Genomic DNA, 72,089 nt, shown 5'->3' on the forward strand with positions numbered 1-72,089 from the left:
AAACCAGCAGAACCAGCATTTCTGACCTTGTACCTGTGACCTGCAGAAGTACTATTGTATCTCAGCGATAAACGTACCTGAACTGCAAGGTGCTTAAAAGATATATTTAGTGCATAGGCATTTCATTTGTCACTGAGCAATTTTACAGTGTCTGATATAAGCTGGAGATTTTATGATCTATAATCAAAGGCTTTTGCAGACACCTCTCCTTAATTTGGATTTGTGGCAGTATTAAAAAAATGGGACTTTCATCTTTGGATCCATTTCACTTACTTGGATAAAACAGCCATGTATGCTTTTAAGTGCAAGTCACTTAAAATTTCAGAGTGTCCTTAGTAACACAGGAACTCTTGAAACAAACTTATGCTATTGACTTAAGGGAAAAAAAACATTGTATTTTCTGCCCCCTTTGATCACCCTGGAACCTTTCTTGCACCAGGCTGTTTCACTCCATTAGACCCAATGTGCTAAGGAACTAATGGTCAAGGGTGGAGGTGGGTATTTCTCCTGTTATAATTATATACAGAGGCTCTATGACTGAAAGATCTGCAGCATAATGGAGATAGAATCTTGGAACGTTAGAACTAGTCAAGAACTTCCAGAGCACTTCTTTAAAGAATTCCATTTTGCTTATATAAATTCTCAGTCTCAAGCAGATTTAGAGGTATACCAAAAGGCACACTTCTACGATTGGCGAAATAAACACTGGAATCAATATCTGGTTAAAGTATCCTTTCTATAGTACAAGAGACAACCTTTCTATTATAATATCAGTAACATACCTATTTCTGCACATGTTCATAAATTCCTACAGATAATTTAGCCATGAAATCTTGTTATATGGCATATATCACCTTTTCCTGCCCTACTGGAAATGTCATGAAATAATGAAGAAGCATCCCTTCCTTTTGCAAGCCACTGGAAGAAGTTAGATCTACCATATATTTACCACCATTATCTGAATAGATTGCATGCATATATAAAACCAAGAAAAACCAAGCGACCTCAATCACAAGAGACGTTCTTCCTTCTCTTTCACATTTTATTCCTTTTGTTAAGCTAAAATATAAACCTTGTGATGAAATTAATTTTATGTCCATCTCTCAGCTTCCCAGGACTCTGCTGTATGATCTAAAACCTCAGAAGGGGCTAGAAATTTTTTTTCCACTTGGCCTCAGTTAGAAGATCCCCCCTTCTCTCCATCATTTCATTTCTAGTGACTCTGGCCCTACTTTGTTGGTTGTAAATGTGTTCTCATGGCTCCTCACCTCTAGAGAAACCAAAGGTCAGCCATCAATAGTCATCATCCCCATCCACTCTTCAACAACGTGGGAGGGTGGTACACAAGTGTGTAAACTAGGCAATGAGAATTATTGAGTCCACTTTGGATGCTAGCTGCCACAACCTAAGGGTAAAAAATACAGATACTGAGAAGAATTAATAGATTTAAGAAATACTTGAGATTTTTTTCAGAGATCTGAAAAAAACCGTGTCTGTTTTTTAAACAAGCAGAGATGCTCAGTATTACAAAATCTGCACCACAGTGTTTTCTCAGGGGCAGCTAAAATATTTCTTTGGTGTCATGCTGCCCCTGGTTCGTGTCTGAATACACCTTGGATGGGGAAAGATGGAAGGAAGAAGAAGAGAAGAAAGAATGGCAGGCACGCCAAGATTAATCCTTTACCAGGGCGAGCCCTACAGAGCAGCCACTTACAGGGCACTGCTATTGGTGCCAGAGTGAGTACATACCTTGAGGCCTTCACATCCTGCTCCCCAGGCCATTTCATCCCCCCACATCTGCACTATGCTGTGCTCTCACTGGCGGTTATTAGATGTGCTGGTCTTCCCTGATCAGTGGCCAGTGTGAACCACACCCATCCCAAGAAACTGAGATGTCACTTTCTCACAAATTTTTTCCATTCCCTCTTCATCTTAAGTGTCTTCCTATTGCCTGGATCTTAATAATTCTTCTTTTTATATTGATTGGACAAATCTAGTAAGAGAACTGGCTGGCTCCATGATGTCTCAGAAGCTAAGCCATTTTCAGGCACAACTTTTATCAGCAATAGCACGTGAAGCACCTGAACACAAAGGAAGTTTTCACTTGGCCTGTGCTCAAAATTGGGTCTTGAGCCAGACTGTGACCAAGCTGACAGTAGATGCCAACAGCGAAAAAGGGGATGCCTCTCCTCTACAGGGGATGAAGTAAAATGAAATTAAAATGGGATTTGGCACAGTATCCCCCACACCTGAGCAACTGATAAGCATTTTAAGGAAACGCTGAACACAAGAGAACACAATGAGATGTTAAGGCACAGGGAGAAACTCTTCAGGTGACCAGATTCTTTTAGAAGTAGTTAGGAAGGTGAGTTGTTTAGAAGACACTTTCTTCCTGAGTATCCTTAGGTCCAAGATGATTTGGAAAAACACAAGAATAAAATAATTAAGAGAAGAACCTTAGAGCTGCATGTCAGAAAACATAATTCAACTGTCCTACTGTAAGCACGAGTCCTGAAGTGGATGAGCCTTCAAGGTTGGATTGATTCAGACCTGGCTCAGTTCTACCTTCCCACTTGCTTTCATGGTGCCAAACTGATCCTATGACTAGATTCCCCAATGAGGAAAGATTGGGGAATTCCAGTTCCAGGCTTCACATCTGCAGAACCACCACCATCTTCAAGGAGATAAAGAGAGCCTTTTCCCCTCTAGTGGCCTTGTAAAAGTTCTGAAATTGACTCTGTTTAGATTGCTTAAAACAGATGCTTAATAAGTGTGGCCAAGAGAATAGAATGTGCTGATTGGTTTTTAACAACCAGGTCCCTAAACTGGGGCAGAGGTAGAATCAGGGCTCTTTTAAAGAACAGGATTGCAAGAGGAGGTGTAGACACCCCAAATAAAATGTGGTTTATTTTCAGAAGAGGAGGTTGGTGAGACTAGGGGAAGCAATAGATTCTGGGTAAGCAGAATCTTATTAATGCAAATAATAACAAGATATCAAAATAATAAGAACTAACTTATTTTGGAGGGAAGTTTGGTATCTATATCAAAATTTAAAATGTTTACCCATTTTGCCACAATTCCATTCCTAGCAATCTCCGCCTGACAGAAATACAAGTGTGCAGACACTTAATTTAAGTTCAAGACTATGCATGATTTTTTTTTTTACTTGACGTATTAATTTAAAAAATAAAATGAAACCTAAATTCATTCATTTAACAAGCATCATTGAGTACCTACAATGTGCTAGCACCGGTCGGGACTGGGAAAGCAGCATTACCAATAGAGCTACTATCTTGGCCTTCATGGAGTTTATAATCTAGTGACCTTAGAGTCTACGACTGAATACACAGTAAAATAGATTCATGGGTTCTGACTTAGAAGAACGTCTGTGATATTTTGAAAAGTGATAATAGGCAAGTTTTAAAATATAATATGCTATAATTTTAGTTTTTAAATGAATGGTACATGTGTGTCAAAAAATAATTTACAAAATGAGCACCAAACTGCCAACCAATGGTTATTCTACAATGATAAGAAAAGGGTAACCTTTCTCTTGTCCTGTATACACTCTATTGGCTGACATTTTTTCAATAGGTATGCAGAAATTTTGTAATATGAACGTCTCTAGAAGAAAAGAAAATATCCAATCAGTCATACTTGTACTGACTTTGGCATGGAAAGTAGCAAAGTAGGAAGAAGATAGAGGTAAATGGGGGAAAGTAGGAGGAGAAGGGTAGGAGAAGAGACTGAATATATCAATGAATAATGGCCAGATCATATATTAAAAAAAATAGAACTTTGACCTGCACTTGCAGCCACCTGCACAGGAAACCAACCCCCTTATCTACAACAGACAAGCCAGGAAGTCAGCCTTCTATAAATCAGACTTACAGGAAGCCAGATTGCTATCTCAATTGACAATCCAAGAATCTTAACAATAATTTCTGTGATAATTGGCTCAAAATGGCAATTTGTTTCTGTCCGCTCCCTAACTTTGTCCCTATTTCTTTCTTTTCTTTTTTATTCATTTATTTATTTGTCAGAGAGAGAAACAGAGAGCACACCGAAGCAGGGGGAGCGGCAGGCAGAGGGAGAAGCAGGCTCCCCACAGAGCAAGGAGCCCCAAGTGGGACTCTCCATCCCAGGACCCTGGGATCATGACCTGAGCCAAAGGCAGATGCTTAACTGACTGGGCCACCCAGGCGTCCCCTTTTGTCCCTGTTTCTAACTTAAAACCAACCAGAGAAAATTAAATATGCAGTGCTAGCCAATCATACAGATGTCCTGCTTCTAGGTAGCCAACCACACCTTCCCTAGGCCAACAGCCTCCAATCAGGGCATACCTGAAGCCACCCCTTTTTTCCACTACAAAGTTTTCCAAGTCCTCTGCCTTCCTTTGAGTCTCTGACCAAATGCCAAGTGAAGTGGCTGACTCCCTTGCTATAGAAAGCTCAAAATTAATAGCCTTTGATTTTCTCATTTGTTTGGTCTTCATTTATTTCCACAAGAACAAGAAGACAGAGAAGGAGAAGAAGAAGAGGGGAAGGAAGAAGTCACAACACTTGATTTAACATAATTTATAAACTTACTGAGAAGATACATCCATCAGGCCTGAAACAATGAGAGAAATATCATAGAGGACAGACTCAAAGACTAAACAATTATGTGGCTCAGATTGTAACTTATTTGAAATTCAGGAGAAAGTTCTGTGGACTACAACACCCATGGATCAAGTCGGGCCTTAATCTAAAAATAAGAACAAAAATAGTGCTTTCTCCTTGGGCTACCAGGGGAATCATATCTTGAGTGTCCTACTGGAGAGAGATGCCATAATCAAGACCTGATATTCATACTCATTGCCTACCAAAGACGAACAAAATGGAATTTTTGACTCCTAGATTATGATCTTTCTCACCATGCCTCCCCCTTTTATTCTTAACTAAGTCTGTGACTTTATTGAAAATTCTATTCATTGCTTCAGGGAAAGGGCTAAAAAAAAATAAAGTCCTGGACCCATGGGGCTGACTGAAAAATAAAAGTATTTGTATTACTTTTAATGTAAGCCTGAACTATGTGGTGGAGGGCACTGGATTCATGTATTCTGGTGTATTATAATGATTCTCTTTTTAATATCAATATTCAGATGTGACACATTGTTGGGTAAAATTCAGGCTTTGGGATTCACATAGCCCATAGTTCCCTGGTCAGGAGCTCCCACTGCACAGCTCAGGGCAAGGAGAAAAAGAACACTTATCCTGCTGAGCTAAAATGGTTGCTTGGCCGTCTACTTCTCGATTTTGTAATATCCATGAGGAGAGTTGCCTTCTTGACCCTGCACCATCATATCCAATGTACAGAACACCAAACTGGCCATGCTTCATGTTTATGCATTTTTCAAATGAATGAAACCTTGAATCAAATCCTCACTTCCATTTACTAGCTACAATCTTGGGAAAGATATTAAATTTCTTAAAGCTCAATTCCATGATCTACAAGAGGAATTAAATAACACTCAGCTCAAGATTGTTCAGAGGATTAAATGAGGAAATATAAAGTGAATAGAACATTAAATATTGCTGGTATCTTTTATTCTCCTCTCCTAAAGGAAGAGGTTGCTTAGTAACTTCTACTTCCATCTAAAAAAGGAAGAGGAAATATATTTAAAGATTTTATTTACTTTTTGAGAGAGTGTGTGGCAAGTAAGGGGAGGGGCAGAGGGAGAGGGAGAATCTCAAGCCGACTCCATGCTGAGCCCAGAGTCTGACAAGGAGCTTGACCTCATAATCCTGAGATCATGACCTGAGCCGAAACCAAGAATTTGATGCTTAACCCACTGAGCCACTCAGGCACCCCTGGAGGAAGGAAATATATTTAAATCACTGCATTTGCAACATGAGAATTTCTTGCCATCAGGACAACAAAACCAAGAATGTGCATTTGAGGAAAGTTGGTAGAAATTTTTAAAAGAAAAAGAAAATGTAAGGAAAGAGCTGACATTTTAGGGCCAATGTTCTATTTTCATCTTGGAAAAGACTTTCTGAAGTAGAGAGGATGGAAAACTTTCTCAGACTCTCAGGCTTCATAAAGCTAGTGGCCATTTCTGCTAAAGCTAGTAAAAAGATAATTAATGCTGGAAAAATAAATACTCCTAAGATTATCTAACATTTGCCTCCATCTGATCTCCAAAACTGGAGGAGCATGTCTACACAAATCTGATTTTTTTTTTCTTTCTGTGAGCAGAGGGTTGGCAACAAAGTGCTTTGGCATTACCATCTTGCTGTGACGCTTCCTTATGATGTTACTTTGGGCAAGGGTGAGGGAAGAGAAAAAGGAACCTAACATTTATATAATTTATTTCAGTCTCTCTCCTCATAATTTTATATGGGAAGGATCCTACCCATTTTTTTGAGGAGGATCTTGGGGTTTAGGAAAGTGACTTCCCAAGGCCACATAGCAGACAAGATGAGTAAGTCAGGTTTGACCCCAGGTCTGTCTGGCATAACCACCCTCCTCACCCAACTTCTATTTTTAACTACATCATATGGCTATTTGTAGTTTACTTTACTGGCTCTCTTTTCCTAATCTGTTGAATAATGTGATGACATTACATGCTACAATTTTATTTTCCCTGTAGCAAGAAGGTCTTATTTTTCATTTGAAAAGCTATACATTTTAGCACTTGTTGGTCTAGTATAAATACCAATTTTGTTTGTATTAATTATACTCAGAAATTAGCCCAACTAGGAGAAAATATAAAAAGGAATCTGAAAATAAGAATGTGTCTGAGATTTATTAACCCATTCATTCACCTATTGGCAAATGTTTATCGAGGGTCTTTTACTTGCCAAACAATATTCTAAGTAGTGGGATGGGGAGCCTTGCGACAAGTGTGATCTGCCGACCAATGGCACTGGCACCTCTTGGGAGGGTATTAGAAATAGGGAAACTTAAGACACAACCCAAGCCTCAAAAATCAGAATACACATTTTAAATAAAATCTCCAGTCTATTCGTATGCACATTAAAGTTGGAGGAGCACTGTATAGTAAACAAGATAGTCACTGGCCTTTAACTAGGGGAAAAAAAAAAAGAAAATTAAGAAAAAATATAACCAGTCTTTTGTGTAAGTAATACAGACAGAAGTATTTATTTATATATTTATTAATCTGTTTTTATAATATGACTGTATTATAATTGGACTAATTCTCAATACTAGATTATCCATTTGGGGGGAAACTGAGCTGTTGGTAGTCTTACCGTGAACATCCCCAATTCCCTCGTTCATTCAGCTGATCTTCTAAAATATTTAATTATTTCTTGCTTACAAAGATTTAAACAATGGGGAAAAAATGGTCCTAGGTAACATCTATAGTAGCATCTTGGAAACCATGACTAACTTAAACAGAAAGAATTGCTGGAAAGCACAGCAGAGCTATCAAAAGTACCAGCTGCTATGATGTCCAGGGATGACACCTACCATTTTTTACTTGGAAAACACTTTCTTCTGTCATATATATGATGAGGTAAAGCAGCCTCTTCTAGCTCTTCATATGGAGGCTTTGGATAGTTGCATATTCTGGAATACAGCTGGTTAAATGAAATATTCATTTTACTATTCAAAATATAGACTGGAAATGCACCCGATGCCCACTGGGAAGCATCCAAGAAGATAAATTATTGGGAAAAGCAGATTTTTGCCTTCTTCTTTTCTCTGGTCCTTATGCTTTCCAAATCCAAGCCTTTTTTCCCCTTTTTCTTCCCCTTTGAGAGCATTTTAAGAAGATAAATACAGATTTATCATTTTTAGCTCAAATGTTATGTTTTCAAAATAAGTTGTGGTTCTGTCTGCCAGCAGTAGGCCCCCCTGTGTTCACTAATAAAATTCCGCCAAACCCTGTCCTCATGGGCACCTTTGCACTCTAATTGCCAAAAAGGAAGGAAAAAAAAGCCTCACATCAAGTATGTGGCACCCCAGGGACAGAAAAGCAAAGAATATGCACAGGAACAGTAACATTTTTCAAAAAACAAACATAATTTCCTGAAGCAATGATAGGTGAATGGATTTTTCTAGAGCTACTCACTCTAAATTTTAGGCATTAATAACATCACTGCCCTGGATAGAAATTTTCACACATAGGACCTCGAAACAGCCGTCATGGTGACACCCAGATATCAACCCTAAGGATCAGACCCAGGCAAGAAAGCAGGGTGGCCTTGCAGACATGTGCTTCACAGCTCCACTGCACATCCCCAGGAAGCACCACCCACATGGACTCCACTGTAAATGGCATCTGTCCAAGTTGTATGGCATGGCCACCTGGCACCTATGCTCCCTCCTCAGCAACAGTCTTCTCTTTCATCAGAAAAGTGTTAACACCTCAGTCTGACATTCCACCTAACCCTAACCCTAATCCCCTCCCATCCTCACCACAAGTAGGTCTAAATTGGGTGAAATGATACAAAATTTCATAGTATATCTCTTTTCCACCCTTTTCTTCCTTTGGTCAAGGCCACCTAAAATGTCCTTTGAATTTTTTACCTAAGCTGGCTCTCCTCTAGGACATCGACAACGGAGGGGAAGTAATACTTGAACACCTTGGCTTTGTTTTTGTTTTGTTTATTCACTTTTGAAATACAATAAAAATGGTGGAATGACCAGTGAATAAAAAAGATATATCTGTGGGCACCTGGGTGGCTCAGTCGTTGAGCGTCTGCCTTTAGCTCAGGGCGTGATCCCAGAATCCTGGGATCAAGCCCCATATCGGGCTCCTCCACTGGGAGCCTGCTTCTTCCTCTCCCATTCCCCCTGCTTGTGTTCCCTCTCTCGCTGGCTGTCTCCCTCTCTGTCAAATAAATAAATAAAATCTTCAAAAAAAAAAGAAAAAAAAGATATATTTGGTAAACAAGGTAAGTGTCTTGGGCTTCTGCAAATCTCAGACCATGGCATACATTCGCAAACAAGACTGTCTCACCAGTTAAAAATTTCATGCAGGTATTTGGGTAGTGTTGGGAGGACTCTGCTGATATCCACCACAGATAAAGTTGATTATCAAAGTTTCTCCTTTTTCTACACTGATTGGGGGACATTTGAATTCATTCTGTAAATGTATTCTTTTTATTTTTTATAGAGATTATATTATTTTAAATATCTCATTTATGTGGGTGTAGCAACTTACTCCATTTTCAATAAGCACAGAATAAGCAAAGATGTTTGATAAGCAAGCAAATGAATACACAAGTAAATGAGACTGTGAAACACTGTGCCAGAAATTAATTGCAGAAGAAGTTTCCTGAAGGAAAATTTAAGACAAAGTTTCAATTTTTGAGAGGTTTAATTGATATCTGAGCCTATGCCCAAGTCCACATAGACAACAAAGTAGACAGCAGACATCATAATGCTGTAAGAATTACAGGTGGAGGTGCAGAAGTCATGGGGGCGTCAATTGGTCAGGAAGCTCCCCCAGGAAGAGAAGTTTGAGCCACCATTCGATGAATGTGTAAAATTTGCTGTAAGCCATGCTGATTTCCACATACCCATTTAAAAAGATGGTTGATCTTACTCTCTGAGGAATGTTCATTAAAAAGGGGCCAAGAACTTGAGGATTTTTACATGTCACTATAATGTTTACCAACCATGAGCACAGCCTTTGCTTCACAAATATAAGACATAAGACACTATTTTTTTTTTAGAGTGAAGCAACTCTCGAAATCACAACTGCAGTTCTCTGAAGATAGACTATACTTTTACCACTTACCCTTGTTTTGATTCAGGACACATGATGGAAAGTAGAAATTGGTGCCGAATACAACTTTAAAGTATGTGTAGTCTAATTAGCAGAGAGGAAATCTCAGAAAATGATGTCGGGACTCAAAGAAGATGGGAGTATCCCTGATCAGAATTCTTCAAAAAATCGGTGTAGTCAATAAGCACGTATGTAATGGTCTTCTTAGAACTGGCCTAATCAATAGACATATACACAGTGACCAGTTTAACTTTTAAATGTCGCACTGGTTCAAATTACATTCATCTTACTCCAGTCCACCTATCTCTCCTCAACCCATTTTATTTTTTTATTTTTTTTTAAAAGATTATTTATTTATTCAACAGAGATAGAGACAGCCAGCGAGAGAGGGAACACAAGCAGGGGGAGTGGGAGAGGAAGAAGCAGGCTCATAGCAGAAGAGCCTGAGGTGGGGCTGGATCCCACAACGCCGGGATCACGCCCTGAGCAGAGGCAGACGCTTAAGGGCTGTGCCACCCAGGCGCCCCTCCTCAACCCATTTTAAACTTACCCTTGATCCAGGTCTCCAAACAATGCTCATATTAGAAAAAGAAACAAATAAAAATTTTGAATGTACTTATTTTTCTAAAATTGTGGCTTTGAAGGCTCTATGCGTTGCCCAGGCAATACAAAAAGTATCTAAACGCCCTGAGTTCTGGTAAAATAAATCTTCACAATGTGAGTGTGTGTGTGTGTGTGTGTGTGTGTGTGTGTGTGTCTTTTTTAAAGCCTTGTCTCTTTAACAATAGCACTTCTGTGATGATTTAATGATGGGTGCTGATGGTTAGGGGCTGCCTTCTCCCTGAACAGTATGAATAAAGCAACAGCGCATCTGTGATATGCAGACTTATAAATCTCAAGACAACAAGGGTCATTTGGGTTTCCCATTGCTCACAAAGCACCATTTATATTTCCCCTATGTTTTATTTATTTTTTTGAGTATTTCAATGCACTTTTTTCTGTTTCCTTTACTTTTGAGGGCGTTGACCCATCTCTTCCTTAAGAGCATAAAGAATGAGAACAGAGATTAAAAAATAATAATAACTCCACATTAGGCCCTTCACTTCCTCTCAGTCTTCTGTGAAAATTTAATAACATTTGAAACCTGATTCTATTGTTCAAGTCCAGGAGGGTGTTAGTAACTTGCCCTTTTATTTCCCCATCCGATACAAATTCTTTCTTTTCTAAGAGAAGATTAGCCAGCAATTGGGCAAAACAATTTTATTCCACTTAGAAATGGCCCCTAGAGAGTGCTCTGGGAGAACGCTCCTCTGGAGGGTTCTGGTCCTCAGCCTGGTCCTTGGCAGGGAGGTGTGAGCACACTGACAGATCTAGCAGGTTGTGTGCTCTCCAGTCCCACAACCTGAGGACTGATAGACCTCACCCAATGGATCTGTGCCCTTATTGTCCTCCATGGTCCCTATTTGTATCATTTGCTCTCTTGGGATCTTAATTATATGGTTGTGACTTGTTTGCCAGTATCTCTGAAAGGACAGGTCAGCAAAGTTCCTTTCATAATAGACCAACACCCTGGGGGTAAGTTTTTTTAATCAGGAGGTCATCTTGACCTGAGTCCTCTGAGCCTCAGTTTCTTGATGTGTAAAACTGTGATAAAAATACTTGCCTTTCGTAGTTGTTGATAAGATGTTCTGAGATTCAAAAGCCTTATAAATTAAGACACATGATTGCCCCTCCATTAGTAGACCCTCAAAGACTTAAGTTTCTTTCTCTTCCTCAGGCTTCTGTTACATCTCCACCGCAATACTAGCCAGGGAAATCCACATAAATTTGGGAAGTTCTTTGGAATTAATGGGAAATGTTAATAGTTCTCACATGTGACTAATGAGACCCCTTGAACCAAAGCTGAACTCTAAAATCCTTTTGGAACTTTCTCCCTCCTTATCCATTATTACAGCAGCTCGTATCAGAGCGTCTGTCAAAAATTGCAGCGGGACACATTTGGCAGTTACTTTCCCCCTCATTCATTTAATGTTATCAATTAAGGGGCAACTATAATCAAAGAACCCATGGTATAAATGAAGATACTAAGCCAAGTGAAGTTTAAAATTTAAAAAAGAAAGTAAAATCTATTTCGATCATTATCTAATGTCTGTGAGATAGGACTCTTGCCATTCCTGAATGCACTCAAATTTGTGGCTCACTGTATCTATCATGGGTCTCTGAAATGTGATTTTACCATGGGATTAAATGTAACTAGGTCATAAGGCATGGACCCCGAGGATAGTTTTGCAAATACAAATGTGTAAATGGATTTCTCTGTTCACGGAAGAACACGTAAGGCTTTATCTGTAAGGCTTTAGCAGGTCTGCCATTTTGTTGGGAAAGGGCTTTTCAAAACATCCATGTTTTCTGATCTCTAAAACAACTTCCCCTCTATTTCGTGAGCGAGTCTGCCTCTTCCGCAGGATGGAGTCAATAAGGGCGATGACTTAAAAAGTACAGCCAACTGAGGTATCCGGGTACATTATCAGCCTAGTGAGAGGGAGGAAGAGCTACATTAGATTCATTGCACATCAATTGTATCTCACAGCATAGACAGCAGCAGCAAAGTGAGGAGAAGGTGGTCCTGCTTGCCAGCCTCAGGGCTGCACTAAGTACCCCCTCGCAACAGCAGCCTGGGCTGTGGGGAGCAGCCTCATGCGATGCCTCCCTCTCCTTCAGAGGCTGTGCTCTTCACACTAACAGCACCCCTTAGCACTAATTCAGATGGTAAAATAACACTGCCTCTGCCCTGCATAATCAAAGAGCAGAAGGAACGTGGCACCAAGAAGCCCGGGCGTGAGGAAGTAATAAATATGTTTTGAGATGACAGTTTCAAGGAGCCTGAGTCTGCACGGCAGAGTTGAAAGCAGACAGCTCCAGATGGCAAAAGCTGCTGAGGAGATGTCTTGGAGACCAGCAGTGTCTGAAAGGAAAGAACAGAACACAGGCCAGGTCTGGATCAGAGGAAAAACCCCAGAGACGTGCGATGAGATGCACCTTTTGAAACCACTGGGAGAGAATAAGAAATAAGGAAGGGACTCAGGCAGTTCAAGTGTTCTTGTAATAGGATGAGGTTGGTTTATTTCTGTATCTGAAATTAGTTCCCTTTCAAGGCATTTCTTTTTACTCCACTTTGCTTTAGCCTCTGCCTCTTAAGTCCTGTTTCATAGGGCACCCAAACTGCATAAATAAAACCACTTTGGAAACTCCCCCCTCAGTCATCTTGGGGGCATGCACGATAGGCAGTGTTGGTATAACTCAGCCTTTTATATATTTTTAACTACCTGACATAAACCCACATTTAAATGTCACCAGTAGCAAAGCCAAGAATAAATTCACAAGCATGAATGCATTCAAGCACGATAGCACAAGTGCATGTACACACACATAAACTCACACACACACAAACACACACACACACACACACACACACACACACACACAGTGGTACTAAAAACAACCTCCAATTTGCAAATGGGACATCAGAATCCATTAGGACAAAGGTGGCCCTATGGTTTGAAAGAGTAAATAATTGGTTTCTGTCCTGTGTCATGTTTTAATTAAAGATAGAAATGCAATCAACAATGTATCTGGAAATTATTAGAAACCTTTTTTTCCAGAGGCAAAAAGGATCAATGCCTTTTTGTCTCAGTGGCATAAAACATCCCAGGTTACTTTGTCCCTGTTTTTACCAGCAACTCAGAGTTGAAAGTAAACATTAAAGTGATGAGGGTGAAATCATATTCTGAGAGTAAATGAGGACATTCTGAAATTAGCCTAAATTGTTTGCTTCAATAGTTTTCGAGACATCAATCTGGAGCTCTTTGCTCTAGGGATAGAGACAAAGGAAGAGGTAAGTGATTGGGCGGGGGTGTGGGGGGTGGGGTAGGGGTGGCTTTCTGTTTTTCAGGCAGTCAAAACTATTAGACAAAGCGAAGAGCTAAGAATCTGTGGAAATGGATGGTGACAATTCATCCCATTTGTGGGAGGAACTAGAACAATGCAGCGAGCTCTGTGCGTTTCTCTCCATAAAATGGGTTTTCAAAATTTGCTGCTGCTTCTCAGGATGATGAAAGTAAAATATCATGCTAGGATCCTGGAAGAAAAAAAAATGCTGCTTCTGTGGGAAATATTTTGAGAAATGACCAAATGCAGAGGCGGAAAACCTCTTTTCAGCTGCTGAAAAGAGCTTTTTTCTAGGTCTTTCCCACAGAAATGTAACCATCCGATAGCATTTCAGCACACTACACAGAAGTGTAGAAATGGAGAAAATAGAATGACCCTCCAATCATTATCTATAGGACATTACACTGATAAATGGTGGTGTTAATGGACCCAAATGAATTTGAATCCTTTCTCCCTGCAGTTATTTTGATAATACTGGAATCTACTAAAGTGCATGGAATTAACAATTAAAGGAGGTTAAGCAGACACTTAATACTTGTTCTATTTTGCACAGTTTGGCAGTAATGCATCTGCTGTAATCAGGGTTTTTATTTCTCTTTGGGAAAAAAAAAAAAGAAGGAAATATTTATGTTTTGGAAGCAAAGCCTCCAGGATCTGTGGCTCCTCCGTGCAGACCCGGCATGTAAGTGTTTGCGTTGTGAGTATTGGTGGCCCCACCTGGCACCGCTGGCCTGTCTGGCTTTCTCCTTTTGCAACAGCTCCACCTTTGGGCTTCTAAAGGGAAAGGTCTTTTTTGCTAAAGGATATGAAAACTGGCAACAACTAGAAATAGTTGAACCTTTTGTTCCATGAAACTAAAACATAGATTCATTTTCTTCCTCAGAAAGAGAGACATGAAGGAAAAAAGTGAATAACTGGGGAGAGAAAAGGAGACTGACACAGGAGGTAGGAGAGAGGAAAGAGAGAAAAGGGGGAAAGAGAAGAGGCAAGATCAGGAAAACAAGGGGAAAGCGTCCTTTCTTGACCAGAGGAAAACGCAGCAGGTCATGGAATCATTCTTTCTTTGGTGCGTTCCTGCCTGGACTACTAACTTCTGGAAGGTGGCCATTGACCCAGGGTCCCCGATTCCTGTTCCAGACTTCTCCAGCTATGCCATTTCTCTATTGCTTGTTTATAAACCACAGCACCAGCTTCATGAATGAGAAACTAAGAGAAATTGTGGATTTCTGTTAAGCCCATTCTTTTAAAAATGAGAATTAAATATAATGTGTGCACTTTGGTAAAGATCTTACTATTTCTTTCTGAATGCGAAATAGTCTTGGATTCCTTTTGACAGGTATGGCCTCACTCCTAGGAAGCATGACCCTGGCTAACTAGGGTTGGGGCGGGGGGGACACACAGAAACTTCTTAAATTCCACTGTCAACTCAATTCCAATCTTTAGATGTACAAGGTTGAGTTAGGAAGTATTCTGGAAATATACAATCCATAGCTCATTTGGCGAGGCTGGAGAGCTAAGCAAATCTTTGTCTGGGGGATTGGTTTGGGTCTTTTAGTATGAGAGGATCAGAGAAAAACATATACCCAAAATTAAGTGCCTTCAATGAATTTAGATACTTTATAATCAAATCTATGAAGTTATGAGGGGGAAAAAAGTGTTGCGAATAGAGTGGAAAGGATACTTTGACACCTCAGATTAACTCCAGAACCCAGGCAGTTCCATGCACTTTGCTTTGGAGCTTTTATTCTGATCTTCATAGCTTCAAATTTGGGTTAGCTCTCATCTGACTACTTGCTATCTCTTCTCTGAAAATCACCTTGCATAATTCATCCAGATCCAAAATCCAAAAGTGCCTCCTTCACTAAATAACTCTCTGCTCAAAATCCTTCTAAGTTCTTCACATTGTTCACAGGTTCAACTTGGTATTTCTCAGCCCTAATACCAGGGTCTTTGCAGAACTGCTCCTAAAACTCTCTCCTCATAATCCCATATAGGGACTGTCCTTTCTAGTCAGGGTAGGCATTCTGTGCCTCATCCCCAAGACCACTGGAGCATCCCTGATAAACCCATTCACTAAAGCATCCACTCCCCCTCTTCAAATTCTGCGGTTCTTGATTATATAAACACTCACGGAGGTACACACTTTAGAGGGGATGATGCTGTCTTATCTCAGTATGTATGTGTGTAGTCTGTTATTTTTAATTCGTCTGGGTTCTAAGCTTTCTGAGGGCATATCCCATGCTTATTTGAAACTCCTCATGACAATCAGAATAGTGTCTTTGTATATATGAGGCATTGAACTTTAAAAAGTTATGGATTTTCTGCACTGAGTGTTCGAGTAAAATGAGTGTTCCAGTTTTTGTGTACCCAGATACTTTGCACTGGTATTTTTTCTGATAGTGTAAGGAGCCAGTCATTGAATAAATCTGACCTGCAGAAAAGCAGGCGCTTTTGCTTCTAATTCTTTACTTTTAATATTTAACCAGTCCCTATTGCAGAAATAAGTAGGATCTTTATATTATCTCTTATACCTTCCAGCTATATTTACATGTTTTTTACATTTATTTTAAGTATCTATAAATCTTACATAAGCTGAAACCAGGAAATAGAAGTCTTCTTTTTTTGGTGCATAATTTTTCATATACCCTATTTTACTGGAAACAAACTAAGCTCCAAGAACTCTTGTGACTCTTAACTATCACTTAGGCCAGGAATGTATCCCATATATCCCTATCTCTCCCTATTATGCATATCCACATTTTATTATTTTTTAATTTGGCTAAAGAATAATGGGTACTCAAAAATCATCATTTATATATTCTCCATTTAGAAAGCATTCTATGTTTCCTTTATGTTCTAAGAAAATGTTCTTTCCTTAACTCCTGAACAGTGAATTATTTTTAAGTAGGGCCCTTATGTCTCCATTGGCCCCACACAAGATCACAATGAAGTGACTGCAGAAATCTTTGAATCATGGTGAATAATGTTCTGAGGGCATTGCATAGCAAAGATGGTGAGGGAAAGCTCATCCCTTTTCATCACTGCGGAGGAAGGTGGGCTTTGAATGTTTATGTCATGGAGTAAAAACGATCTTTTATCAGTCAACTGGTATATATCCTGTTTGTTTTGTACAAAACATTGTGTTTATTGCAGAAAAAATGTCAGTCACAGCCTTTGCCCTCAAATTCTGAGCAAGGCTATAGAATCTTAAAACTAAGCACCTATAAGGCAAGAGTAATTTGTAGGAGGTAAATTGTATATAAAAGGTTATCCACACTGAAAAAGCTTAGAGAACATCTTCCAGATCTGAAATTAGAAGGGGCAGGCCAGACCCATGGAGAATTGCCAATATCCGCTTTGCTGGGATTGGATTTAAGTATCATAGTGGGAAGCCTGGGTGGCTCAGTCAATTAAGCAATCAACTCTTGATTTCCACTCAGTTCACAATCTCAGGATCATAAGATCAAGCCCTGAGTCAGGTTCCACACTCAGCTTAGAGTCTGCTTGAGATTCTCTCCCTCTCCCTCCATCCCTCCCCTGGCTTGTGTGCACACATGCTCTCTCTCTAAAATAAATAAATAAAATAAATTTTAAAAAAAGTTCCCCACCCTCACATTCTCTATGCTTTTCTTTTTAAAAATATTTATTCTAGGGGCGCCTGGGTGGCTCAGTCGTTAAGCATCTGCCTTTGGCTCAGGGCGTGATCCCAGAGTCCTGGGATCAAGCCCCACATCAGGCTCCTCCACTGGGAGCCTGCTTCTTCCTCTCCCACTCCCGCTGCTTGTGTTCCCTCTCTTGCTGGCTGTCTCTCTCTCTGTCAAATAAATAAATAAAATATTTTTTAAAAAAATATGAATTCTAGGAAGGTGCTGGATTCATGAATACACATCTCCCCACTCTCTCATCTTAATATTTTATTTGTAATCAAGTCCATCCCCTCTTCCGGACTGAATTATTCACTCTTCATTCTAGACTCCTTATATATACCTCTAATTTACAGCAATTATTTATTTTGTGTGTTGTCCCTCAGTAGGTATGTAATTATCAAGAGCAAAGAATATGTCATATATATCTATGTATCCCCTTTACCTGGAACACAAGGCTGGCACATAAGGGTGATCCATAAATGCTTGTCAAAATGTTCCAGTGAGTACCTACCCCAAAGATACAGACATAGTGAAGAAAACAGCCATATGCACCCCAATGTTCATAGCAGCATTGTCCACAATAGCTAAATCGTGGAAGGAGCCGAGATGCCCTTCAACAGATGACTGGATTAAGAAGATGTGGTCCATATATACAATGGAATATTACTCATCCATCAGAAAGAACAATTACACATTTGCTGCAACATGGACAGGACTGGAGGAGATAATGCTAAGCGAAATAAGTCAAGCAGAGAAAGACAATTATCATATGGTTTCACTCATTTATGGAACATAAGAAGTAGGAAGATTGGTAGGAGAAGAAAGGGAAGAAGAAAGGGGGGGGTAAACAGAAGGGGGAATGAACCATGAGAGACTATGGACTCTGGGAAACGAACTGAGGGCTTCAGAGGGGAGGGGAGTGGGGGAATGGGATAGGCTGGTGACGGGTAAAAGGAGGGCACATATCGCATGGTGCACTGGGTGTTATGCACAAGTAATGAATCATGGAACTTTACATCAAAAACTAGGGATGTACTGTATGGTGACTAACATAATAAAAAATTATTATAAAAAATGTTCCAGTGAATTGTAAACTGTCTTTAGAGAGGGGATTATATCGTGATCACATCTACATCCTTAACATGTTTAGAACGATTTTTGTAAATACATGGAACTCAGTGACCATTTGTTGCTTTCAAGTTAAAGAGGGAACACATGAGCTAAACTCTTAAGAGATGAAAGTTTCAGAGCAGAGCACACCTAATTTCCAGGTTTGGGGCTCAGATACAGAACCTAGGCTGCTAGATAAGAGAAATACATCAGACAACATATATTTATCTTTCTCTTCATNCGTGATCACATCTACATCCTTAACATGTTTAGAACGATTTTTGTAAATACATGGAACTCAGTGACCATTTGTTGCTTTCAAGTTAAAGAGGGAACACATGAGCTAAACTCTTAAGAGATGAAAGTTAAGTCAGAGCAGAGCACACCTAATTTCAAGGTTTGGGGCTCAGATACAGAACCTAGGCTGCTAAATAAGAGAAATACATCAGACAACATATATTTATCTTTCTCTTCATCACAATAGTGTATCCCCAAAAATTTCTTTTAAAGAAAGAAGTTGTCATTTGTTATTGTGGCATTTCATACTTGCTTTCAAGCTTTATTTCTCAGCATCAAATTCAAGACGGTGCTGTGTCTCTGGTAACTTGTACCACTCTAGTAAGTGCTAACTGCCTGTCGATGGGGCAGTTTAAATGTGTCTGAGGAATAATTGTACAAGGACTTTCACCTTAATGTCTTTAAAACAAGTGACTAAAACAGTTTGATATCAGAAAGGGCTGGGTAAGTATTCAGGGCAAATGCATTTCAAGTCAGAGATGGGCTGGCCCCCTACAGTTCACATTATAAATTCATCTTGTGGGTCTCTGGAATAAGAAAAACAATTGTTTCTTGGTGCACTTTTATTTCCCCCCCTCTAGGCTATTTACTCCGTGACTGCTCAGTACATGTAAATAAATATGTCATTATCCCTTTCTATTTTCAGAGTAACAGCAATAGGGAAGAACTGCAGCCAGTATCAGAAAATAGGTGTGGATATTGAGGGGTTTGGGAAAGTTAGAAAATCCCTCTTTCCCTACGACCTATGAGAACGGGGCTGAATGGCCAAAGTTACAGAGGGCTTGGTGTAAGAGGAACCAATAGGATATACACATAGAGAGTGAGAAACAGAGAGACAAGAGACAGAGAGATTTAGTATAAGGAATTGGCTGATGTAATCTGGAGGCAAAGAAGTCCTCAGATCTGCTGTCAGCAAACTCGAGACCCAGAAGAGCCTCTGCTGTAGCTCCATTTTGAAAGCCAACAGGCTTGAGACCCAAGAAGAGTAGATTTTTCAGTTCAAGTCTAAAGGGAGGAAATTGCTGATGTCCCACCTCAATTGATTTAGGCAAGAGAAGCTCCCTAATTCCTCAGCCTTTTTGTTCTGCTCTGGTCTTCAACTGACTGGATGGGTCCACCCACATTAGGGAGGGTAATCTGCTTTAGTCAATTCAAATGTTAATTTCATCAAGAAATGCCTTCATAGATACACCCAGAATAATGTTTGACCCAGTGACTAAGTCAAGTTGATACATAAAATTACCCAACCCAGTTGGTATGCTTTAGAACAAAATTGGCTCTTGAATAAATGTGTGTGTGTGTGTGTGTGTGTGTGTGTGTGTAGGTATGTGTAAAATTTCTCAATTTAAACACTTGAGAGATGCCCAGGTGGCTTAGTCAGTTAAGCGACCAACTCTTGGTTTCAGCTCAGGTCGTGATCTCAGGGTCCTGAGATTGAGCCCCACATTGGGCTCCAGGCTCCATGGGCTCCAGGCTCTACACTCAGCATGAAGTCTGCTTGAGATTCTCTTCTTCTCCCTCTGCCCACCCCCTACTCACACCACACTTTCTCTCTCTCTCTAAAATAAATAAATAAAATCTTTTTTAAAAAAATTAACCACTTGTTATCTCATTATATGTATTTGTATTAATGCATTAAAAATACATTAAAAATGTACAGTCTTTAGCGAGTACCTTGCACTCTACTAAGTGTTTTACATAGATGACCTCCTTTATTGCTCAAAACAATCCTGCAGGATGGGTGTTCTCATGACTCCAATTTTACAGATGTAGAAATTAAGTGTGAGCCAGGTAAAAGAAACTTCCCCAAGTCATAAAACTTGTAATTCACATGCCAAGGCTAGAATCCAGATATATTTTGTACAACATACCTGAAAATCATGACACTCTGAAAATCTGCACTATATGCAGAATCTGAAGAAAATTTAAATAAAATAGTTCTGTTCTGAGAAATAATATTTCTGCCTAGAAGCCAGTCTGGAAGAAAATATTAGAAATATCACTACTTGGGGCGCCTGGGTGGCACAGCGGTTGAGCGTCTGCCTTCGGCTCAGGGCGTGATCCTGGCGTTACGGGATCGAGCCCCACATCAGGCTCCTCTGCTATGAGCCTGCTTCTTCCTCTCTCACTCCCCCTGCTTGTGTTCCCTCTCTCGATGGCTGTCTCTATCTCTATCAAATAAATAATCTTAAAAAAAAAAAGAAATATCACTACTTAACCCTTTGTACATGCAGAGGAATAGCAATAAGAAGAGGAATTTCTGAGTATAAATATTGGGATGTGGCATATTGAATTATAAACTCATGAACACAAAACCACTATTTTTCTCTAGAATCCCAATTCCAGAGTGTTCAACTTTCACTTTTCTAAACAACTTCTGGGTCAGGTCTAATTCTGCTCCCCTCTTGGAAAGCACAATTAAACAGATAAGTTACAATAAAATTTATTATAATGTTAGGTGTTGATATGACAAACTATACAATAGACCTGGCTACCTTTCAAATTTTAGAGTGAAGAGTTATCTAAAAAGCACATATGAGACACACAAATTTTTGTTGTCCTTCAGAATTTTTGTTGTTCTTCCACAGTAGAGTTAAAAAAAAATCCAATAGCACGTGGTTCTTATGTGATAATGATTCCAGTAACCACATTTCCCATCACTTTTGAGTTCACCTGGTTATTTACATTTGGTTATGTTATTTACCATAATTTCAAGTTCTAGACCACATCACTAGTTTGACAAGACATTAAAAAAAATCCAATGGAGACTTTTACATATAGCTATAATGGAATAATTGGTAACAGAGTAGCCTCTTCAATTATAAAACTGGGCAAAATATGTGAAACATACTATTTTCAGATAAAAGATAAGATGTAGTACATGACTACAATCCCAAAAGAAGGTAAACAATGAAAGAGTTCCATAACTGTGCATGATTTTTGTCTGGACACATTTTCCAGGCCACGGCATGTATGGAGAGCTCAAACAGACCATGATGATCTTACATCATAACACAAGGGATGAAGATAAGACTTTGGCGACTGTGATGGTAGCTGAAATTTGCAGGGCATGGTTCCAGAGAGGAAAAAGGTCCAGAAACCTGTGTAGAGCTCCTTTGAGTCTAATGCTAATTGGAGTATGCTTAGGATGAAATTCTACAAAGCCAAGCAAAAGCACTAGTATAGAAAGAATGACCATGAGGAAATTAGGACCCAAACAATTCAGGGGACTCACACAGGACTAAGAGATTTTGAGTTCTGATAGCCAGGATAAAGACAAAGTACTAAATAGCTCAAGCATTCAGTTGAGATCCCAGAAAGACCAAATTATAGGTGCAAGCTTATCTGACCCTAAAGTAAACGTTATCTAGACTCAGCCTATTCAACCTTAAAACGAAACCTTTAAAGAAGCAAGCTGACCTACGTGCAAATTAACTTCCAGCCTGAATAAAACAACACTCTTCAAAGAAAAATAACAAAATATGGATACTCAACAACACAGAAATCATTAACACCTGACACACTACCAACACTTACTAGATATGTGAAGAAGCAAGAGAAGAACCAGAAGAAGGAACAATAATAATAAAAGCCAGGAGAAATAGACTATGGAATGATGGAACTGGCACACTAGGGCTTTAAAAAGAGCTATTACAATTTTGTTCAAGGCAAAATATATATGGAGGAACACACACATATATTTATACAAATATATATAAAAGTTAATAGAAACTACAAAGGCAAAGATCAGTGAATTTGAAGACAGGGTACTGGAAACTATTCAAACTTCAGAAACGATAGAGGAGAAAGGAAATACCTCTGAATTCATTTTATGTGGTCCACATAAACCTGATGCTAAACCCAGAGAAGATCATTATAAGAAAACAAAATTACAGACCAACAGTCTTCATGAATCTATATAAAATTTACTAACAGTATATTTCCAATTCAATTCAGCAACATATATAAAGAGTAATACATAATGACCAAATGAAGTTGACCCTAGAAATGCAAGATTTGATTAACATTCAAAAACATACCAATGTTTTATACCACATGAATAAAATAAAGGAAAAAAAGTACAGGTCATTTCAATTGATGTAGAAAAACACTAGAAAAAATTCAACATCTATTTATGATTAAAAAACTAAATAAACTTTCAGTAGACTATAATAGAGGGGGATTCTTCAAGCTGATAAAGGACATCTATGCAAAACCTGAAGCTACCTTCATATTTAATGGTGAAAGACTGGGTAGTTTCCAATTAAGATTAAGAATAAAGAAAAGTGTTCACTTCTTGCCACTTCTATTCAACGTGGTACTAGAGGTATATGCATATTCAATAAGATAGGAACATAAATAAAAGGCTTATAGATTTGAAGGAAAGATGAAATAGTGTTTTATTCACAGACAAGTGATAGTGTATGTAGAAAACTCTAATCTGTAAAAAACACCACTAGAACTAATAAGTAAATTTAGCAAAGTTACAGGACACAAGATTAATATACAAAATTCAATTGTAATTCTGAGTATTTTAAAAATTGGAATTACAAATTAAGTTAAGAATACTATTTAGAACCAAAAACCAAGAAATACAAATTGATAACCTTAATAATTTGTGCAATATCTGCACAGTGAAAACTATAAAACTTTGCTGAGAGAAATTAAAGAAGCTCTAAATAAATGTTCATGGACTAGAAGTCACGATATTGTTCTCCACAAATTATTCTATGGGTTCAGTGTAATTTCAAACAAAAATTGCAACAAGCATCTTGTAGAAATTGATAAGCTGCATCTAAAATTTATATGGAAATGTAAGAGACCTAATGTGACCAAAGTAATCTCGAAAGAGACGACTTTGGAGGATTTATGGTAGCTAGCATTCATATCAAATATAAATCTACATTGATTCAGGCAATGTTGTATTTGCACGAAGAAACACAAATAGATTAATGGCAGAGAATGGTGATTTCCAAGATAGACCCACTTGTATTTGTTCAATTGATTTCAAAATTCAAAGTAATACAATGGAGGGAAAAATAATTCCAAAAATATTTGGGAACAACTGCATAGCTATATAGAAGATAGAGAGAACCTCAAGCTCTACCTCACACCATACAAAGATTAAATGCTAGATGGCTTATAGCCCTCAGCTTAAAGGTAAATCTATAAAACTCTAGAAAGGAACATAGGCAATCATAGAGTAGGCAATTACTTCTTAGAACATTCCAAGTATAATTAAAAATGGATACATTTTACTTTATTAAAATTTAAAACTTCTCATTAAGAAACAGTGTTAAGAAAATGAAAAGGTAAGCTATAACTGGGGGAAAAATATTTGCAATACATGTATGTGACGAAGGATTTGTCCAGAATAAACCACTTAGAAAAGTCAATATAAAAAGACAAACAACCCAATTTTGAAAATGTGTCAAAAACCTTAACAGGTACTTAACAAATGAAGATATACACATGTGTAAAAAGCATGATAAAAGCACTCAGCGTTATTTCTAATCAGGGAAATGTAAAGTGAAATCCCAATGAGACACTACAATACACCCACCAAAATGGCTAATATTAAAAATACTGACAACACCAGATGTTGGTTGGTAAGAATGCTGAGCAAACACATCTCACAAACGTTGCTGGTGGAAGTGTAAAATTGTTCAAACACTTTGGAAATAGGTCTAGCAATTTCTCATAAAGTTAAATATGCATATATTCCATGACCCAACAACTGTACTTTTAGGTACTAAACTCAAAATAATAATAATAATAATAATAATAATAATACCACAAAAAACTTGTATAAGAATGTGAATAGTCACTTTAGTTACAATAGCTAAACACTACAAACAATCCAAATGCCCATTAGTAGAAAAACAGATTAAAATATACTATGTTTTACTCACACAAGGGAATAATATGTAGTAATAAAAAGGAACTACTGAAACATGAGGCAACATGGATGAATCTCAAAAAAAGTATATTGAGTGAAAGAGTAAAATACAACAAAAGAGTACAGTATGATTCCATTTCCAAGAAATGTTAAAACAGGCACAATGAGTCTATGCTACAAGAACCAGATGAGTTGTTGTATTTGAGGTGGGATGGATATTTACAGGGAAGCACAACTTTCTGGGATGATAGAAGTGTCCTCTATCTTGATAGAGGCATGGGATACACAGATGCATGCGTTTGTCAAAACTTACAAAACTGCACTCTTTCAGTCTGAGCTTTTTATAGTACATAAATCATACCTCAATCAAATATTCCTGACCAAAAAAATCCAATGGTGAGCATATGTCTGGTATATAGTAAGTACTCAATAAACCTGGGTTGGACGATATTATTCCCAGGAAGAATTCCAGATAGAGACTTTTTTTCCTGCAAAGAACTACAGCCAATATTGAGGAAACAACTCAAAGAGAATGTCAGTTGCATCATTTTTGTTCATAATGGATATCAAAATTATTTTTCCGATATTGATTTCTGTTCTGAGTGAAACTAAAACAGATCGATTTGCTCAATTCAATCTGCAGAGAGACATAGGTAGTACTAAAGTGGCTCATTGAGAAAGTAGAAGCCTAAGCAAACACAGATCTCTAGGCTTGACCTCTACCTTTATCAAACCCAAGCCACAGACTGCGATTACATTCCTCAAAGTCCATTTGACAGACAGGAAATGTCAGTAACAGTCATACTTAGCAGAAATTCATTAACCTGCAGACCTTTCCCATTTGGGGCAATATTCTCTCAGTCTATTGACAGCATATTCATTTCTCTAAGAACGGCCTCAGATGCACTTCCTTCTTGAAGTCTTTTTCAAGCTTTGCAGCCTGAAATGATCTCTACATCTAGAGCTTATGGCAATTTCTTGGTGCCTCTATTATAAAACCCATCACCTTTTACTTTATATTACAGCAATATGGATACCTGTTTTATCCCCTCCTGGACTGCAAACTGCTTTAGAAGAGGGAGATTGTTATGTTATTTTATACTTTCACAGAATATACCATATTGTAGTTGTCTACCTAAATATTACCAAATAAGTACACGAATAAACAGAAGAATGGAGAAAGTCTGGATCAATGGAAAGAGACGCTCATAATAACAAACAGCGGAATGTGATTTTTATATAGTAGTCTTTCAGTAATTTTGCTAATTATTATTTTTTCAAATGTATTTATTGAGCACAATCATTTGACATTGCTCTAGCAGGGCATTTGGGCAAAAGCTCAATTAGACAGGGACCTTGTCTCTTAAGGAGATCACAAATAGGAAAGGGAAATGGATACATAAGTAAATAATTGTAAAACAATGTATTAGGAGATCTAAAGGAGGAGTGTTCAGGAGAGAGTGGTGGCACAAAAGAAAAAAGTAATCATATCAAATGGAGGTTTGGAGAATTTATGAAAGAAATTTCAGATGACTTTCATGTGGTAATAATAACAACTGACTCTATAAAGAGAAAACTAGGCTAATCCTTTCAACAACCCTAGTAGGTACTACCCTTAGTCCTATTTTATAAATGAAGAAACTGAGGTGCTAAATTTACATATTTTGCATAAAGCCATTATAGATAAAGGTGAGATCCAGATTTGGGCACAGGTAATTTGAACCCAGAACCTCCATCCTCTAACACGATGATCTGGGTCCTGAAACACAAGTAGGCTCTGCACCTGCTCCACATGTCTGGTATGTGTAAGGACACTCATTTGAGGCTGGAGTGCTTTTATTAGTCAAGGTTCTTCATTGTTTCTCTCAAGTAGAATTACCAAATCTTGCTGCTTTATGAGGCAACAAAGAATCTACCAGAAACATAAAAGGATTTCTCAGAGTAGCCAAGCAGGTATTGAATATCCAAACGTCAAAAAGAGAGGAACTATGTCAGATTAATGGGTTTTAGCAGCCAGTGATAATGGGCCTTCTCTCTTGGCATCTTTTAATTCTGGGATCATGTGTAAATCCCTGGATCAATCAATTGTGGTCAAGGGCAGGGTCATACAGCAGCGGGGCCACCACTTGTATAATCATATTGGGGTACCATTTACATGACAAACTATATACAATGTGGAAGATGTTACCTGTAGATACAATGTTTACACTCACAGGACAGTTCCAATGTCTGTCATGGAACTGTGGGGCAGGGCAATTTCCAAAAGAAAGGGAAGATTTGAACAGAAACAAAGCAAAACAATACAATAGGTATTATGCTGTGGGGATTTGGAGCAGGGATAAAATGCAGAATTCTCATCTATAAATGAGTCTTGGGTATTTTATATCATCTAAAAATAGTACCAGGCCATCTTTCTCTTCTTAGTCCTTGCTTGTATTCCTATACATTGTAGCACTTCTGAAAACAAGGCCCCATTTTTCAATGATTTCATTTTTTTTTAAAGTAAAAATTATTTTAGACTGATTTCATCTGTATTAAAATACAGTGCATTTTCCCCCTGACTCAACACATTACTTGGAATTGTACTGACCTTCACATTCTCAGCTATTTTGCATCGTGGTATGATGGACTGCATAATTAATAAACCGAGTAGCCCATGATTTGAATCAATTGTTGGAAGATTCAAGATCGGAGCACTACATCCAAAGGCAAGTCTAGAAAAAGACTGTTTGCTCACAGGAACGGTGTTGATATATCTCAGGTGCTTTACCTGCTTTGTCTTTGTGGAAAAAGGGAGAATGCACAGAGACAATAATATAATAATATAATATAATAAAATAAAATAATATAATATAATATAGCATAATAGTATTATACCACAAGGTACCTATTAAACACTAAGTCCTATATGTAGATTATTTTACTTAATCCTCCCAGTGACACCCAGGCCTTTCTTTTCCTTATTTTATAAATGTGAAAACAAGTGGAGGCTGATTAAATAATTTACTTCTAGTTACACTGTTAGAAAGTGGCACGGATGGAACTAACTCCCACATCTGCATTTGTACCCTTCTATGTAAGGTGCCCCTGAAAAGACCTAAGGTCATTGACCCAGGCTCTGTGGCTATGACCAGAAGCAGTAAGACACTCCACATGTACTGGCACATGTAGCACATTCATCAAGACCCACACCAACTGGCACAATCACCTCCCTTCAACCTCAACATTTCTTTCAACTCAAGGGTATATTGTAATATTAATATTCAGCTAATTTCAATTTACTAAAATTGAGAAGAGAAATTTTGGGTTAGGGAAACTGAGGTTATGTGGTAAGCTCAGTTACTAAACGCTGCATTATTTTTTTTAAAGTGGTAGAATTACTCTTTACTAATTAAAAAATTTCTGCCATTGGTAGCTTTCGTCCAGCACACCTGTTGTTATTCTCCATGAGTCTCTTTCTCCTTCAGTGGGGGGCATATTCCTCATCTTAGTGTTGGGTATAACTACAGTTAAAAAAACTCATATGAGGAGTAGTTTCTTGAATCCAGTAATACTTAACTAGACTTGAAAACAAAGAGGCACCACCAACACAGAGTAGAATAAATCTTATCCAGTGAGTTAGGAAGCTCTACCCACATTGTTGGCTTATCAGTGACTTATAAGCTGAAGCTGTACAAATAATGCACCCACTCAGGGGTTCTTTTTTCTCATCTATCCGTTACAACATGGGCACAGTTCTAATCTGTAAAAAACAGAGCAAAGCCTGGAGTGAATGTCTGTGCTTTAGCTAAATACAAAACACACTGTTACACATTGCTGTGCTTTACTTTGATAGACATTTTAAAAGAAATCACTAATTCTTCACATTTTTTAAAGTGGAAAAATCAGGAAATGAGAAGGTAAAAACGGAAGACGTAACTTCCAAGAGACTGGTGGAGGAATGAGAGGGTTCAAGGGGCCAAAGAGCCAAGGGGGATTTGTGCTGAGGCAGGCCAGCAGTGGCTGGCACTGAATTTCTAAGACAATAAAAATAGAACTTCAAGAACCCACAAACTTCAGCTAATAATGTCTAGAATTAAATACTCCAAAATGCACAGGTCCTTTATACTCACCCGCCTTTATCACATTTTTGCACACTTGATGATATTTGGCAAAATCCTCCCTGACTTCAGTGTAGCTCTCAAGAATGTGAAGCTATTTTGACAAATGTGCAGTCTAAAGAATCAGAGGTCAGAGGCAAGGATCCCTTCTGGCCTGCTAATAGAGCTCTGAACCCAAGGACTCACCAGTCCCTTTGAGATTTTGTTTTATGTAAATGTTCCCACCTCCTGGAGAGTCCTCCCTTACGACTTTGTTAGAAAGGCCATATATTTCCAGATTTCATTTAGGGAAAGCATTTGTTCATTCAGGGAAAGAGAAAAACTAATTCCCTGGGGTGCTCTGACATTGATGAGAAATAAAGCCAGAGCCCAACAATGGTGTGAGACCAGGAAAACGCCAGCAAAGTAGAATGAAAGTCACAGGATGTTTCAACTGCACACAAAGGAAAGGGCGGAACCTTTTGAGAAAGTAAAACCATCTACTGCAAAGTTCTCTTTAAGTGCGTATTTTGAGGATAGAGGAAGTAAGGGGAGGTTGTCTCTGGAAAGGTAGTCCATAGGGTCTTCAAAGACAAACTTTTGGTCCGGCCATTTTGCTGAAGAGGGTTAAGTCTGAAACAGCGTCGGCTGGCTGGGAAACTATTTGACCTTCATTGGCTCGTCAGTCATTCTTTTGCTTGAGTGGCTGAATGAAGAGTATGTCATTCTGTCATAGCAAAAATCTGGAGAAGGAGAAAAAAATTAAATCGATCCTCTCCATCTCAGAGAGGCTTAGTTTCATTGGCATCTAACTGACACAAATACTCTTCACTGGGTTTCTGTTTGCTGATAGTAATTAAATATTCCTGTCTTTGACTTCACAGCCAAATGCCCTGGCTGATGAGTGGGACAATACTCTCCACTCTTAAAGGATGGGGCTGGAATTATGCTCATTTTAAATGTCTCTGATCACACACGTGTGTCTGTCTGTGTTCTCTCTTTCTCCCTTTATAACATCAAATGCATTCACCAAATACAGCAAACTATAAAAATATAAAACAATGAAATCTACAATGCACATACACTGACATCTGAAGGCCTGTCCTGGCTGTTAACTGGAACCTATCTATATAAAAAGCTGGATTCCAGATGAATACTTAAAGCCATATATGAACTTTTAGGTTTTCAGTTATTATTAAAACTTTGAAAAGTAATTTTAAAAAGAGAGAGAAACAAGTAGGTTGACAGCATGGCAAGCAAGAGCCCTGGGTGACATGACCTAGCATCATTTTGCCACAAAGTATCCCAAGTGGAAGACCTTGATTGCCTTACATTTTTTTTGTTTGTTCGTTTGTTTGCCTGTTCATTTGTCTTTGTACCCCACCGCCCCCACCAAAGTTAGATGGCGGTGAAATGGTACTGTGACTGAACACAGTTTTTTTAAGACAACAGTAAGATACGGAGTCAATCCTCTTTCCCTTAAGAAAAGAGTGAATAGCAATTGTCCTGGGTGGCTTTCAATAACTAGCAAGATTAACCCCAGAGAAACCTCTTGTAGCTGGGACATTGATTGTTCTTTCTCATCTGGGCCACATCAATTTGAGGAGCCTCATCCCCATCTTTAAAAGGGAAGGGGATGAGGTCAAGGTCAGGAGTTACACACAGTCTCATTTTCTTCTTTAGAATTTCTGTGCTCAGGACAGGTCTCTGTATATAGTCTACTTGGGAATTGAGGGCATCACCTAGAGACTTTAGACCCTAAAAATGCTTTATTTAGAGAGTTATATACTTCAGTTTAGAGAGTTTTACTTTTTATTTCTTGCTTCAACTTACCTGAAAATTACCTTAGGACCCCACTCTGCTTTACTACAAATGATCAGACCACAATCTTCTTATTTTATTAAAGAAACCAAACGTCTGAAACTAAGCAGCAGGAAATGAAGAAAACTCTGACAAACACTAGATGCTAGATAAACGGAATTAAAATTTTCAAGGTCTCCAAATGAGCTTTTTCTTTTTCACCCTATTTCCTTCCCCTTCCGATTTATACAATTTGACAAACTCCTTCATTTTAATAGAAACTTTGTGAATTAGATTCTTCGAACAGCCAAAGTGTGCCTTTTGAATCATCTTTCTTGTCAATAGTCAAATAAAAAAAAATTATGCTGAATCTATTAGAATTTTTGAACTCATGTTTAGCTTTACTAGTTAAAGCAATATAAATCAATAATTTAAGCATGAACAATGTAAGGCACTGGGTTCAAAAAATTTGAGATTTAAGCAGAGCTGGGAAGAAACTGGTGTGAGAAAATCAAGTCTGGGGAGGCTGTGTGTGTAGTCCTTTCCTTTAGCTTACGTACTCACCTCCCTAAATTATCTGGATATGACCTTATTTCTTACCCGCTGCCCTCATAAATAGATTTGTATTTATCAGGTTATGTTTTGTCCAGATCCTAAGCTAGACATACTGTGTCTTATCTCTGATCTTCAACACAACCCTGAAAGTTAATAATCATCAACCTAAGTTACAAAACATGTGACACACCTTGGAACTGACCCATCTTGCTTTAACGTCGGCTCTACTCCAATGCACCATACTTCTGTGTGATCAATTATATGGCACTGAAAGTAAACATGGGTGTTTAAAGAATGCTAAGGACTCCATGCTGGTTTGATTGAGCATCTATATTGGAGAGTAGGTGAGCAGACTGTCAAATACCAGAGGTGAAGACTGAACTGTATTCATTCTGAAGCTACAGATAGACATTCAAGAAGGGGCAGGGAATGAATGCTACTGACATCATAATGAATACAAGTATTTTCACAATAACTTACATTTTTGGTATATAGGCTCCTACACAGAGCCAGAATATAATAGGTATTGTTCAATAATTTTTTTAATAAAATAAATGGAATTTGGTTGTGAATCTATTTACTGAAGTAATTAAAAATTAAAACAGGAGCCACAATCAGTTCTATTCATGAACTAGATGTCATTGGTCAATTTTGATGCCAGAGACAGGATTCGAACCCAAATTCCTATAATTTCTGGACACTTACTGAACAATTACATAATAAGTACTGGCTACTTGCAACAAATATCTATTGAGCACATGCTATTCACAGCAAATATATATTGAACACATGCTATAAAAAGATCTAATTTGGTGCTTTGTAGATGCCAAGAAGTTTACAATAATGCCTTCCTTTCAAAATACTTAAAATCTTGTTACAGAGATTAGGTTTAATCATTTGAAAGCTTTATTAATAATAAAAGAGCAATAAAATTTCACTAGTAAAAATATAAGGAAATACATAGGTATGTAGAAAATAATGCCTTGGATAATAAGTAATTCAATTCCTATAACAAATTACCTCCCAAGTTTAAAGGCAAGTTTCTGCACACCTGTTAGGAATGTCAAAATGTTAAATGATAAGCTGTGCAGATTATTTGTGAATTGGGTGCTTAGAGTGTGTGTGTGTGTTGTATTTTTTGTTTGTTTGTTTTACCAATGTATTACAGTTGCACAAAACCAAATCTGACAAATTATAAATTGGCTTGGTGAGCTCCAAGTGAAGAGAATGTTACATTTTTATTTAGGAACTGACTATAACCATCAGACCACAAAGGAATCACGGAAGTGAAAGAGATGACCCTCTTCTACCCCCATAACCTGGCCACCACACCCTAAATCAAGAGCAAATGTACTCTGTACAGTCAATCCCACAGCCTCTTCTGGGGGGCCTCTTAATCGTTCTTTTTTGTCCCTATCTTTGCATTTTTTCAAGGCTCATATTTTTTCATTTGCTGTAAGATCCTCCTACTGATATCTGCACCTGTTTAATAGCCACAAATGAACTCTGAGTACTGCTGATGGTGCTGAGTAGTTCTGTTTCTGTTTTCCCCTCTAGGTTCAGTGTAACCATTTTGATGGAAACCACCCCTTCCTGGATCTCAGGTATACTATGTAATGGATACTATATAAACCAGTTTGTCCTCCATCCAGGCAAGAAGGTTATCTCTGTTCTCATGGTGGAGCAGTCATTTTACCAAAGGAAACATCTCACCAATGAAGACACCATTCCTGGTCACCTTCTCCATATAATGCACACATATATGCATACGTAACCAAACAAACAAATAAGCAGGATATCCAACTCAGGTCCTATCTCAAACCTAGGTCTAGCTCTACATATTGGGTGAGAAGGCAGCTGTGTAATATGAGGGTCATTAGAGATATACCCATATCCCTAAATGATATGCAGAAGTGTAGTTCCCTGCAATCAAAGTCCCCTCATCAGTTACCTCTGCAGGAGACACACACGCAAATGTAACTGCTTTCCGGTAGAATGACATCCATGTACACTGGAACTTCAATTTTCGGTTGATATAAAACCTAGATTTCTCCTTTAAGTTACATACATTTTAACAAGATTGAAGAAATAAGAAAGATGTAGTTGGGACAGAAATTACTTATTTGGGAGATCTACACTGGAAATTCAGAAAGGTTCACAAGACCATTTTTTGGGTATTTGGGAAGGGAGGCATTTTTATTAAAAGAAAGTGTTTAGCACTGCAATGACCTATTTTTTTTTTTTTTAATGCCACGATCTGGCCAATTGCCTGCCTACACAGTTTACCTGAGATAGTTGAGATTTTATATTGTTTAGAGACAGTTCAGTAACTGAACCCCTTCCATTTATTTGTCCTTCTAAAGGTTAAGAGCATTGTGTTATTTCTAAATTTTACATATTCTTCCACCATTAACACCATTAACAAGACACATCAGATCCCTTAGCTACAGATGGAATTCAATGAAGACCATTGACTCTGCTATGGATGAATATTGGTTAAAGGATTCAGATCTAAGTCTGCCTTTTTTATTTTAATTCATTATGTAAATCCTGAAACACTTCTTCAGATATATTCAAACTCTTCTTTATGTTGTAATCTATATGATAATGCCATGAAAATCCCATCAAACATTTTATCCTGCTCCATTCTTTGATGATTTACAAAGTGATGGTACATACTCTGCCAGAGAACACTTCTTTCCAGCTATCATCAAAATACTGCCATTTTCAAGGTGGTTGAATTACATGTCTCTATTACCTGTCAACGACAAGAAGTGTGACTATATTTGTATATGCTAGCAAAAGTATGTAAAAGCAAAGAAATTAGCATAATCATTCTGTTCACCAGTAATTTATTGGACTAATTTTTGCATAACACTGACCTAAAGGATTCATTTTATTGTGAATGGAATGGAGAGAGGCTTAATGATAGTTACCATTTACTTTGTTCCAAGTACTTTAGAAAAATTCTTTTAAGAATCTAAGTAACCATTAAAAAAAAAAAAAAGAATCTCAGCAACCGTATAATTCAAATAGAATTTTTTTTAATAATGTGGAGACTGGAGCTTAGTGAGATTGAGTAACTTTCACCACAGTCGCATGTTAGAGCAGGAATTCAAGCCAGGTCTCTGACCCTAAAGCCAGTACTGACACTACTGCAAGCCTCCCCTCTAAATAGCTCTCTTCCCACAGCCATTCGTCAACCTCTTTGAACAGACTCGAGAGCCATCTCTGAAATGGTAAAGATGCAGAAATGATGAGTGGTCTGCTGAAGCCTCATCGTTCCAGTGCTTGATTTCACATGAACTGTATCAACTGGGAGCAAACTTAGGTACATCTAAACCACCTTGGTTCCCAGGTCATTGTCAAAAAAAGAGGAACTGGTCAGCAAGTTCAGCCACAAGGTGAGGTTTAATGACTCTTCCACAAGCAGACACAACATCTGGATTTTGTTGGACGAACTTACAGCTATAGCCTTTCCTCCTCTGTATCCCCTTTGCTACTCTTTCTGCCCCCAGCACCATATCCTGATTAAAGCAGCACCCTCACCCCTGCCCTGAATCCCATTTCATCACTCTGTCAGTTCTCTCTTCTTCTCCTCTTGAGGCCATGCCAGAGTTTCAGCTAGTAAATACGTCCGCTTTGCTCTCAATAGCCCCAACAAACAGGGCAGTGCTTCTCACACCGTGCATCAGAACCATCAGGCACAACTGCTGCCTCCTTCTCTCCTGGCCATCCCTTACCCTTCCTATTCTGATTAGTAGTCCTGGGCGAGGCTATGGTTTTCTTATGATGTATCAAAATTTGAGAACCAAATCCTCAGAGATTCTAGCTTTCCTACCTCTTACTATGGAGTGTGATTGTGTCATGACTGGAAAGAACTCTTGTAACCTTGACATGTTTATGCCTGATTATATTACCCACCAAGTGGAAAGATTCACTTTGTAAAACTATGTTTCCTGTGGATAGAACCCATCCTTCTTGTTCACTGGTTGGTATAACTTGAAAGCTACTTACGGAGCATGGCACATAGTAAGTGCTGGATAAATATTTAATTAATTTGAATCCATGCTGGAAGGCCAAATGGATGAATGGATGGATGAGTGACATGCCTGTTGGCTGGACTACCCTGTTCTTTCCTCCCTAAAGCACACACTTGCCTCCAAGATAATAATAAGAACTCTAAACTGCTCCTTAGAATTAGAGCCTTAGTACACCATATCATACCAGTATACTCCCCAGGACCCCTGCACAAAATTTCAACAGGTAGTTCTATGAACTAGGAGAGCTTCAGTCAAACCTACAAAAGTATCAAGTCCTGTGAGAGCATATTTTTACCCTCTGGGAAAGTGAGTTTATGTATAATACAACATATTTATCTAAGTGACAAACATTCAACCATCCATTTTCTTGTCCCAGTTCTAATTGTTCTGTTTTTCTTTTTCCATTAAAGGTCCTCATCCATATTTACCAAGTTAATTTTGTTTAGTTTATACAACCTGATGAGATTTTTAGTTAGAAGTGGCATGGCCACAGGCCAGAGGGTATATTCATAAGCAACAATGTTAGTGAGAATATGACTTTGGTTTTTATGATAGGCTTTGAATCAGATTTTCAATGACTTAAAAGTTTTCTTAAAGTGTGTACCATGTGCCTAAATTTTTTTGACATTTATAAAGAAGGTTATTCTACGCCTGAGCTCTTTGGTTATCTGACTACTAGAGAATATGATGCAGAGAACACTTACTGCAAGGAAAATGTTCTTTTATAGCATCCTTGAGTATGCATTATAGCTCTAAAAGAAATGGAAGCTAAGATTTCCAAATATATTAGGTTCCCAAAGTTATCACTACACAATATTTGACACAAGGAGAGAGGATAGGTGAAGTTTGCACAGTCCTTGTTAAACCCTGGGTTTAATGATTTTTTTTTTTTTAGGACAGTCGTATTAAAATGGGATCGTTAAAAATATACTGCCATTCCAGCAGCATAAAAAATGCATACAATAAGTTCACACAATGCATACCGATAATGACTCAACAAAATAAATGGTGAAATGAAACCAGCATTGCTCACACTGTGTTTAAAATAACCTTTAGGCATTTGGGGATTTTTATTGGTAACAATTTGGTGGCAAACTACTCAGTGTAAAAGAACAGTTTAAAAGCTAATAGGAAAAATCTGGCATTAATAATGTGGTAGATTACAGTGAGAACAATAGTGAGGTTACTGCAGAGAGCAATGTATCTAGATAATTAAACTTAAACCATTTTGGTTCGACAGCAGTGCAAGATATGCCTGCTGGGAACACAAGAGGCCCCATATGCAAAGCTGACTCTGAGAGTAAGAAGTTGACTTTCCAGTTACAGAAGCAGATTGAAAGGAAGACCTGAGCAACATAGAGAAAGGAAGGCAAATCACTGGGATTCACTCACTAATGATCCTCTCCCAGCTTTATTTTTCTTTAACTCCAAAGGTTATTACTATCATTCTAAACCTGAATTATTATGGTAAACACCACACTTCCTTCTTAACTTTATCTGTTTTAGATTATGAGCAAACAAATGTGTAAAAGACCTTAGAGATTCGTACCAAGATGAGCTATAGACAGAATTATCCCTTGTACGAAATTAAAGTCCTGGTGTAGTTACTTCTTCCAGATATCCATGAAAAGTCCAATATCATTTCTGTGTCTCAGTTTCTCAGGATGCGTGATAATGAAGCAAATGCTAATCATAATCTTGTCGTGCAGCGTGATTAATTAATAAGTGATTAGATCTTATCTAAATGATTTTGTTGGCAGTCTTGGATATGTGTTTCTTAGAAGTCCACTGCTATCTGAGATTGATTCTGACAATAGTATAAAGGGAAAAAAAGAATTACAGGGTTTTATAACATAACAGAAATGGATCTGAGCTGAGCCCATGCACAGAATATGATCATGGATGTTTAGATATCACTGTAGAAAACAGCTGAAATCCACTGCATTGCTAAGGCGCAAAAATAATGACTGTGGGATCATCCTACTTATTTTTAGTTCTTTTTTTTTAGATTTTATTTATTTATTTGAGAGAGAGTGAGCAAGGGCACAAGCAGAGATGGGGCAGAGGGAGAGGGAGAATCAGACTCCCACGCTGAGCCGGGAGCCCGATGTGGATCTCCATCCCGGGACCCTGGGATTAGGACCTGAGTGAAGGCAGATGTTTAACCAACTGAGCCACCAAGTCGCCCCTTATTTATTCTTTTGAAGTGATTTGTATTCCTAGCCTTTTTTGTTTTTCTTTTCTTTTCTTTTCTTTTCCTTTCTTTCTTTTTTTTTTTTTTTTTTTTTTTTTTTTTTTGCTTTCCATCGTATTAACCTTGTCAAAATCCTAGATGAGACAAACTGTTGGGACACATTTTAAACTGTCGGACCCTAGAACTCCTCAAGCAGAGAGGGATAAGTATATTTCGATTTAAGTTAGTCTAAACATGCCTTCAAAATCCTGAATCAAAATTTGTCAAAGACTCAATAATTCCTCATACCTGAAGATCAAGTGAAACCTTTCCTTACATATTATTTACGTAAGTATTTCACTTAGTAATCACAATAGCTTTATAATGCTGTAGGATAAAGATGCTGAGCCCCTATGAGCCGACAAATTTCAGCCCAGGCTGCTCAGGAAACTGGTTCACATGGAAAGTCACAGTCTTGGACAATGAGATGCTGCATGGTTGAATTAAATGCACAGTCAGCTGTCATGATACAACGGAAATTTTGAGTTTGGGTAATTAGTCTGGGCTATAGTTTTAAAAAGTAGCACACAAAAAAAGTAGCTATCACAATATTTCAAATAGAGAAATCTGAAAGTGCCAGTAAACAATTTGAAGCCCAGATCCACTCCCTGTGAACACATACACACGACAGCAAACCTGGACCATTCCAGGGAGGAGGCAGGAGCTTTGATTCTACTTCACTTTGACAAATGACCCTGAATTCAGGTTGGTGGTGTTAACTTTCAATAACTGTATACATAGAGTTACCAGCAAGAGAAAAGTGCGTTTATCTCCTGGGTGCTGTTCTCAGATAAATGTATTTATATCCTAGAAGTCACCTCCAGGGGAACCAATACATGGCAAAACAGTGAAGGAGAGGAAGAGGAAGAGACAGAAGGGGGAAAAGGAGGAGGGTGGGGAGGAGGAGAAGGAAGATGAAGAGGGGGAGAAGGAGGGAGCAGGGAAAGGGGAGGAGGAGGGAGAATTCTTCTGAGTCCCCTCTGTGCTCCTGACCTTTTCAACTACAGACGTAGCACCAGGATGCTCTTTACATTTAATTCGATGAGATTTGGTTGTTAACAAAAAGGACCCAGAAACTGCTATACTGCCCAAAATGGCAACTACATGTAAGGATCATTTCTTGATACTCTCTTCTTTTATTCTTGTCCTTAGCCTTTCCTTTCTTAAAGCAAGAGATATCTGAAGGAGTGGGGGAGGAGGCAACTGCTACATGGGAAGAGGAGAAGAAGAAGAAAAAAAAGTAGCCTGACTGCAGCTTAGCTTTGTGAATTCAAGAAGTGTGTGTTTGAAAAATGAAGGTGCATAAGTTAGCGTAGCTCCAGGGCACCAGCTTCCCTAGTGTTAGCATAGCTGACACACTGACAGTTTATATGGAATTTATGTGCCTATTTCCTCTGCTTTTTATGGGAAAACATGTTGTTACCTTACAGCTGCCCACATCACATGCTGCCAATCCGCCTCTGAGCCATAGAGCACCTTTCTCAAGGAAACGTACATACATCAAGGGCTTATGTATTTTTTACAATGTTGTAAGGGGAAAATAATAAAATATGGGTTATTGTGTACACCATTCCACGGTTTAATTTTTTTTTATTTCACTGGTTTAATTGACTCTGACCATTTTTATTGCCCTTTTCCCCACCTCATCTTGCCATTTTAATTGTTTATGTGTTTGTGTACAATTGGATCGCATCTGGAAAAGGACAGGAGCTGTAACCACAACTTAAAAGCCAATTGTAGAGCTTTAAAAAGTAAATAAAGTATTTAAGCTGCCACATCAGTGGAAAGATATATGCAGATGTAAACAGAAGGAAATGTATGTTTTAAAGTAAAATGCTTAAAAATCAGCTCTTCTTTTCAATCACCTGCAGGAGCCCTGGATCCTTTGTGCTCTCTGGCTGGTGGAAGGCAGTACACAAGCAAGTATGGCAAGGGTCTCATTCTGCCTCTTGCCTTGGATAATGGGGGGCTCTTCATGGGCCAGAGCCAGAGCCTTCACCTGAGCAGAGCTGAGATGACCTCTTGCCCACATTCCTGGTGCCTGCCATCAGCTACCCTGATACCATCACTGTGGCATTGTAGCATTTCTTCCAGAAAGTATCCCACTTTCTCTTTCACCCTCTATTCTTATTCTTGCAATGGGATGCTAGGTGAAAAATCAACAATTTATATCAACTTACATCTCCCAGAATTACGTATACTTGCAAATATGACCTTATGAATCAACCTTTAATTGGGAAGTGAAGAATGTAATGCAATCCCTGAGCGACAAAAAGTGGGGACAGATTCACAATAAAGTATAAGAGGCACCTTCTTCCTGCAATACACAGGACTGGCTCTGGACCCTTCAAAAAGAAATAAATGGAAATATGATTCAGCATTCATCTTGTCGGGTTCCCATCAAACATGTCTGCTCAAGGTTATTGGGCTACCCCTGCTTATGGGCATATAACTAGGCAAGAAAATTTTAAAAATAAGGAGATTTTCACTTAAAGGGGAAAGAAAATGTTTGCGAACTTAGCCTTCTAATGGGTAGGTTGTACCCTGAATGGTGTAAAGAAAACATTCCCTCATTCTTCACTACGGATGCCCATACGTGTGCGTGAGTGTGTGGGTGTGTGTGCTTATGTAGGTACATCTTGAACACCTATGTTTGATAATCTTGCCGTAGTTGGTGCCCAGAGGATTTTAAATTAGCTAAATCATTAGGCAGATGGAGATTTTAGCTCTGAATATTACACTCCTCCCCCAGACTATCTTTTGAAAAAAAATACTAAGTGTACAGAAAAAAATGTCACAAGCTAAAATGCTGGCACAGGAAGAAGCACCATGTAGTGAAGAGAGGCACATGATCTGCACCTCCTGCAATCCGCCCACTGAAACTCCCTCTGCTCGCAGGGTGCCTAGTGAATTACAGCAAAATCATGTTGTCTTCCGTGTTAGTTCTTTTCTCCGTAATGTTCTAGCCCCAGAAATGACACCTCACCTTTTTTTTTTTTTTCAGTTCTCTGTACCAAAACTGAGACAAGGCTAAACTATTAAAGTAACACATATATAAAGAATCTGCAATAACAAAAAGCAAATAAACACAGATATTCTCATGAATTAAGCTGTTTTATACAATATGGTTTATTCATCTTTGTATCCAGCCCACTCTGGAGCTGGTCTCCTTCGTAACTCCTAACCTGCCTCCACATGGCAGAGGTTTCTTTCACTCTGCCTGCTGGGAATCCTTAAAGTTAAGGCCAAGAAAAGTCAAGAACTCCAGATAAGTCTGCTTCAAATATACGAGCCCTATCATATGGAAGAGAAATTTGACTTGGTCTGGTGGAATTCTGGTGGGTGCAAGTAAGATCAATGTAAGTGATACGGAGATACAGTTCAGCCAAGGATGAAGAAGCACCCTCTGAAGAATAGCTTTGGATTTTATGGAATGAGATGCTTTAGGATACTGGGAGTCAGAAATAGAGTCTGCAAGACCAGCACGGAAAGACATAGGACACTCACATGTAAGGACTGAAGTCGTTCATAAAGTTGCCTAGGGCAATCACTCCCTCTTCATCTGCAGATCAATGACTCTATCATGTTTTCAGTCTAGTGTTAAGATTCTTAAAAATAAATAAATAAATAAATAAATAAATAAATAAATAAAAACTCCAAAGGAAGAGGCCCCCCACCTATGTAATTCATCCTACTGTTAGGTAGGGATGGCATCTGCCAAATTCTGGGTCTGAAAGAATGTCTTAGGTGGGTATAAATGCTAGGAGGTCTTAATTATTTGCAGGACATAAGTTTTTGCGATCTCAGAGACATAAGATGTGGTACTTGTTCCCTCCTACAGTTATTTAGATAGTTTTGGGGATAAGTTTTCAGTTTGGTTTTTTCTAGTACTGGTTTTAGGTTTCATGTATGGTTATCCTATTTATAAAGGGGTTATGCATGTGCTAACTCATGGATCTGTTAGCATTGTTTCTGAGGGACAGAAATATATTCTACATTTTTCTTGCCCTACAGTTGTTCCTCCAGACCAGGAATATATATAAGAAGAAATATGACAAATGTAATCTGCTCTCATGTCAACCTGCATTTATTTAAAGTGAAAAGCCAAAGACATCAGAAAGTCTATGTACCAAAATTCGTACAATCAGTGCCACCTGACACAGTAAGAACAGGAAACAACTTCAACTTCCTGCCTCACAAATGTGATAAACAAAGAGAACATGGCCCGTGGCATGCTTGTGTATGTGTATGTATTTATATTTTCAATGAACGAAGGTATTTGACAAGCAACTCATTTTGCTAAATTTTTCTTCTATATCCCCTACACTTAGTCTAAAGACTAAAACAATAAAAATACAGAGAGGCCAAACTGAAAGGAAACTTAGTCTTCCACAAAACTCCTTCACTTTACTACTGGGAAGCCTGAATCCATGGGGGTGAGATGTCTGGTCCCCAGTTGCACAGTTTGTTAATGACAGAACCAGAACTTGGCAGCAGTCCCCTAATCCTTCTCCCATAACAGCCCTTAGGCAAACCACTGATGGGTTTCCCAGTGGCTGGGGTATATTGGTGGTTTAATCAAAGATCCAGATTGAAGTTAATTTTATATATCTACCAAATGAATTATGAGTTTTAGGATACTGAAGGCCACACCTAGAAAGTTGCTTTTCATAGGTATCCTAGTTTGCTACCGTTAGGAAGGCTAGGTTTTGATTATGGATGAGATTCAATCAAAGGATTTCTCATATAACAAAATTGCTAATATTTGTTGAATGCTTGCTCTGCCAGTCTCAGTTCTGAGTGTTTTCCTATATTAACTTCATTTAATTCTTAATACAGAAAAATGATGTAATTAACATAATTATTCTACTTTACAGAATGAGAAAACTGAGACTCAGGGTATGTACCCAATATCACAGTTATTAAAAACATAGGTAGAATTACAGTCTAAGCAATGTGGTTCCAGGGGCTGCTTTCTTTTCTTTTCTTTTCCTTTTTTTTTAAGATTTTATTTATTTATTTGACAGAGAGAGAGACAGCCAGTGAGAGAGGGAACACAAGCAGGAGGAGTGGGAGAGGAAGAAGCAGGCTCCCAGCGGAGAAGCCTGATGTGGGGCTCAATCCCAGGACTCTGGGATCACGCCCTGACCCAAAGGCAGATGCTTAACAACTGAGCCACCCAGGCGCCCCTCCAGGGGCTGCTTTCTTAACCAAGCCATCGAGTTTCCCTGTAGAATTACTGTATCATGGATGGCTACNCTCCTTGACCCAGAGGCAGATGCTTAACAACTGAGCCCCAGGCGCCCCTCCAGGGGCTGCTTTCTTAACCAAGCCATCGAGTTTCCCTGTAGAATTACTGTATCATGGATGGCTACCATGTTGAGTGATTTGAAAAGAGTGAAAAGTCCCAGAATACCTTACATCTTTTCTTTATCTTTACTAGTTCCTGAAACTTCTAGTGAATCTAGGCAGTGTTATCAGCAGGATAATCTCTCTCTCTTTCTCTCTATGTACATATATATATACACATATATATACACATATATATACATAAATGTATATATATTATGTGTGTATAGATTATATATATATATAAAATAGAGAGATATACACACATACAATTATAAAATATATATATAATTGTATGTGTGTATATAGATTATATATCGATATATAAAATAGAGAGAGATATATATACACACATACAATTGTAAAATATATACAATTATTACAAATAATTGTCACTTTGGAAAACAGAGCTCTAAAAGAAAGGCACTCAGGACAGGTAAGTTTTGAAATGTGTTTGGTGGTAGCACTAGAAAAATCCAGATTCTGCAAGGACTTACCTGGATGATCAGAATAAGATTAAGCTATGCTAGTAAGAAGCTTCAGAATCTAGGCACAAAAGAAGACACCCAGATTCAAAAACAGAAGGAAGCAAGCAAAATGAATGAAAAAGCAGGGAATTGGCAAATATACACTATACACACGCATGTACACACACACACACACACACACACACATATATATATATATATATATATATGGGTATATTGCATATGTAAATATATATGCTTATATCATCTGCATGATAATGTGTGTTCCCAGATGCAGCTGTTTAACTCTTAGAACTGGAGTTATAGTACATGCCCACCTCTTCTATTCTTCATCAGCTGAAGTCCCAGTTGAAACTCAGTGTCTCTTCAGTCTGTTCTTTAAATTTCCTCTAGCTTATTTAGGTCCTTAGCCCCTCAGCTCTGGATTGGTGTGTTAGGCTGGGTATTGTTCTATGAATTCCTCTTTTGAACATTGCCTCTTTTTTCTCCAATCCCTCCTATTCCATTTTAACCAAGGCATTTCTAAGTCAAATATTTTTCTTAAGTTTCCCCTTTCTGAAGCATATACCTCTTTATCATAGCATTCAAGCCCATCCACAGTTGAACCTCAACCTGTCTTTTCAGTCCATGACTCCTTCGACAAGTCCTGTCAAGTGGATCCACTTGCCATTCTCAGAATATGCTCTGTCTTCCTGCTTTTAAGCCTTTACTGATGGCATTTCCTCCATTTACAGTCCCCTCTCCTACCTCTGACTTCAAAAATCCTACTTCTCAAGGTCTAACTCAACTGCTATCTCCTTCTAGAAGTTTTTTTTATTGTCACAAGCAGAAAACTACTTTTTGGTGAATTCCCAAGGACTTTTAATGCTATGGCACCAACTGCATGCTGCCTGTGGTTATTTACATGGAAGTTAGAAATATGTAAGAATGACTCAATCAATAGCTGTTTTTGAACTGCTTTGATTGCTGAACATCTTCTTCCTAAGCCCTAATAACATGTTTTTCCACACCAACCCTTTCCCTCAAACTGTGTATGGAATTAGGAGCCAGACATGTAGAAGCTCTAAATGAAGCTCTGTTGAATGAACAGATGATAAACATTTCATATCTGTCCATTTACTAGCTTTCTGATCTCATCCTTCCTAGTCACTCCCATTTTCATGGCATTACCAGGCACACCCATGGGGTTACCACAGCCCCCTTTGCCATTCCTCAAACCTTTGAGAACAGTCTCCCTCAGGGCTTTGTTCTTGTTAGAATGTTCTTCCCACAAATATTAGTCTGGCTCACTCCCTCACTGGAACCGGGTCTCTACTCAAATGCCACCTAATCAGAAAAAAATCTTTATATGAAATTATAGTCCCCTCCCAACATCCTCTCAATCTTTCTGACCCTGCTTTGTTTTTGTTTTTGATCTGCTTATTATCACCCAACATTTTAATCACTCATTTATTTGTTTATGGTCTGTCTCTCCCCAATTGAAAATAAAATCCATGAGAAGGAGTTTGTGTTATCTCTGGGGGTATGAATGGCATCTAATAGGAGCTTAATGAATGTCTGTGAAATGAATAAAGGAGCAAATTATTTAGTGTTTTTTAAAATTGTTTTTAGCAGGACATGAATTGAAGAGAACACAAAAAACATCACTATCTTCAAATCAAAGTAATTTTAAATAAAAATGTAAAATAAAGCCATAAGTTCCAGTTTAGATGTGTTTACCTTATTTGTTAGTAGATGCATATAAAGGAACTTGGCTAAAGGGACTCAAACTCAAGTCTGATCCGTTCTCTGGATCCAGCTGCCAATCTGTAGGGAATTCTAAGGACAGAAGAACATGTTCAACTGCACCATGAGTGTGCACTCAGCAGCACAAAGACTGTGGGAAACTATACAGATTAAACTTGCCAGATTTTCAACAGATAATTCATAAAGGCAAGAAAGGGACAGAGGGAGAACTTGTAGATCAAAAGAGACATATTGAGTTAAAAAAATAGACAAGACTAATTAAACAAAGCTAATCTGGAGATACACACTTGGGTAATAAAACTATAAAGGAATGCATAGAAATAATTACTAAGGAAGTATGAAAGTGATGACGTTTGGAGGGAGGGAGGAGCTGAACTGGAACTCAGCCCACTGAAAGGCTTCTGGGGTAGGCGGCAAAGTTCCATTTCTTGATTTGGGTGGTGAGTCAGGAGTATTGTCTTAAAGTACTTTAACTAAGTCATGCATTTTGTGTGTATATGGGTTGCTGTATCTGCTTTATGTTACTTTGTAATAAAATGAGGAAGCAAAAGCCTTGGCTCCCAAGTAGAGGATCTATACTTTAAAATTTCAGTGCATGCTGCTGCATCATGTGTTCAGTGTGGTCTGCCTGGTGCTTTTATCTTGACATCCCCCATGAATACACTGAATCATATATTTGGCAAATTCTGGAACTTAATCCCACTGCCTCATTGTCTCCAACATCCTCCTCTCTCCTTCACTTTCTACTTGTCCATTGAATTCAAGAATTAGTCTACGTGGTCTGTGCCCTGTTGGTTGCTGCCTAGGGAGACTTAAGAAAATTACCTTCTAATTTCCTCATTAGGAAGTGGGGGATGAGGGCAGGAAGAAGAGAGGGAAGGAGAGAAAAGGGAAGGGAAGACAAGAAGAGAGGGAAGAAGATGGAGAGAGAGGGAGGAGGAGGAGAAAAGAAGAAAGATAATTCCCTATGTATATTGTGCCTTTGTCCATAGTCCTACGTTGGGGGAAAGGGAGAGTGAGTGGAGTCTTAATGAAGACTCTGTTTATTTATTTATTTTCCCAAAGCAGGAAACTTTGGCCCTCAAACAGCTTTAAGGATAATTAAAGCAATGATGAAATGTATTGATCGAGTTCAAATTTCTTCACAGGAGTGATTAATTGCATTTTGGACTTTGAGAAAGTCCAAAGGAGATTGCAAGAGAAGAGAATCTTGATCTTGGGCTGTTTCTGGCTTTTTTTTTCTCCTTTTTTACTGTTATTAAAATTACAGCTCTAGATACACAAAGACAGGAAGAATATGTCCAGTGCTTAAGAAGATTTAAAGAATGACCCCCACCGTGTCCCTGAACCTCCATAGACATTTTACAATGTGCTGGAGACACCTAGTCAATAATTTAGGAGAAAAAAGAAATCAATATATGGACACTGCATAAGCCTACAGCCAGAGTACCTCATGGAAATGTTGGCAGTTTCTCTAATGTCATGAAGTGATGTGACTGGAGGAATTTTTTTTTTTTTTTTTTTTTGCTGCTTCTTGATACTACAATGGCATAATTTAATTTAACATGATCAAGGTCTCAATCTTCTGCTGATAGCCCCTCAGGTGGGTCATGGAATTAGTGTTCCAAAACAAGGATGTTCATTTAAGGGAGAAATAGAAAACCAAGTAGAATCCAGAGGAAAAGAATGGATTTCCCCTCCTATGGAACTGTAGCTCTTGTGGCTCCTTAAAGGCTCTTCTTCCTGGCCAAAAGTGAGTGTTGGACTATGTAACTCATTCTTAGAAAAAAGAAGATATACCAATAATAAAGCTTAAAACATTGTTCACCTTAAAAAAAAATAAGTGAGGGTTGGGTCGTATTTCCAAAGTAGGCAGACTCCATGTGGCTAGGCAGCTAGGACCCTTCCCTGTATCATAAGAATAATAACTAATATTGATCAAGTGCTCTAATAATGCTAGACACTGAGCTAAGGCCTCCGATTTAATCCTCCCCATGATACTGTGCTGGAGACCCTGCTACAATGACCACAGGCAGAAGTAGACACAAAGGCTGAGGGCTTAAGAGATTGGCCGCAGCCAGAAATGCAGGAGCTGGAGTTTTTAATCCAGTGGAGGACTCCAAAGCCCATGCTCTCAAAAGCAAGCTACCTCACTATCTGTGGTCCTGACAGAAGTGACAATTATACTTCAGGTCACCGCGCATCACACAGGTGAAAATGTAATGTGTTTGCCTTTGAGATGCTACTGAAGGGGGCAAAGATGAAGGAGAAATTTCAGAGCATCTGGCATCAGAAACCTGGAATTCAAGTCCAGGCATGTAGATTTTCGGGTTCTGTGACCTTGAGCAACTTTCTTATTCTCTTTAGGCCTCAGTTTCTTCATCTATAAAATGGATACTTCCCTCACACAGTTGGGGTGAGAAAATGGAATAGCACATGTGAAAGCTTATTCTATACTCTGATGGGTCACAGGAATATAAGTCGTTATCTATGAGGAGGAAACTGAGGGCCAGAAATACTATGTAGCGAGCCCACAGTCACACAGCTGGTTAAATCAGTCAAAGCTTGAGTTGAGAACCCAAGTCTTTTCAGGCATATTTTTATAGAACTTCTCTCAAAAAGCATGCCAAAATCAAATTTAATTAATACCTGTTAGTCTTAGGGCTTTTATAGATAAAAAGTAAGTGTTAAGTTCTTAGCATTGTGCTTGGCACACTGTAGATATTCAACAAATATGAGGTGTTAGAAATACTATTTTCAGCTTTTTTGTGAAGAAGACATTAGATGAGAAATTTTAAAAAAGTTTTTAAAGCAATATATGATAATCATAATGTCAGACGAAGTTAAGAGATTATGTTCAGTATTACGGTCAAATTTAATTGCTCATAACTCATCACCAACGCTGTTGAGCAGTGCTTGATCCTAATGCTATCACAGAAAATAAATGGTCCCTTCTACAAAGGGACTTACCTTCTTGTACAACCCAGTTTTCAATCTGGAGTATGTCTCATAACCCCAATCAATGCAAATATCCAATCTTCTTTTTTTTTTTTTTAAAGATTTTATTTATTTATTTGACAGAGATAGAGACAGCCAGCGAGAGGGGGAACACAAGGGGAGTGGGAGAGGAAGAAGCAGGCTCACAGCAGAGGAGCCTGATGTGGGGCGATCCCATAACGCCGGGATCACGCCCTGAGCCGAAGGCAGACGCTTAACCGCTGTGCCACCCAGGCGCCCCTCCAATCTTTTTTCTTATCCTCACTAGCCAATGTGGGTTTGAAAGGCTTTGAAGGAAATTATTTTCATCTGTTGTTAATAACTGTGACTGTGTTTCTTTCTACACTCTCTATTTCAAATTCCAGGAGGGAGTGATTGTCTAGTAAGCCCTTGGTTTCCACCAAAACTAAATGCTCCTTCAATGGCTCCTGGAGCCAAAGGCCATTTCTGGGAGCAAAGTGCATGAATCATTCCCTAAGGACATCCACCCACATGTCACCTGCCTCAGATGGCATCATTTTTGTACGGATAAGCTGGGCCAAATACACAACATAAGTAAATACTGGGGGAAAGTGGCAAGAAAATGGCAATTAGTGTAATAGGGATGAAGTCCATTCCTATTATTTTACTGCTATGCTTGAAGCATGCAGGACAGAAAAGCAATGTGTTATTAGTCCTCTTTTAAGTTTCTGCCGCCTGTTCGTAAATTTCCCTGTGGTGACTTGAGAATCCTTAACTCTGGCTCCTTGTGTGGATCCCCAAACTGCAGACCACAGTTGAATTGAGGCCTGGTGACTACCCTCTCTGGGCTGCCCCATGCTGCACCTGAGCTCCAAATAGCTGCTGAACTCGTAAATCAGATACATGTGAGTCTGAATCAATTGGCCTGACTCTTCTGTCTATAGCAGGAAATGTGTTCACTCTTTCAGCTTGCACAAAACAAAAGCTTGTATCAGGCTCCTGGCTCCTCCATAGTCAGGAGATGGCCATGCAGCTGGGTGAGGCCAATGACAGCCTCTCCCTAGAGCTGGGGGCTTTTCCCACTTGTTTTCTTTTTTAATTTGTCGACCTAAGCTGTCTCTCTACCTTTTGAAAAGGACATAAGAAGTCTGAGCCCAGGGAGTTTCCCACCAGTGGTGCCTGCCAGGAACTGAAAGGGCCAATTAGCAGGGTCCCCTATCTGGGATCTCTCCTCCTCTCGCTGACTTACTGGGGACTCATAAATTACCCATGCTGAGGCAGACGCCGAGACCCTGGGCACCTGCTCACAGCTCTTCAGACACCACAAACTGAATGCGAGCTTCCCTCTGAGAGGGCCTGCGGGACTTTCACTAAACTTGCCTCAGTTGGAAATCAGTGGTTAACTAGGTCATAGGCAGCTGATAGAAACTCTAAAAAGAGTGAGTCTGTTAGGGACTGGTTTCTTCAGAGGAAAAAAGTTTATTCTTTAGATAAGGAGGAAGAGCTGGAGAAGCTAGAAAAGGGGCCAATGACTTAAAAAAGAGCAGAAGGGAGTAAGTGAAGAATGGAAGGAAAGAAGGAAGGAAGGAAGGAAGGAAGGAAGGAAGGAAGGAAGGAAGGAAAGAAGGAAGGAAGGGAGGGAGGGAGGGAGGAAGGAAATAAGGAAGGAGGGAAGAAGAGAGGGCAGATTTAACACATTAGCTGCCGCCTGATCTTCAAAATAAACAATGGTATTTTGGGGACTTGATGTATTAGGATCTGATTTTCCTACTAGGGCCCAATTGTGTGAGAATCTCGATATGGACTTTTACATGAAGCCATGCTATGTTGTATCTCCTCCGATTATGATGGACGTGAACTCAAACACAAGACCTTCTACTATGAATTCAATTCCTTCTCCAAGCCACCAAACTGATATTGGTCTAAGTTTCCTCATCTCAAGTAAGAGTCTGGACTAAATTTTTTTTCAGTGTCCTTTGTGGCTTTACTAGATAAGACCTTAGGTTTCTTTGGATATATGCCATAAAGTCAAATTACATTTAAAAACAGAATTCTCAGCTTCTTGCTTACCCCTGTTCCTCTGCTTGTGTTTGCTGTCTTGGGAATAGACTGACCTTCTGCTCCATGGCTCAGTCCTTGACCTAGGAGCATCTGGGACTCTTCTTCCCATTCTACCCTGTCATGAAACACATTCTGCCAAGTCAACGTCTATGATGTCCCCACACCTGCTGCCTCCATTCTCACTCTGAATGCCTATTTGGGGCCCTCATTTCCATGAGCTGCCACTGCTGAGACTGTCACTCACTGGTTTTCTCGCTGATTTGTATCATTTTCTGTCCATGCTATACACATCACACTCAAAGGGCTCATTTGAAAACACCCTCAAAAAACTAACGCTGCATGTGGATACAGTCGCAAATCATCAGTTTGATGTTCAAGTTTTAGCCCAGCTTTTCCTTTTTCTCCCTTGACTCTACAAACTGCCCATTTCAGCCACAATGGACAGACTGCATTTCTAACTCGTTTCTACTTTGTCCATGTTCTGCCTTCTGTCTTTCCTACTATCTTATCCCATTCCTGCAGGCACTGATGAAATGCTGTGTCCCTCAAGAGAATTTTTCAGCATCCCAACTTCAAAATAACCCTCTCCACCCCTTTTTTTTAACTGAGTTTTAGTTGTAACCATAACATAGACCTGTTCTGTCTAATGTATTGGTCACATGCTGCTACTGAGCGTTTGCATTATGGCTAGTCCAAATCCAGATGTGCTATAAGTGTAAAATACACACCTACAATTCAGTGTTAATACTAAGATTTAGTATTAGAAATATAAAATAGGGGTGCCTGGCTGGCTCAGTGGGTAGAGCATGTGACTCTTGATCTTGGGAGTCATGAGTTCAAACTCCACATTGGGTATAGAGCTTACAATAAAAAAAAGTGTAAGATTTCTTATTAATCATTTTTATATAAATTGCAATAAAAATTATAATATTTAGAACATTTTTTTGAAAATATTGGGTTAAAGAAAATATATTAGAATTAATCTTACTTGTTTCTTTTTTACTTTTTTAATGTGACTACCAGAAAATTTAAAATGATACGTGTGGCTTACATCATATTTCTACTGGACAGCACTGCCATAGAGCATTTGCTATTTCATATTGTATTGTCTTAATATTATCTTACTATTAATGTGCCAGCCTCCCTAGTAGATTGCAAACCCCAGTAGGAAAGGAAGCAAGTCACCTTGTGCTTTTTTGGTTTGGTTTGGTTTTTTGAGTACTGTAATACCACCTTTATAATATACCAAATTTAGTATTATATTTCCAGTAGATAAGAATCGATCTTACTCACTCTGGAACTACCAAGAGAACAAAGTAGAACTGTTTAAGTAGCTCTTTCCGAAAAGTAAAGCTATCAGAGGCTCAGCTTCTGTTCTGCAAAGAAAAGGATATAACAACTCTAGTACTGACCAAATGAATTTAAATTTGTACAAAGCCACATGTGACTAGTAAGGCCTTTTAATGCCTCCACCTCTTCCATCCATGTGGCTAGCAACCTAAAACCTTTCACACATAATTTTAAGAATCTGTAATGGTTCCTCATTGCCCATTACCATGGTCAACTGCGCTCAGAGCCACCAGGAGCTTCTTGGAGATAACTCAGAAGCAGGGAGAGAGAATGACTTTTCTTACATGAGACAAGGCAAGAAGGTATGCTTTGTGGGTGGATGAGACAGCTAACTCTTGCATGTTTACCAGAAGTTTAGCAAAAACAAACCAAAAAAAAAAAAGTTTTAAAATGTTTAAGAATGTATATTCTTTTTTAAATGTGAAAAACATAGATAAATATGGAATATAAAAATGCAAGTTATATGTATATAATAATTTTTCTAAAACTAAAATTATTCTTTATATTTTAACGTATATGTATATCACAGATATTTTCTTTCTTTTTTCTTTTCTTTTTTTTTCTTTTCTTTTCTTTCTTTTCTTTTTTTCTTTTCTTTTTTAGAGAGGGGAGGTGGAAGGAGCAGAGGGACAGGAAAAGAGAGAGAGAAACTCAAGCAGACTCCACACCCAGGACAAAGTCCAATGTGGGGCTCCATCTCACGACCCTGAGACCATGACCTGAGCAGAAATCAAGAGTCGGGCGCTTAACCAACTGACCCATCCATGCACCCGTCACAGATATTTTCTTATGCCATAAAACAGTCCTTGCAAATAAAGTATTAAAGATTGTTCTAGTCTATGAATGTACCAATTTTTTTGGTTGGATTTTAGTTTTGTTACTTTTCCTCATTGTTTTTAATGTTATAAATAACATTACAAGTATATGCATGTTTTTTAAAAGATCTATTTATTTATTTGAGAGAGAGAGTAGAGGAGGGGCAGAGGGAGAGAATCTCCAACAGACTCCCCACTGACCGCAGAGCCCCAAAGTAAGGCTCAGTCTCACAACCCTGAGATCATGACTTGAGCCAAAATCGAGTCAGACGCTTAACCGACCGAGCCACCCAGACACATACGTGTTTTAAACAAATTTTGGTTATATTTATATTGTTTCCTTAGAACAACTTCTATAACCAGTATTACTGGATTAAAAAGAATGTCTATTTTGAAAGATTTTTTTTTTTAATTTTGTCAGTTAACATACAGTGCAATATTGGTTTCTGGAGTAGAATTCAGTGATTCATCACTTACATACAACACCCTGTGCTCATTACTACAAGTGCCCTTTTTACTACCCATCACCCATCTAGTGCATTCCCCACCCACCTCCCTCCATCAACCCTCAGTTTGTTCTCTATCATTAAGAGTCACTTATGGTTTGTTTCTCTTTCTCTGTTTTCTTTTTATTTTCTTTTATCTAAAATCAATTAATTTAACATACAGTGTATTATTAGTTTCAGAGGTAGTTTAGTGATTCACCAGTTGCATATAACACACAGTGGTCATTCCATCAAGGGCCCTTCTAAATGCACATCACCGAGTTACCCCATCCCCCTATCCACCTCCCCTCCAGCAACCCTCAGTTTGTTTCTAGAGTTAAGAGTCTCTTATGGTTTATTTCCCTCTCCATTTTTTTTCTTTTCCCCCTTCCCATATGAAAGCTTTTGATACATGCAAGCTAGGGTAAATATACAGACATGTATTTTAATAAAAACAGAACAAAAAAAAATCCACTCTTTTTATTATCTTTTATTGCTATTCCAGAAAGAGGGATTTAACATATTTTCTTTCACACTGCAGGAACAGAAGGTAATGCCATCCTTCCTTTGCTGTATGAATCACTAATGATCTGGGATCTGGGTTCTAAAGAACAGTGAAATCTATGGCGAAAGAATAAAAAGAAGAAAGAAGGGGTTTAAGGAGAAGGCCAATGGAAACAACTGCCCTTGCGGGAGGAATAGGTAAGTGCCAAATAGAAAACAAATCCAGACTTGGTGGAGGAGAGACTTCTTTGAAAGCGTTATCACAAGGGAGGAAAAGAGACTCTAACAGTATGGAGAGAGGGATTATTGCAGTAGAGAGAATTCCCTCACCATAAAATGTGCAAGCATCTCTAGGGTGAGAACAAAAGAGTTTTTCATTTATAGGGAGGAGTAAACAAGGCTAAAACGAAGGGAGTGTGGGGCAGTGGGATGAAAGATGTGGTGTGATGAGACCAGAGATCAAAGAACATTTTGCCCTGAGGATGGACCAAGGAGGAGGATGAAGCTAAGTCTGGGCTGTGCTCTGGCTCAGGGATCTGGGGGGAAGGACTTTTTTTTTTTTTAAGATTTTTTATTTATTTATGCGACAGAGATAGAGAAAGCCAGCGAGAGAGGGAACACAAGCATGGGGAGTGGGAGAGGAAGAAGCAGGCTCATAGCGGAGGAGCCTGATATGGGGCTCGATCCCATAACGCCAGGATCATGCCCCAAGCCGAAGGCAGACACTTAACCTCCGTGCCACCCAGGCGCCCCAGGGGGAAGGACTTTTAACAGAAGTTTGGCTAACAAGCATTTTATTTCAATTGGTCAGTAGAGACAAAACAGTTCAGCTAATCATTTAAAAGGCAAAGAATGGGAATTTGGAGTGTCTATGTCTGTCCTTGTCATAAATAAGGAGGGGGGCATCCGGGAGTCATTATCTATGTCATGGGGAAGAGTGCTTCCTTGCAGTAACCTGCTTCCAGAATCCGAAAGGATGGGGCAATTTCTTAACCTATGCTGCTTTCCAGGAGCACAGGGCTCAAGTGAAATTCAATGTCAGAAGGAAGGATTTTCTTAAATCAAAAGAGTCCGAAAAGGGTGGAAAGAGGGAGCTGGGGGAGCAGTTTCCCAGAGAGAATGGTTGCTGTGGAGAAGTGCCCACAGAGCTGTAGTGATGATCTCTGGAGCAAAGAGGGTACTGGATAAACTCTGGCATACTGTCCATGTGGTGTGGATGTCCTTCCGTGGATGTACACCTACATCCAGAAGCTTCTCCAGAAGAAGTAATCAAGAGTAAAGCCTGACTTGCCATAAGACTTTGCTGATTCCATCTAAATACCTAGACCTCATGGAGCTGAACTCCTAGGGAACAGATATAGAAGTAAATAAAGAAAACATATATAGAATATGATAAAAAGTAAGACGGCATGAAGGAAAGTAACAAAGATGTCTACTTCATGTAGAGCAAGGAGGGAAAGCCATCATTATGTATATTTTGGCCTTGGCTTGAAACAAATATTCTGTATCATAGGAAAGATTTTATTTTTATTTCACTAAACACTGTTTGCCTAATATTAAAGTTAGGTTATTTATAATTTGTGTCTATTTGTAGAAGTGAATTTTATTTATAGTTTTCTTTTTTATTTTTCATTTATCTGGTTTAAGGTCAACATTATATTATCATTTTAAAATTAAGAGGGGCGCCTGAGTGGCTCAATCGTTAAGCGTCTGCCTCAGGCTCAGGGCATGATCCCGGGGTCCTGGGATGGAGCCTTGCATTGGGCTCCCTGCTCTGCTGGGAGCCTGCTTCTTCCTCTCCCACTCCCCCTGCTTGTGTTCCCTCTCTCTCTGGCTGTCTCTCTCTCTGTCAAATAAATAAATAAATAAAATCTTTAAAAAAATAAATAAAATAAGAGACTTTTCACCTTCTAATAACACAGGAAAGCTATTTTTTTCAATGAAAGAAAAGATTCACTTATTGAAACATTTAGTTAGGGCAAGTAACATTTTAAAAATTATTACTTAATGGTTTTTAAATTTTTAAAATGAATTTTAGCTACTGAGATTTTCTATTTCTTCCTGGGTTTATTGTAATCACATTTTCTGAAAATTATTAATGTTCTCCATATTTCAAATATAATTACATATGATTTTCTTAGTCTTATTTCCATCTCACCTATATGTACATCTACTCTATTTCTTTTACTAATTTGAATATGCATGTCCTTTTTTATTGCTTATGTTAGTGAGCATTTTATCTTTGTTTTTTCTAAGAAGCTAAGCAAACATATTAATTCCACTCTCTTTCTGCCTTCTTAATTATTAATCTTTTTACTTTTAGCTTCATTATTTTATTTTTCCTCAAAATCTTAAGATTGCATTATCTGAAGAACTGTTCAGAGAAATATTTTATAAATTTTCATGTAGCTTCATGTTTTCTGTTATAAAATTTGCTATTTATTTTGAGTTGTCTTTTTGGGAGATCTTAGAATACGATTCAGACAATTTCTTGCTTTTTATATTCTACCCACAAATAGAGAGCTTGGAAAATAACTATTAAATAGGTTTATAATTTTGTCTCCTTAGTCTGCCATCCAAGTACTAACCAGGCCCGACCCTTAGTCTGGTAAAGCCTTGAGGGAGTTGCATAAAAATTGCCAACTTTTTATCTTATATACTTTATTTTATAGTAGAAAGATAATTCCATAATAAATTTTACCCTTTATCTTATAAAGGTGATATTTGTCACATAAGATGATTATCCCAGATTCCATGAATCTCAATTTTCATAAGGATCACTGCTTCTTTTTTCTCTGTCTTCCTCCCTCTTTCTTCCTTCCTACCTCCCTGTCTTATTCTCTCTCCTTCTTCCCTTCCTTCCTTCCCTGCTTGCTTCTCTATCTATACATTCTGAATCTCCTTGTTTAGGTAAGTATCTTAAAGCTTTCTTTCTTTTTCTTATTTACTTTTTACCTAATCTTAAAGTAATAATCTAATAAATCAGATAACTGTCTTATAAGTGTATTAGCCCAATGGTTTTGTTTACATCATATTTCTTCCTTTATGCTTTGAACTTAATACAAATCCTTGGGATGTTCTTGATTTCCTATCCTTTGCAAAATGATTATATTTTACCTCCTGCATCCTGATTCCCTTCTGTAACTTGCAGATTTAATTCTAAATTCTACCTATAGCTTTTTTTTTACATTTTAGAGAACAGATGTGTACTCTAACCTGTGTTTTTCTCTAATACCAATTTGTCTTACTGACAATGTTATTAAAATGTAGTTTTAAATACAGATGCAGATTTGTGTATTTATACAAAAATATTTTGTATAAGAAAACTTTCATGAGGGGGCGCCCAGGTGGCGCAGTCGTTAAGCATTAAGCGTCTGCCTTCAGCTCAGGACGTGATCCCAGCATTTTGGGATCGAGTCCCACATCAGGCTCCTCCGGTGGGAGCCTGCTTCTTCCTCTCCCACTCCCCCTGCTCGTGTTCCCTCTCTCACTGGCAGTCTCTATCTCTGTCAAATAAATAAATAAGATCTTAAGAAAAAAAAAAGAAACGAAAACTTTCATGAAGGAAGACTTTCCAGTCAGGTGTCAAAAGATATTAAAAAGTGCAATAAACTGAAAAATATGGTTCTGTTGCAGAGTACCTATCTGACCAGTGGGAAAGAGAAGTAAATTAAGAAACAGCCTCAGGAATTCAGGAAAATTCAGTGGATGAAAAAGTTAGCATTTCAAATAGGAGGAGAAATGATTGATTATTCAATAAATGATATTGAGGAAGATAATTACATATTTGAAAAAAGTGAAGTTAAGTCTAGGCCCTATTCCAGAAGCATATATTCTAACAGGAAAGGACAAACTGACAAATAACATCATTTCAGGCATTTCTAAGAAAATAAAAGAAATTAAAAGGGTAGAGAGTACTCATCAGGGTAGGAGTGGTGAGGAATTTTAATAGGGAAATGCCAAAAACTTTTTTAGGAGAAATATCTACAAATCAGCCATAAAACTTGGGAAAGCACATTTTAAGGCAAGGGCTTGACTAAAAATGGGTATAGCAGGCTTGACTATGAAACAAAGGCCAGTACCACTACAACTTGAGAAAAAGTAAAAATAAAAAAAGCTAAAATCAAATTAAAATAAGAGAAATTCTTTTTAAGCCAGATTAACAAATTTTATTTAGTAGCTACCTGGTTTCACAAAAGTATGGGAAAATCATCAGTTTTACAATCCTAGTTAGACTGTAGATTCATAAAATCTATGTGGAGATCAGTTGGTAGTATCCAACAAAATATGTAAATGCATATCTCATTATCCATGGTCCCTCTTCCTAACATTTATCTGAAAGAAAAATTCACACAAATAAGCAAAAGAATATGTGTTACCATGTTGGTAGTAGCAAAAGATGGAGATGAACATGTCATGGCACAAACCACACAGTGAAATGTAAGGCAGGTATTAAAATAATAAGATCTACTGATTTATTGATCTCGAAATGTTCCCACAATACACATATTGCTGTTGTTTTGCTTTATTTAAAATTGTTTTACTCTCAACAAAGTGGTTTTAGAGTGAATATACCTCATTTATATGTGACAAACCCACAGCTAAGATCATACTCAATGGTGAAAAACTGAAAGCTTTTCCTCTAAGGTCAGGAACAAGATAAGAATGTCTGCTCTAGCCACTTTAATTCCATACAGTATCAGAAGTCCTAGCCTAGTTCAATCAGGCAAGAAAAAGAAAGAAAAGGGATCCAAATTGGTAAGGAAGAAGTAAAACTGTCACTATTTACGGATGACGTGATACTGTACATAGAAAACCCTAAAAACCCACCAAAAAATTATTAAAAGTAATAGCATCTGATTGGCTCAGTCAGTAGAACATGCGACTTTTGATCTCAAGGTCATGAGTTCAAGCCCCATGTTGAGCATGGAGCTTACTTTAAAAAAGTAAAATAAATGAATGAACTCAGTAAAGTTGTAGGATACAAAATTAATACAGAAATCTGTTGCATTCCTATACACTAATAACAGAGTAGCAGAAAGAGAAATTAAGAAAATAATTCCATTTACAATGGTACCAAAAGAATAAAATACCTAGGAATAAACTTAACCAAGGAGATGAAAGACCTGTCCTCTGAAAACCATAAAACACTGATGAAAGATACTGAAGATGACACAACCAAATGAAAAGATAAACCATGCTCATGGACTGAAAGAGTTAATGTTAAAATGTCTGTACTATCGAAAGCAATCTACAGATTCAATGCAATCCCTATCAAAATACAACTAGGGGTGCCTGGGTGGCTCAGTTGGGCATCCAACTCCTCGTTTTGGCTTAGGTCATGATCTCACGGTTGTCAGATCAAGCCCCAGGTGGGGATCTGCTCTCAGTGGGGAGTCCGCTTAAGATTCTCTCCCTCTGTTCCTCCTCTGCTCATGTGTGCACACGCTCTCTCTGTCAAGTAACTTATTTATTATTTATTTATCTATTTATTTATCTCAGAGAGAGAGAGAGGGAGAGAGCATGAGCGGGAGAGGGAGGGAGAAACTCCACGCAAGCTCCATGCTAAGCCTCCCCATGTGGGGCTGGATCTCACTACACTGAGATCAGACCTGAGCCGAAACCTAGAGTCAGAGGCTCAATTGACTGAGTCACCCAGATGCCCCATAAATAAATAAATCTTTAAAAAAAGAAAAAAATACCAGTAGTATTTTTCGCAGGACTACAAAAAATAATCCTAAAATTTGTATGGAACCACAAAGACCCCAAATATCCACAGCAATCTTAAGAAAGAAGAACAAAGCTGGAGCTAGCACAATCCCAAATTTCAAGATACACTACAAATATATAATGATCAAAACAGCATGGGGCTAGCACAAAAATAGACACATAGGTCAAAGGAACAGAATCAAAACTCAGAAATAAATTCACTACTTATATGGTCAATTAATCTATGACAAAGGAGGCAAGAATCTACAATGAAGAAAAGACAGTCTCTTCAATAAATGGTTTTGGGAAAATTGGACAGCTACATGCAAAAGAATGCAACTGTACCACTTTTTTAATACCAAACACAAAAATAAACTTAAAATAGATTAAAGACCTAAATATGAGACCTGAAACCATAAAACTCATAGTAGAAAAATGGGCAGTAATCTCTTTAACCTCAGCCCTAGCAACATTTTTCTAGATAGGCCCCCTCAGGCAAAAGAAACAAAAGCAAAAGTAAAGTACTGGGACTACACCAAAATAAGAAACTTTTGCACAGCAAAAAAAACCATCAACAAAATAAAAAAGTAACCTACTAAATTGGAAGAGATACTTGTAAATGATATATCCAATAAAAGAATAATATCCAAAATATGTAAAGGACTTTTATGACCTGACATAAAAAAAGAAATAAAAAATTTAAAAATTAAATTTTAATTAAAAATGATTTAAAAATGGGCAGAGAACCTGAATGGACATTTTTGCAAAGAAGACATACACAGATGGCCAAGAGACCAATGAAAAGATGCTCAACATCACTCATCATCAGGGAAATGCAACCAAAACCACAATGAGATACCAATTTACACCTGTCAAGATGGCTAAAATCAAAAAGATAAGAAATAACAAGTATTGATAAGGATGTGAAGAAAAGGGAACTCTCATGTACTGTTGGTGGGAATGTAAATTGGTACAGCCACTGTGGAAAAAGTATGGCAATTCCTCAAAAAGTTAAAAACAGGAATACCATAAAATCCAGTAATTCTACCACTGAGTATTTACCCAAAGAAAATGAAAATACCAATTTGGAAAGATAATGCACTCTCCTATGTTTATGGCAGTATTATTTACAGTAGCCAAAATATAGAAACAACTTAAGTGTCTATTGATAGATTAATGGATAAAGAAGATGTGGTATATATACACAATGGAATACTACTCAGCCAGAAAAAGAATGAGATCTTGACATTTCCAATAGTATGGATAGATCTAGAGGATATTAGACTAAGTGAAAAAAATCAGATAAAGAGAAATACCGTATGATTTCACTTACATGTGGAATCTAAAAAACAAAACAAACAAACAAGCAAAACAGAAACAAACCCGTACATATAGAGAACAAACTGGTGCTTGCCAGAGGGGAGGTGGATAGGAGGACAGACAAAATGTTTTTCATTAAATACAAAACAAACAAAAAATTTGTTTTACACAATGTATGTTTAAGTAGGAAAAATTTCAGGAACAACATAGTGTGATCAATTGTTATTTAAAATATAACTTATTTTAATGTTATACATAGATACATATGCAATTCTATATATTTAGAAATGAATTTTGGCGGGGGGAGGCTGGGGATCTAACATCAACCTATGGTATAAGAAATAAATAAAACTTGAAAGTTTTCTCCAATATATCTTGAGTGTTATTTCTATGGCTCTTTTGTTACAGAAATTCTTCATACGTTTGCCCGTATTTGAAAAAAGTAGCATCTTATGTCTATGGCTGGGTACTGACTGCTATCAAAATTCTCTTTTCAGGTTCAAAGGTCAAGGGCTGATTGATGTGTATTCTCATTATCAGTTCCCCTTCCACCAACCTCAGGTGGATGGGAAGGAGGACACATCCATGTGTGAGGAAGTCTTCATTGGGCCTTTTCTTCTCCCAGGAACCAGTTTTTCTGTAACTGGGGTTCCTTAACAGCACTCCTCAAATTATATTATTATTGTCAAATAAAATGACTTTAGGGAGAAAGTGAGTCAGCCGTATCTTATAGTTTTATGATTAGCATTCCCCACCCCCCACCCCAGACTGTATTTCTCTTTTCCCTTCTTGAGTGAATAAAATATATTTCTGAAATTCTTGAAAAGTGGTGTTTCTCTAAATCTGTGTCTAACGTGGTTGTTCTTTCATGAAGAGAAAAGGCAGAGCATTATTACATACATTTTCAATTAGCTTTGGATCCTGGAATAAGATTTCATTTACTGATTAGGGGCAGTATACATTCAAAACTTTTTTGGGGCACCTGGGTGACTCAGTCAGTTGACTCAGTCAGTTAAGCGTCTGCCTTTGGCTCAGGTCAAAATCTCAGGGTCCTGGGATCGAGCCTTGTGCACGGAACCTACTTCTCCCTCTCCCCCTCCCTCCATCTCTCCCCCTGCTCATGCTCTCTCTCTCTCAAATAAATAAATAAATAAATAAAATCTTTTTAAAAAATTTTAAGTGACTCAGCAAGAGTGAAAGATTTATGTTCAGTACCTGAACTATCAGCCTCTCAGAATGGACAGCTCTCACCTCAAAAGCAAACAAACAAACAAACCCCACAAAAAAATCAAGATGCCATAAGTACTACCTTCATTATTCTCATCAGATAATCTTCCCTTCCAATGGCAATTGTATTTTTTTAAGATTTTATTTAATTATATGTCTGAGAGAGAGAAAGAGGAAAAAAAGTGAGAGAGTTGCAGAAGCAGGCTCCCCGCTGAGCAAGGAGTCCGACATGGGACTTGATCCCAGGACCCTGGGATGATGACCTGAGCCAAAGGTAGACACTTAACTGACTGAGCCCAGCCATCCCAATTCCTTATCTTTGATAAGTGGGAATCAATAGAAATAGTGTTATTCTAGGTAAACTGGAGATGTAACATGCCCCTGTGTCCTACCAGTTAAAATGTCCGATTTGCTGCAATAGTATTTTAAATAAACTGACTTCTTATTATGTATTTCCCACAGCTTCCTAGTATAACAATTCATGGTTTTCATTACTACCAGGTTTGCATTACTACCAGAAGGCTTACCTTTCCCTCTTCCGCTTAAATAAATCTTTCCGATCTTTCAAGGTGCTACTCAATTCTTATCTGTTTTGAAGCATTCCTCACATCTTTATTCATATTCCTTCATCATAATTTCTATGGTACTTATAGTTTGTACCATATTATTCCAACACCTAATTATATGTTGTCATATTGTGCTATTCAACTTTCTTTGCTTTCACAGACTGTGAGTTCTACCAATGCACAGATAATACACTTCTATTAAATTACCTACAAAAAAAGAGACACACGATAAGCACTTATTAATAAACAGCACAGAGATTCCCTGATTATTTAATTGATTACAGGAAATGATGGCTATAGCAATGACAACTCAGATGTAGACAGATGCACCAGCATCACCTGGGTACTTCTGAAATCATGCATAACCTCTGTACCCTCTCATTCTTCCTCTACATCTCCACTGTGTCCATCTGGTGTTCCCACTCAAGGGGACATGCCTTTCTGTGAGAATCATCATCACAGGAAGCAAAGGGCATCAATGAGAACGTGTCATAATCTTCTATGTGGCAGAGTGGAAAAAATTTTTTTCACAGCTGAGCTAGGGCACAGAGCATATAAGGCAGAGTAAAGACATAAACACTTGAAAGATAGGTTGTATCTTCCTCCCTAATGAGAAATGTTTATCTGTGGGTAATTTGGGGATGGAGATAGGCCAAATTATGGATGGTCTTGGAGACCATGTGGGCATTCTGGCTATATATCTTTACACCTCTTTCCATATTACTGTGTAGGAATTACATCATTTTACCACTTCACCCCCACTAGGTGATATTATTTAAAAAATGGAAAAAGCAAGTTTTGGCTAGGGTATGGAGGAGAAGTTGGAACCCTTGTGCATTGTTGGTGAGAGTGTTGGTACCAATGTGGAAAACAGTTTGGCAATTCCTTTACAAGTTAAACACAGAATTACCATATGATCCAGTAATTCTACTTCTGGGAATATATCCAAAAGAACTGAAAGCAGGAACTCAAACAGATATTTCTACATCCATGTTCATAGCAGAAATATTCATAATAGCCAAAAGGTGGAAGCAACCCAAGTATCTATCAGTAGATAAATGAACCAAGTGTGATATATACATGCAATGGAATATTATTTAGTTTTAAAAATGAATGGAATTCTGATACATGCTACAAAAGATTAAATACTGAAAACATGATATGTAAAATAAGCCAGGCACAAGAACAAATATTGTGTGATTTCACTTTTGAGGCACCTGGAATAGGTGAATTCATAGAGACAGAAAGCAGAATAAAGATTGCTAGGGGCTGGAGGAATGAGAGAAGACGGACCCATTATTTAATGGGCTTCGAGTTTCTGTTTGGGACTATGAAAATGCTCTGGAAAGGAATAATGGAGATGATTTCACAACATATGAATAGACTAAATGCCACTGAATTGTACACTTAAAATGGTTAAAAAGTTATTTTTTTTTTAAGAGAGAGAGAACTAGAGCACAAGTGGGGTGGGGAGGGGCAGAGAGAGAGAGGGAGAGAGAGAATCTTAAGTAGGCTCCACACACAGTGCAGAGCCCAATGTGGAGCTCGATTTCACTACCCTGAGATCATGACCTGAGCTAAAATCAAGAGTCAGACATTTAACTGACTGAGTCACCCAGGTGCCACAAAACAGTTAATTTTATATTATGTATATTTTGCCACAATAAAAAAAAGGAAATGTTTCATTTTAAAAGGCAGGTTTTTGTTACATGGATAGTGGAAGCCCAATTTTCGTATACCTATTTATTTTTTGTTTCATTTGTTCAGAATTATTTTATAGGAAACACCAACTACATTTGTATGTTTCAGGTTCCCATGTATGAAAAACCCAGTCCTTCCATCTTCCCATCTCCCTCCATTTTGTTGCCCACTTAGGTATCTCAATCACACCCTTGCCCTACGCCTCTACACTGCAGCCCCCAAAATCTACTCCCTTTCTCCTGACCACATACTCCAAATATCCAGTTTTAACGGAGGGGTCATCCCATGCACATGCAAATCCAACAGAATTCTATCATAACTAGGAATCTGAGTCTGTTGCAAATGAAATGAGACACTTTCCGCACTGTTGCTACCTCATAAAATATATTTCTACTTAATTTGATTGAGGATTCATAGGTTTATACTTCCTCATTTTAATCTTATCACACTATTTATAGCCAGCTGTGAGTTTATTTTTTTTTAAGTAATTATTTTCATCTCAACAAGCCTCCTTTTCCATAATTGTCTAATTAATCCAGATTTGGGTCTTCTATGACTCAACCTATACAAGTCTACTCAGATACCATTGCCTGACAATCTGACCAACAGCTTTGCTACCTATTCCTTTGTTTCTCAGGTAAACATCCATCATTCATTCTCAGATAGCATTCATCATTCTAGGCAGTTCCAGTATTTTCTCATTATGACCAGAAGCTAAAGTAATTATGCCTTGGGCTTAGTTACCTCAGCGATGTCTCTTCAGTGGTTTATAGTCCTATATCCTTCAGAGAATTTTCCAGAATTCTTTCAACTTTGGGGAGGGGGAGGGGGTTGGAGTCAATGCTTTCTTATCATAATCAATCTACTTATTTCATTCTCTATTGTTAAATACTATTCTAACTCTTATAGCAGAAGCAAAATGATTACAGAGCCAAACTTGTTATATAAACAGATTTGACTTGAGCTATACTGCTATTTATCCATAATGTTAATTTTGAAGTTCCATTAACTTAATATGACTCCAAGGAGTAACTATTAAGAAAATATATGTTGATAGTAAAAACACGTAAGAGCTCATTTCAATAAATAAAAAGTTTTGTTGTGACTGAAGACCACATTATCATCAGCCACAGATACATAGTGTGAGAGGGGATGTGGAGAAAGAGGAAAAGAATTCAATTAAAACACAAAAATCAGCACCTAACAAATCCAACAACAGTACAGTGAAAAATCAGTTACTTGTGTTATAGGTATATGATTCTGAATCTACCCCATAGGCACTTGAAACATAGTTGGGGGGAAAATCATGTGAGTCAGAGGTTTGCCCTTTATAAATGTTTATGGGGTTTACAAAAGAAACCTCTGAGGTGGTCAAGGCACACAGAAGGCTACGTTAAGGTATCAGGTACTCGGCACCATCTTGAAAAGTAGAAAGGACTGAAAAAGTGTGGAGAAGGGCTTACTGTCCAAGAAGCAAGAAGATCCACAAAATACTGGGGCCTGTCGTAGATGTGACTGAGGTGATCAGAAGACTGCTGGAGGTAACAGGAAGAACTGAACTGATACTGAACAAAGTAGCAGTAACTCAGATGTAGTCAATCTGGTGGGTGCAGGCAGCCTGCAGGTGGGTTTGAAGACCAGACTCTCTATGGGAGCAGTGGAAGTCCTATGGTGGAAGGGACATTTTAGGAAGACAAAACTGATGGCAACATGCAAAATATTCTGGAAGGAGAGAGATTATAGAACAAAAAAAGGGAGAGGAAGAAGAACTAACAACAGATTGAGGTTGTATCCTTATGAACCACAACTTTTCTGTGAGGTGAAGTAGGTAGAGGAAGGTACATCGGGTTCCCACTGTGTGGACGGGGAGAAGCAATGCACTGTGTCTCACTGTTTGATTTGTTTTAAATCATAGTATTTACTGTAAGATTTCATAAACATTAGCATTTATTATAGTTTACAATGGGGGGTATTAAAGGTTAGGATCTACTGTTAAGATAATGCTTTGAGTCTTCATTTTTGTCAGTTTGCTTTTTAATGCATAAGCATGAAGGAAATTACAAAAGGTACACATAATCCTTTAAAATTATACATATTGAGAATTAAGTCAAAGAAAAATTATCTGAAGTAATAATAACATAATAGCTAACCTTTATTGAACGTTTACTATGTACAAGCTAATATTCTAAGATTTCTAAAAATCAGCAAAAAAATCTCTATTAGGCAGGTACTATTATCTCCAGTTTACAGACAGAAAAACCAAGTATTAGAGAAAATAAATTTGTACAGGATTGCAGAGCTGGGAAGTGACAAAATCAGGATGAGAACACAGGCAGCCTGCCTCTGAGCCCATGCTGCTAACCACCAGCCAACATGGCCAAAAAAGGAATAATAAAGGAACTCTAACACCAAACCTCAGAACATAGTCACTCTGCTGTACATTAGATCTCTAGAACTATAATAAGCAGTACTGAGTATAGTAATACTCACAATTCTCCAAGAGGGCAGATTTTAAGTGTTCTCCCCAGAAGGGAAAGGAAAAAAAGGCAACTCTGTGAGGCAATGGACATGTTAATTAACTTGAGTGTGGTGGTCATTTCACAGCGTATACATACATCACAACATCAGGTTGTACACCTTAATTATCTACAATTTTTATTAAAAAGAAAATAATAAACACAGTCCCTCTATTAATAATAGTAACAGTGATAATTAGGAGGCTACAGAATCTTCTAAGGATTGCTTTCACCACCCTATTACTGCATGAGGTTCTCATCACTTGTCAGGAGAAGCTAAGGCACAGAGAGAGTATTTGATAGACTATTCTAGAAGCACCGGGTTAAGCTTGAACTTTTTTCAGGGCCTCAATACTCTTCCACTTTACATAGTACATACACAATTACCACTAAAATTTAGCAAGTAACATGGGAAAAAACAAAGTAAAATGTCCCCAAAGAGAGGAAAGTCACCAACAATCAAAACTGAGGGGAATGTCAGAAGTAACAAATAGCACCTGCAGAAAATGAATAAATTAGGTACTTATAATGCTTTATTATTTTAAATTATGGCACCTCTAGCTGAGCTGGGAAGGCTCTTTTTTTCCGCTGGTAATTGTATCTTTAAAAATATGAAATCCATCTCGACTGCCTCTTTTAATAAGATTAATTCACAGCATTTCCCATTTAATTGCTTTATCTGTTTTGGTCCATTAGATTCTATTCGAGAATATAGCTTTTATGATAAATTAAATTCTAGGGTTTTATTTTGACATCTAAGTTAATTTTTAATTCTGGAAAAAGTTCTGCCCTAAGCAATTTAGTTCTTTCAGAAGTGCTGGAGAAAAAAAAAAAATGGTATTCGGAGCATTCTAAGTTATCCATGAAATAGGTATTTCACAGCCAACCAGACTGGGCTTTCTTTGGGTTTTCTTAGGCTGAGCCTCTAATGAAAGGTCTCTTAGAGGGATGCTTGTGTATTAGCATTTCCTAAGATTTCTAAAGGGGGACTTCATCAGAAGAAATTGCTTAGTTGGTGCACACCTGACTATCAGGGTGGAAATGAATCTCCATGCTGTCTTCACTTGGGTAACTGAAAAGGTATTTGAGTCTTCCATATGGGTAATTCACTGTAAGTTAGTCAGGGCTTGGCCACTGAATCAGAGCCTTTCCAAGAATTAGAGGCATACAAACAATTAATAAAGGAATTTGGGCTTACACGTGTGTGAGAAGAGCAGGGAGAAAGAAAGTCAGGACGGGATGGCTGTGGTCACAAGGTTGGCAAAATAGTCATTGATGGCTTCAGCCTGAGGTACTGGAGTGGGTGGCTGGCAGAGAAAATGCTTTGTTTCCAAGTTTACAGGAAGGTCCTACCACTGGCCCAGTCTGCTTCATCAAAGTGGGAGCTCATACATGAGTCTGAGAACCCACTCCCTTTGGCTGCCATAACTTCCCAAGAAGTTCTCTTCCTCCTATATCTGGAGCCATACAGAAAAGGGAGTTCTGCGAACTGTAGTTCCTGGCTTTTCCTCAGCAGCACAGATTAAAAACATTAGAATTGGGAGAGCCTGGGTGGCTCAGTCGGTTAAGAGTCTGCCTTCACATTAGGTCATGATTGTGGGGTCCTGAGATGGGCCCCATAGTGGCCTCCCTGATCGGCGGGTAATCTGCTTCTCCCCACCCCCTGCTCATGCTCCCTCTGGCTATCTCTTTCTCTCTCTCTCCCAAATAAATAAATAAAATCTTTAAAAAAAAAAGGTTAGAATTGGCAATGGTGATGTCCAGATGACAACAATGCTACCTCTCTTATGAGATACAGAATAAAATGCGCCATTACATCACACAACCATGACAGTCCAATACTTTTCCATCCCTACAATGAGACTTTTATCTTTTAAGTATCATGTTATGCTGAAAATCAAACCAGTCATTGTCAGTTTGGGTATCTATTAGGTAGCTGGCATTACAGTAGGTACTATAAATAAGATGACTTTTTTACTTTTTCTTTTAAGGCACAAAAGTGAACTATGGTCTGAAAAAATACACATTTTAGTTCTGCCTAAAAATTTGACACAATTTGAATGTTGAAATGTAGCAATAATTTCTGGGGTGCTTTAATAGTTTGTTGAAATAAGGAATCTGGTTGTTCAAAATAAAGACTGACTCAGAAATTTTAAGACATCTGAAACATACTTTTTCCACACATTTAAGACATAAAACTTGGGGGAACAAGAAAAGGAAAATTCCATTAGTTACTATTGAACTTACTGGTGGCCTACCTGCACTTGAACAGCTCATGGGAAGTTGAGCCTTCCAGAGATATGGCATACAATTTTGTGCCTTAAAACTGTTTTTTTATGTGTGGAATATGTATCATTTTCACAATAGCCATCTGCCTCCTCAATGTCTTTGCTGACAAGTAATCTAGTAGACTTTGAAGTCTTGGGAGGCAGATACCATGTCTAAGGCATCTTCTGTTTGCATGGACCAACAGTCTCTACGTGGTAAAGACTCAACACAAGTGTATGGAAATAATATTTATAATAATCTAAACAATATAATCCTAGACAATATTGAGAATGTGTACATGTGGCCTCTAGGAAAGAGTCTCTTCCGAGGTATCTTACAGGGTGGCATTTATTTTCTTGGTAAATCTTCTCACAATGGCTTAGATGGTGGTGGCCCTTGTCCTTAGTAACCTGCTTCTGTCAACACGTTGTGACTGCACTCATCTTCCTAAAACATACTCACTCTAACCAAACTTGTGAGACTGAGGAATAAACTCAGGACGTCAGTTTATTCATATACTGTCAACAATACCTTTCTATTGGAAGGATAATTTCCATTCATAGGAAAGGAAATATGCGAAGTCTATATGGCCAATTATTTTCTTCTTGGGAAAAGGTGTATGTGGGAAATGAGATAATAATAAGAATTAGTGAAGATCTGATTCAGAAAAAAAAAGTAGTTAATAGAATTAGTATTAGTCTGAGATTGGAATGGTCTCATCAAATAGGGCCAGAATACATGAAATCTATTAAAAATCTCCTTTGTCATCCATCTCCACAGGATGGCCTTGCCAAAGGGAGCAGAACACCTTAGGCCCATTATCTAAAATCCTTTCCCCTCTGAGCAGAGTCTTGAAGGGCATTGCCAACATATGTGGTTCTTGTTTTTCAACTTTCTTCCTCCATGGTTGATCCAATTCCTTCTAATTTCTATATTCTTTCAGGTCATAGACAAGCATAGGTTGCAAGCTTAGAAAACGATCTCTTTCTTTCAGAAAGACCTGGTCTCTCTCTAGTCTAGTCCACAATGTATGGATTTTACCATTTTGCTTTTGGTGGGCATTCTTATTTTCCTCATATTAATATCCATAATTTATCAAGAGGTACATTTTGCATCAGATGTCATTTATGCATTTTATATCTTCTTCCCAGCAACCTTGTAAGGTGGGCATCATCATACAGCATTCGTTGATGAAGACAATGACATTCAGAGTGCTAAATTCTGAACCAAATCATTCTGCATTGTGAGTGAGCACTCCAGATTGAGGAGTGGTCTGTTGACTCTAAGGCTTGCGCTCTATAAACCCCATTAAGCTGCATTTGTTCAAACACTGCCTTTGGACATAAACTGTAGTTTCCTCACTCTTTTCTCTGGAGCAAAATTTTATTCAATCCAGAGCAAATCAGATACTACCTTAGTTATTTTAACCCCTATTACCTTCCATTCATCTCTACAACAAAAGCTGCTAAAGTTGAAATTTTCTCAACTGGACATCTTTTCAGAAGGAAATGCAAAGTAGCTTTGTCCCGGATTATGTAATTGAAAACTGATTCCAAGATTTCTACGTACATCTTGCTGAGTCTGGTCTTCCAAGGTCAAATAGTGCTGCCAATGAGTATTCGCATAGGCTCAAGGGATGGTTCAGAGCAGCTATTGGGAAGAGAAGCTGGGTGTCCATATGTGGTGTAGGGGGCATGCAAAACTCTCCAACAGCTACTCATCTCACTTAGAAAAAGCCTTTACTATTACTTACTGTTTGTACTATGATTTACAAGTTCCCATATGAACCGTTCTCCCTATGATCCTCTGCCTTCAACTCCTCTGCTCTCCCCTTTGCTCCATCACTAACCACACCAGCCTCCTCACTCTTCTTAAAACTTGCCAGGCACTCTCCCACTTTCCAGGCAGAGGCATCTGAAATTCCCTCTACCTGAAAAGTTCATCCTCAAGTACCTGCGTACCATTCTCTCACTCTCTTTCCCTTTCTCTTCACCTCGAACTAGCCAATCTAAATCTTTTGCTCCCTCCAACATATTTGATTCCTAAAAGATTGCCTAACATATAACAGAAGCTCAATAAATATTTTTTGAATAAATGAAAATTGGATTTCGGTTATTTTTTTTTCAACCACAGTGAATGGTTAGGTGGAGAATGTAGCCACTGCCCCTGATCAAGAGTCGTCTACAGTAACTGCGGAGTGTTACCAAGGAAGGAGCTTCCTGCCTATGTTCTCAATATTGATGGAACTGGTGTATTCTAGAAAAGCATGCATAATAGAATGCTTTACTAAGAAGTATATGGCTAGTTTTAAAGCTTTGGAAAACAGAATCATATTCTTATCTGGTGGAAACACATCTGAAGACAATAGGCTTCAAACCTTTTTATAGTCACCTACAGTTTTTCAGAAACCCATTTTTTTCTAACTCATTACACATTAAATCCTACACTAAATTGTGGATTCTTTTAAATTTTTGCCTAATCATTTCCTGTACAACTAATTCACTTTGCACACAGGTGATTTTTTTTTTCCCTAAAAGAGTTACTTAAGTAATTTGAAATTAGGGATAAATATAATCATATTTCTTAGATATTAAGGTACATCCACCCCAAGTCAATATAAAAAGAGTAGTTAAGAAATACCTTTGAGTCAATTTTTGCTGTATTAATTCAATTCATTCAAACAAAAATTGATTTAATGGTGTGTATTCAGCATTGTACTCTGAGCTATGGGGTCGAGAATCTATGGATGTTCAGCATATTTGGACAAGGATAGTGATGTTGCAGGGTTACTCACTCTGGGGTCTATATCAAACACAAAGAGGAATTTGGAAATGTGTACAGTGCTTTTGATTTCACAGTGCTGGGTCACATTGGTACCATTAAACACTAGGCATCCAGGGATGTTCAATAATCTACAATAGTCCCAAAGAAACAAGAATCATGTTATCCAAAATGCTAGTGCTACTAGCATTCTCTCCTTGTTGATAAGGACTGGTCAGGGCATTGTGGGAATTAGGTTACAGGAAATGATAACTTATACTGAAGAGATTGGACATTATCCTCTCGGCAATGGGGATCATCAAATGAATTAAGTATGGAGAGAGTTGATTTCTTTAGGCTTTAGGAAGGAAACTCTGAACTAGCACAGGAACAAAGAGGAAACAGGGAGATCACATAGTGGGAAATTCCAGCAGTACAGTTCAGGAGTTGTATCTTTTTTCTCATCTTTAGTGTAGCTCTGTCCAGGGCACTGTTAGCAATACAATCACCAAAAGTAAGAAAAATTCAGGAGAGAAGAAGAGTCTGTGACCCAGAAATTCTAGTAAAAGTAACAAGCCCATCTCTAAGCAGATTACCATGCGTAGGTAATGGGACATGCTGACTGGCTTCTTCTAATCATATCCACTTCTAGAGCTGAGAGTGGAGCCAATCTTAAACAACCACCTAGCTGAGAATAGAATGATTTTCTAAGGAAATTCAGTGTTCCTTGGAAAGTCATAAAAAGGAATAAGAGCACACAATGGAAAAATAACACATAAAGCAACTGAAGAATAGTATACAAAAGTATATATGGAGGGGCGCATGGGTGGTCAGTAGGTGAAGTGTCCCACTGGTGATTTCGGGTCAGGTCATGATCTCATGGGTCGTGGGATTGAGCCCTGTGTCGGGCTCC

The sequence above is a fragment of the Ailuropoda melanoleuca genome, chromosome 14 (assembly GCF_002007445.2).
Source record: "Ailuropoda melanoleuca isolate Jingjing chromosome 14, ASM200744v2, whole genome shotgun sequence".
Classification (NCBI taxonomy): Eukaryota; Metazoa; Chordata; class Mammalia; order Carnivora; family Ursidae; genus Ailuropoda; species Ailuropoda melanoleuca.